This window comes from Dipteris shenzhenensis, chromosome 16 (assembly GCF_047967505.1).
Source record: "Dipteris shenzhenensis isolate YYH24624 ecotype China chromosome 16, Dip_SZ_1.0, whole genome shotgun sequence".
NCBI lineage: Eukaryota > Viridiplantae > Streptophyta > Polypodiopsida > Gleicheniales > Dipteridaceae > Dipteris > Dipteris shenzhenensis.
Window position 1 is genome coordinate 24,750,862 of NC_141611.1, and position 72,089 is coordinate 24,822,950.

Sequence of the window (72,089 nt, forward strand, 5' to 3'; positions counted from 1 at the left end):
AAACTTTAAAATGCATTTCAAATTTAGAACTATTTTATAATTATTCCTATAAACTAAAATTTAAACATTTTTTTATTTAAATAAAAATAGCACTAATTTAAAAGATAACTTTAATCTCTTTTGTTAAAAAGATGATTTCTTTAATCTCTTTTTAAAAGATAACTTTAGTCTCTTTTTTTTTTTTAATAGCACTAATTTAAAAGATAACTTTAATCTCTTTTTTAAAAACTTCACTAACTTAAATAACTTACATAACATAAAAGCTACCTTAAACTCTTATTTTCTTTTTTTTTTAAAGATCATTTTTAAAAATAAAATTTAAGTGTTTTTTTATTTAAAAAAAATAACACTAATTTAAAAAATATCTTCAATCTCTTTTTTTTAAAAGATGATTTCAAAAAACAAAATATATACATTTTCACATTTTAAATAAAAAATCACGTAATTCCAAAAATAATTAAAAAAAACTTTAACATGCATTTCAAATTTAGAAATATTTTATAATTATTCCTATAAACTAAAATTTAAACGTTTTTTTATTTAAATAAAAATAGCACTAATTTAAAAGATAACTTTAATCTCTTTTTTTTTAAAGATGATTTCAAAAAACAAAAAATATACATTTTTACAATTTAAATAAAAAATTACGTAATTCTAAAAATAATTTTAAAAAACTTTAAAATGCATTTCAAATTTAGAAATATTTTATAATTATTCCTATAAACTAAAATTTAAACGTTTTTTTATTTAAATAAAAATAGCACTAATTTAAAAGATAACTTTAATCTCTTTTTTTTAAAAGATGATTTTAAAAACAAAATATTTACATTTTCACATTTTAAATAAAAAATTACGTAATTCCAAAAATAATTTAGAAAAACTTTAAAATGCATTTCAAATTTAGAAATATTTTATAATTATTCCTATAACTAAAATTTAAATGTTTTTTAATTTAAATAAAAATAGCTCTAATTTAAAAAATAACTTTAATCTCTTTTCTTTAAAAGATGATTTTAAAAAACAAAATTTTTACATTTTCACATATTAAATAAAAAATGTCGTAATTCAAAAAAAAACTTTAAAATGCACTTGAAATTTAGAAATATTTTATAATTATTCCTATAAACTAATATTTAAATAAATTTCAGCAAAAAAAAAAAGCTACATAAAAAAAAGCTTACCTGGACTCTCTCGCTCCATCCATCTCTGTCGTCGTCCGTCGGTCGCTCTCCGTCGCTGCTGCAATTCCGTCGACCTTCCGCAAATCTGAAATCGATCGATGAGGAGGAGCTCGATCGAGGTATGAAGAATGAGGGGGGTCACTCTCCTTTTATAAGAAAATTTAGGGTTTTCCTACCTCGATCGAGGTATTTCACATGCAACATACATATCGCTCTATCATACCTCAATGGCCACGATACCTCGATCGAGGTATTTTGACATGCCCATACTCATCGGTACATGTACCTCGATCAAGGTATTGACCTGCCACGATACCTCGATCGAGCTATGTCAGCAACAATCGAATGCCACATGTCTCGATTGACGTATTCGACATGTGGCCAAGTCATCGGTCCAGCATACCTCGATCGAGGTATGTCATCTGCCCTGTCGGATGGCATATACCTCCATCGAGGTATAGCTAGACATGCCACACTACCTCGATCGAGGTATAGCTGGATTGCCACGATACCTCGAACGAGGTATAGGTGGCATGTATAGGTGGCATGCCAGCAGACCTCGATCAAGGTATAGGCTCGGTTCGGTGAAAAAAGCCCAGCACCTCAATCGAGGTATCAGCTTGGCTCGGTTGTCCTCGTGTGTGATTTTCATTGGAGATAGTACCTCGATCGAGGTATTGCAGACCAAAGTAAAACCTTTGTATTTTCACTTGAGCGAGTGTCATACTCACCTGAAAGTGGTCCGGAAGTGGACACCCTTAGCTTGCTACCACCCTGTAATATGTAAAAGGTGCAAAGGATCTTATACCAGTTTATGCAAATCAACTATGTCCCAGCACATATCGAGCACCAATCAAGTGCTACGGTTGTGGAGAAATTCACCAAATCGCAGAGTGCCCTCATTGTGGTAGCCCTGCTACTTTCCAACCACTCTGTAGAGATTGTGGCATAGGACATGCTTGTATGGATTGTCCCATGAAAAATAAAGTCCCACAATAAACAAAGGTTAAGCCTAACGTCCCAATCGACATCATTGGGGTGGACCATCAAAGTGTGGGTCTGCTGGCAAGTTAATATCACAACTTGTCAATGTAATTACACGCCAACAAAAGGAGGCCACCAAGGACCCTAACATTCCAATCCAACCAAAGCAACTTCTTAAAAAGAAAGCACAAGTGCCTCCACCTCCACCAAGCAATGAGCAGCCAAGCTCATCCACATCAACTCCCGAGCCTCAAATAAAAGAAACTCCATACCCAAATGCAGAGGTGGAGAAGGCTCATTTTCAGGCACTTCAACAATGGGTACAAAAGGTACAAGCTCAATTTGACGTTGAGAAACAAGCTCAATTTGAGGCTCAGAAACAAGCTCAAGACCCAATCCATGACTTGGCCTCACAAAGTATTGATACTGTACTTGACCCTCTGTTCCAACAACAAACTCTACAACATAATGTATTGCCACATCAACTTGAAGGAGCCGCACTCTCTAGCATCCTGAGTTGCCCTGTGTCAATTCCCATCGGAATCCTCTTATGGAATTGTCCCAATCTCTAGGAGAGTTTCAAAGGATGGATTGAACTCACAAATCCCCCTCCACTGATGAACAACATCAAAGATATCCTTGTGTGGATGGGTGAGAGAGATGACATATGCAACATTAAACCCTTGGGACTAGTGAATGGTGTGTCCACAAAGGTCGCAGGAGTCCGCTTTTCCCTTCAATTCATAATCTTGGATGTCCCTAAAAAATCCTATCAAATCTTACTAGGACATCCTTGGTTATGGGAAGCATCAGTCCTCCATGACTAAGGAACTGATAGAGAGGCAATCCAGAATCGCGACACCGTAATCAAGGCGAATGTGGGGACAGGAGCTATAAAACCAATTGTGCCTAGAGCATTGGATGACACATCTTCAACGACAATCTCAAGCAAATTAGCTCCCTTGCAATAGCATGCCATAGTGGGCGATTCACAAAGCAATGAAAAGAACTCGATATAAACATTGGCAACCATCAACAACTGCCATTCATTAAACGCCATCTTCTCTCAAATTGATGCTAAGGTGCTACAGGTAGATCCTCCACTCACACATGAAGAACCAATTGATCTAGAGGTACCATTCTTTATGGCTAACCTCGCCTAGAATAATGAACCTGAAGAAGGTACTCATACCAATGATGACTCAGATTTTCCTTAGGACCTTGAAACAGAGGCTCAGAATGCCGAAATTGAAGATCAAATCTTTGATTAATGACTTAGACATTCTACATGCCCTAATGGTAGTCAAGCTCCCAAAAGTTGAACCTCCAAAATTGAATAATAGTAGAAGATCCCGCAAGAAAGCTAGAGGAAATCGCAGAAAAGCCAAGGCCGAACACTTCACTGAATTTAAACGATTCCAAACAAGGATCGTCGAATTGTATCTTGCAAAGCTAGCTCCCTCAAAATCAGAACCACCGCCTCTTGAGAATGGTCCCCTGAGGGACTGGAAGGAGTATGCATAGCAAATGAACCCTTACTTGGAAACACCTTACCAGTGGAAAAGTTCCCCACAATTCCCAATGTAAGAAGTTTCGAAAATATAAGCCACATGTGTAGATGCAGCTCGATCAAGAGACTTCAGAAAAAGAAAGTCAAGAAGAGCCTAACAAATTGGTAAATGCAACTATGCCATCCAGCACACATGGCACATGTCAAGCTCGTTCAACACCACTTCGAGAAGTGCCATAATACTTACACAAGTGGCAGTGCACCAATCGCAATGCCAAGACCACTAAGAGAATCTAAAGTTCAAGAAATTGATAGCATTGGAGAAACTCCAATCTATGAGGGACTGGCAAAAACATGCATAATAAACCTCGCTCTTGAAGGGGTGGAAGAAAAACTGGTTTTCATTGGGAAATAGCTTCGACAAGAAGATGAAACCAAACTCAAAGCACTTCTAATGGAATACCATGACTACCTAGCATGGTCATACAAAGAGATGAAAGTAATTTCACCAGAAGTGGTAGTACACATGATACCTATAAGGGAAGGTGCTCACCCTAAGGTATGTGGACCTTATCACACAAATCCTAAATATGGCACCATGGTTTATGATGAGCTAGAAAAACTCCTAGATGCCGGATTCATCTACAAGATAGAGCACACTGATTGGGTTTCACCCATCATCATTGTGCCTAAATGCAAGAAGAATCTCAGAAGATGCGTAAACTTAAAGAATGTGAATGCCGCCACAATTAGGGATCACTATCCCCTACTCTTAACTGAAACAGTGTTGGAAAAAGTGGCAATAGGCTCCAAAATATATAGCTTCTTGGATGGCTTCAATGGCTATAACCAAGTGCAAATTGCTCCTAAAGACCAATCAAAAACAACATTTGCTGTAGAGTGGGGTATTTTTGCCTATAGAGTCATGCCATTTGGCCTTTGTAAGGCCCCGGCCACATTCCAATGAGTCCTATTCACAGCTTTCAAGTCATTTTTGAATAAGTTTTTACAGGTGTTCTTGGATGATTTGTGCATCCATTCAAAAAAAAAAGACCACTTCAAATGTCTTGAAGCAGTACTAATCAAATGCAGGGAGTATGGCATCTCCATAAATCCAACAAAATGCCAGTTCATGGTCACCCATGGAGTTGTTTTGGGACACATCGTCTCTCAACATGGGATTGCAATGACATGGACAAAATCAAAATCATCATGGAATTGCCTCCTCCTACAAATTCCAAAGGTGTACAGGTTTTTATGGGACATGCCGGCTATTATAGAAGATTTATATTGCAGTATGCCATGATAGCTAGACCACTTTACAAATTATTAGTGGAATTCTTATGGACCGAAGAGTGCGACTAAGCCTTTGAGCTTTTAAAGTGGCACCTAATCACAGCATCCATCCTTATATCTCCCAATTGGGATATTGATTTTCATGTTCATACTAATGGATCCAAGTATGCAATTGAGAGTGTGCTTTGTCAACCTGGTGAACATAAGAAAGACTACCCATTCTACTTCGCCAGTCGACAACTCAATGATGCAACGATCAACTATACCACCACAGAAAGAGAAGCCCTAGCAATGGTGTATAGTGTAAAGAAATTTCGGCACTATCTACTGACAAATGATTTTGTCTTCTACACCGACCATCAAGCATTGCTTTATCTTGTGAACCGTCCATGTACAATAGGAAGAATAACCAGATGGCTCCTCTTGCTTCAAGAATTCAACTTCAAAATAGTGGTCCGCAAAGGTGTTCAACACTACATTGCTGATCACATGTCTTGTGTCAAGTCAAGAGAAGAAGCCACTGGAGTAGAAGGCGACTTACCAGATGCCACAATATTTCAAATAGATGTTGTCCCAGAGTGGTGTGGAGATATCATTGGGTACTTAATGGTAGGAAGACCACCCCTTGAAATGAAACCGGTAGATGCCAGAAAATTGATTCTAAAGGCTGTACCCTATTAACTCATTGCAGGACAATTGTATAAGATGGGCAAGGACTAGATATTAAGAAGATGTGTAATGCCTCATGAGATCATGCCAATCCTGAGTTAAGTCCATGAAGGCATTGCAGGATGACACTTCCAAGGGGAAGCCACAATAAGAAAAGTTCTCCTTGCAGGCTATTGGTGGCCAACACTGTGGGCAGATGCCTATGAATATGTAAAAGGCTATGATGTATGCCAACGGATTACTAAACCACAACACAAAGGCTTCAATTCCCTAACAATAGTTGTTGCACAAAAACCATTTGAAAAATGGGGGATTGACTATGTGGATCCCATACATCTAGCAGCAGCAAAAGGAACACATGCATGCTACATAATTGTGGCCACTGATTACTTTACAAAATGGGTTGAAGCTATACAGTCAGAAAGGTAGATGCCAAAAGCATAGCAAGATTCTTATACGAAAATACGATTACCCAATTCAGATGCCCCATTGAAATTTTGTTGGATAGAGAGGCACATATTTTGTCAATGAGGTAATCCAAGAACTCTGGTCTAGTTTGGGAAACCAAGTCTTCCTTAGTTAGGATTAGATTGTAGCACAAGCACTCACTTGCATATGTACGTCTTCACACATATAGGTAGCATCAATCGATTTTAACCTAGGGCTCAGAAGTGATGCCTTAGCTGCCCTATGAAAATCCCAGCAACAAAAAAAGCATATAGTTAGTCTCTACCTAGCTACTAGGTCATGTGCACTCACACGCTTTCGCTTAGACACATAGATGATTGCATAAATAATTGTGCCACATACTTTTATTCCACACTCTAAAAGCATGTAAAAAAATAAGATCTCTTAGACCCACACAAAAAGGTCATACCTACATGCCAACCAATCTAATGATCAATGGTACACCACATGCACATGGATGCAAGTTCAGAAAAGATACCGCCACTAAAGAGGATGCGCAGAAAGAGCCCACCACCTCAACCACGAGACTCCCTCTAGAGTTCACACCCATCTACATCCTTTGAACCACGGCGACCACATGCATTTGTGGTCCAGAGCGATAGCTCCGAAGAGGATTCAGTGCATGACTAAGAAGAACAAATGCCACCCCAATCACCATTGGCCTACACAACCATTAATGGGGCCTGATCACTGGAACTTGTTTGGCCACCCACATCGACTTATGCTCTTTCCTAGGAAGCAACATCTTACTTAGAGCAAAGGGGTCTAGGCAGTTTGCATGAGCCTAAAATCATTGGAGGACAGTCCTACAGTGACCACCTACATCAGGGACTCTCTCCATTCTTACCACTAGCATTGGCAAGTACAGTACAATTACATGGCCTGCTGATCCAAAGTTTCTTGAAGTACAGTCTCTCCTCGCCAAGGGCACACTGTGCTATAGGGACAGCATATTACTTTGCACAATCCTTAATCATTGCCTCAAGGAAGTAGCACAATTCCTATACACAATCCTAGGGGTTAAATGTGGCAAGAATCAATCCCTTTCACTTTGCACATTTGTTTTGCTGAGTAGGAAGCTAAAGCAAGACTAGATACAGCACTTAGTCATCTTCTTTACAAAGAAACTAGATGGTTCATCAGGCCAAAAATGTAAAATTCCACACTTATTGGCTATAATCATAAAAAAAGAGCTATAAGAAAGCTGAGTAGGAAGCTAAAGCAAGACTGGATACAGCACTTAGTCATCTTCTTTACAAAGAAACTAGATGGTTCATCAGGACAAAAATGTAAAATTCCACACTTATTGGCTATAATCATAAAAAAAGAGCTATAAGAAAGAGAAATGACTCTGCCTCAGTGACCAAAACCAATTGAGGAGTTGAAAAAACCCTTCTCACTAGTATGGGAGCCGTCACCAACTTCTCCTACTATCACATTGATAAGTGCATATGCCTTAGAAGAAATACCTATTCTAGAGGTTGGGATTGAGGAATTGCCCCACGATATGCTTCAGCTCGGTGCACAACTGCAACCAATATATCTCCAACAACAGCAACAACCACAACACTAGGCAAGATCAACACCAGAACCTGAGGAAAGATCAGCACGAGAGTTTGAGGCTACATCATCTCTAGGACTGCCGCCCATTGATGCCATACCAGTCGATGAGCCATAAGGGGAGCTAATGCCAGACAACAGTATGACTATTGTACACAAGGGAGTGAAATACCATTGGAACAACCTCCCCCAAGTACTATAGAATCATCAGGATGGCTACATGGGCACCACTTATATCAACAGTATCGCCAGACATCATCACCATCTATCATTCTCCAACATCAAACTAGCCAAATGATCCAAATGTCAGAACTATTCACTAGCTTGGCCAAGGAAGAATATGCAAGAGAATTGGACAGATAGACTGTAATAGAAATCGAAGACCGATTTCATGCAATTGCCATAGAGATCAAGGCCCTTCGAGCGCAAATAGATGAGGAGGTAGAAGAAATGCGCATGAACCAAGCTCTCCAAGCTCAAGAGAAGGCAGTGCGGGATGTGACCTCCAACCTCCACCAAAGTCAAACACAGCTGACAGCAGCAGTACAAGCAATGGCAATCCTACAGACCTATTATAACTCCTTGACATCCGCACATGCTCAGTAGAAGAAGGTAGTGGCACAAGCTCAACTCACTCTAATTTACAAAGAAGAGCTTCAGGATTGCAAAGACAAGCTTGAAGACATGAAACAATCTTTGGCCGTACATGCCTTTAGCATTGAGATGAGCTTACAAGGGAATGCAGAATCTTAAAGGACCAACTTGCTACCACTCAAGAGGCCAGCACTTCACAAGCACAAGTCTTGGACCAATGGTCCAATACCACTGAAGACATTCCTCAATAGGCAAAGGTCACCTTGCAAATGAGAAAGCTTAAGGAGGCATATACAACCATCTACCATCAATACGAAGAAAAAAAAAAGAGATGCGCTCCCAAAAGGTAATCATCTCCAAGCTTGAACTCCAGTTGCTAGTGCACAACAATGAGGCATTGGAAGACAACACCAATGAAGTCCCACTACAATGCACAACGGTGGTGTACCAAGAGCTTGTGGCTGCTCTACAAGTGAAAGATCACCTCAACGCATGCATGCTTATCTAATGGAAGCAACTCCAAATTAGGATCATATCTGCTCATCCAACAATCAAATGGGAACGTTTCATAGGGACCAAAACTCTATGCATAATTTGCCAAGACTTGTCCGAAGATGAGAAAAATATGTTCTGCCTGTCTACACATGCCGAGTTTATAGCACTCAGGACGGATGCTTTCATTGCATATGTATGCCTCATGGGTAGTCCTCCCCTTAGGGTTATTGCTGGTTTGTTACCATTGCTACAAAGGCCATCACTATTATTTGCAAGGCACAACATAACCGACATCCCACCCATGCAACTGATGATCGCATCGCACAATCAAAAAGAAGTGTCGGAAGATGACAGGGCCTATCTCACATCCAACTTCCCATATCTAACCACTCTCTCTGCCAACCTCACTTACCCTTACTACTATCACCCTCTTAACCTTCCCCGAGCTCCATCCTAACATCTATTCCCTCCATCATCTCTTTGCTCATGCCTCTCACTATTTTCAACTAACCCAACAGTCACAAACTTACGAGCCCCTCACACCTAGCTTCTTCCCCTCCCTTGCTAATCCTACCCTTGAGGATTACTAAGCTGCTCAAATCGTTTGCCCAGTTCTTCCCCCCTCCCCTCTGCTCTCCCTTCTGCAACTAGTACTCTTCCATATTTCTCCCCCATGTTCCCAAATTCTCTCCCTACCCCCCGTCATCACCTCCGATACTAATTGTGCTTCCATCAGCAGAAAATGACAGTATTTGATTTTGAATATTAGGATTCAGATAATCCAATTCGTACTCCCATGCCAAGTTCCAATGATGGCTATTATTTTGATGAGATACCACGTCCCAGTAACCCCATCAAGGAATTTTGGAGCAAATATCTTGATATAAAAACTCGAAAGCTCTGCTTGTACTTGCATAAGGCTAGAAATAATCCCTCTTAGAAATCCAACTTACATGTTCTATATGCAAGTCGTCATCACCTCCGAGACTACTTGTGCTTCCATCAGCAGAAAATGACAGTATTTGATTTTGAATATCAGGATCTGGATAATCCAATTTGTACTCCCATGCCAAGTTCCAATGATGGGTATTATTTTGATGAGATACCACGTCCCAGTAACCCCATCAAGGAATTGTGGAGCAAATATCCTGATATGAAAACTCGAAAGCTCTGCTTGTACTTGCATAGGCTAGAAATAGTCCCTCTTAGAAATCCAACTTGCATGTTCTACATGCAAGTTCTACATATGACTCCTACATGCGAGTTTTACCGGCAACTCTTACATGCAACTCCTACATGCGAGTTCTACATGCAACTCCTACATGTGAGTTCTACATGCAAGTTTTACATGTAGAGAGAGAATGCCTTACAATTCCTACATGCAGAGAGACAAGCTCTCCAACTTGTATAAATACCCCATAATGGAATGAAGCCCACACTCTTTGGGGCATTGTGTTGAGTTCTACTTTGGTATTCCAAGCAATTGTCTCAAGTGTCCATGCTTCCTTGCACTCCACGTCTAAAAGCATGTCCTAACCTTGCAACTCCTCCTTCCCTCTCCTCCAACCTTGCAACCCATCCTCTCCCTCTCCTCCTTCCTCCTCCTTCTCCTCCTCCTCCCTCCTCCTCCTTCTCCCTCTCCTCCTCCCTCCTCCTCCCTCTCCTTCTCCCTACTCCTTCTCCATTCTCCTCCTCCTCCTCCCTCCTCATCCTCTCTCTTCTTTCCCCCCATGCTCTCCTACTTCTCTCCTCCTCCTCCTCCTCCTCCCTCCTCCTCCTCTCTGTTCTTTCTCCTTACTCTTACACCTTCTTCCTCTCTCACTCCTATGCTCCCCCTAAACCCTTAGTCCCTCAACCCTTAACCTCCATGATCTACGAGGGAGACGAGTTCTCCACCATGTACTCTACTCTAAACCTTGGAACCTCCTTCTAACCCTTGAACCTCTTCTAAACTATGAAACCTCTTTCTAAACCTTGGAACCTCCTTCTAACCCTTTAGCTCCTCCTAAAACCTGCAACCCCCAATGAAGGTGAAAGCCTTCATTACCTCAACCATGATGACACATGTTCCTTTTACACATGCATGCACTATGTTTGCTTACCACACTTAAGCCTACGTCTCTCACTGGAATATGACTTGAGGTCCTCTGGAATATGACTTGAGGTCCTAAGCTACACGTATACTACAAACGACAACCCCAATATATCTGTAGGTGACAAAAAGCCTTGGAGCCCTGCATACTGAGAAAACCCTGCTCTTCCTACAGAAGCCGTGGGAAAGAACCAATAGTGTGTGTGTGTGTGTGTGTGTTACCTACTAAAACAGTATACTCTATTTCTTCCTTACTACACATTCTTGGTTTTCATTTAGAAAATGCCCTTTATATTGCATGCATTTCCATTCCCATGTTCCTATCACATTCTATCCTATATCTTATTCATTAAAGTAGTGTATCCCACACCTACGGACACTGCTTATGTATAATTCCATTGGACAGACATTACCAATCATTTCATAAATTCAAAATTATGAAAATAGATGCATATCAGCCATAGATATAGATCAGAATTTAGATAAATTATATTCCATAGATCCATTAGACTATCCAAGATATGGACTGCACAAAATCCTCTATTAACACAATTTTTCTTGTGTAGGAACTAGGTCCCCGTGGGCAACCTGGTGGCTAGATAGGTGATGCTTTCATGGAACCTCCCAATGGGTATCAAAATGTGTCGAGTTGCCATTGGGGGGTACCCCAAAGGGTTCGTCATTTTGGTAGGTGCTCCTGGACTGAGGACCTTTGTAAAATGGTCAAATGTGCCTGTATATATCATCCCACTGTCTTTCTCTTTCTACTAAAAAGTCAAGGTAAGTGGCTAGACTCACCTACATCCATCCACAAGCACAGCATGTTAGGACATGAACCCAATGCGTTGTGGGACTATAGGCTTCACAGCCAAGCCACAGTTGTTATCCTTATCAACCTTCACTATTTGGAACAAAAGATACTAACAGTGATGATTTTCAGAAAAGCACAGAGGATCCTTCTTCTGGGATCTTAAAACTTGAGGGTCAATCATAAAATATTCATTTTTCTTGTACATACGACCTAGTGGTCGGAGGGGATGTGGTTGCCTAATGTCACTCACATCTTCAGTCTATCATTAAATGACTTATAAAAGTTTCCCACAAATACCTATAGTTGTTCGTCCGTGTGATCATAGCAAACATAACTTTGTCAATATATATACACAGAGCTATAGAGTAGATTTTTTCTGAACTCTCGGTAGTATTATTTTCTTTATAGGATCCAATATCTTTTACTATATATAACAGATCAGTATCCGGCCTAACTGGCATTTCGTTTAAAAAATAGAGGAAAAGGTGCGTTTGTATCAGGTATTCCTGTCATGACTTAGAGTCTCTTGACTTACATATCTACACGTGTGCTTAAGAAGTTCCCGAGCATCTCCTATCTCTTATAGAGTGCTTTAGATAGCATAGATCAGAGGCTGAGCTTTCCGTGCGCGCAGTATCTATTTCAAATGCTATACCGAGCTTCGTGCTTGTTCAAAAATGAATCCACCTATCTGTCCACGCATCCAAGATTAAGCTTGCCTTAGATCTACCACAAGCCGTTTCACAACAACCTTCCTTAATATTGTGAAAGGCAGTGTCGTGCAATGCTTTCGTGCAGTGGAGTCTTATAGACTCTAGAGCCAAGTCAACCTCTACCTTGTAAGCGGGTCATGGAGGCGCTCTGGGTTCTCATTCTCCTTCCCCTTATGCAGGTTAACGAGCTCAGTAGCTCTCTATGCACAAACACTGGGGTTGGGAGGCTCGAGGGCCGGATTGAAGGTAGTATATACGAGCTTCTGGTCGTGTCCCATACTTCGATCACAGACGATTGTGGAACAACTCAACCCCGTGATCCTTTCCAGGTCCAGCTGGTAAGGATGGACTAGCTATCTCGCAGCAACCGCGATGTCCATAAGGGGCTGGGGCTAGTGCATGTCACGTGGAGAAAGCGGGTGCATGGACCGCAGCGTTTGTTTTTTCGGGACCGACTATTCGTAACGTCAACCTAGGATTGTCGTAGTTGCAAGGGCCATTCCTCGTTGCTCCACCGGGCCGTTCCTCATTGCTTCACCGGGCTTGTGTGAGCCCTCAGCATTGGCCTTGGTCAGGCATGTATTCTACTCGAGGGAGAAAATTTTCGAGGAAAGAGTTTCAGATCAGAGACATATTCGTAAGAGCACGAGACAGAGCAGGGAAAAAAGAAAGAAGAAAGGCACGAGAAGCAGCACATGGTCGTGAGCTCGGTCTTTGGATCCCTCTCAACCCAACTGTTGCCTCCGTCGCGGTGGTCTTCGCGCCAACATCCGTGTCTCTGAAGGCTCTAGAATTCGGAAACCTCCCCAACGATCGAGGGGGAGAGAAAGGGTGTCCTGAGGCGGCAAAATGAATGCGCCTTTCGACGTGGAGGGGCTCGAGGTCATGGACCTCTCAAGTCCCAGTACTTTGGTAGTGGGCTTGTCCCATCTATACTGTCGTCCTGGGTGTACTCAGATCTGCAAGATCTCTAACCGGTCCGCCGAGCCCCAGGCTCCATGGTTAGTCGTTTACTCTAGGGTTACCTTCCTAGAGTATAGGGGGCATGCATATCCTTACCTTTGTGTGGATGTCCGTATTAATCCCCCTCCCTTCCTTTTCTTTTTGACTCTCAATCCTCCATGGTTATTGCCTTCCTTTTCTTAGTCTAATCCAATTGATTAGGCATAATGAATGGCCTCTTTTTCCCGACCTATTTCATGAACTTGTTATATTCCCACGTCGCTCCCGTTCTTTTATTCTCGGTTCTTGTAGGCATGAGATCCCATCCATTATCCTCAATAGAATGGGGGTATATACCCTTAGGGGGGCATAGATTTACGCGTTGCCTTATTGCGGTACAAGTGCTTGTTCTTTGTTGGGGTCATCTCTAGTTCTCCCATGATGACATCCTACGATCCATTGTTGTTGTAATGAGGGGGGTATATTATTCCTCACTTAGAGGGGTCTCCATTCCTTCCATTAGGCTGGATCCCTTTGGGAGGCAAAAGTCTATGTGTGTGTGTGTGTGTGTGTGTGTACAAGCATGGCCTCAAAGGCATTTTGCTAAATTTTCATTAGAAACTAAAATATACAACAAGTAGGGCATGACAGTAATATGTCAAGATTTCATTACAAATTGAAATATATCACAAGCATGGCCTCAAATGTACATTGTCAAAATTTTATTACAAGATATTACGAGTAAAGAGAATCTCCTATTTCATTCTATTCTAAGGACGACCCGGCCTAGCTTACCCAAGGTTTTTTTTAATGCTTTTTATTCAAAAAATACATTTTAAATCCATGAGATCAATTTAAACAATTCAAGTCATTAAAATTGCCAATTTTCATTTGCAAAATGTGGTGATTTAGTTTTGACCAAGGATATACCATTTAATACCTCAATATTGTATATGATGTAGAAGTAATATTTATCACATGGTATTAAGAAAACCATGTTTTGATAAGCATTGACCAATGTACAATCCCAAGGGAAACATTTCTTTGATTCAGTGCTTTTTGAAAATATTTTTTTTAGTAACCGATTAAATGGATTTAGATCACTGCTTTAACCAAATAATTTAAATCTTATGAAAATCAAAAGGCTACCAGAATCACCACATGCTACCCACCAACCCCAAAAGGCTCCACCAAGGAGCATGTCATCCTTGCTACTCATTGTTGGAGCCACCTTCCTTGGATTTCTATTCGAAGGCATCTCCCCCTTCCTTGGAGGTTCCACCAAAGTCAATTGGTAGGTCTCCTCTTTAGGCTATGTGTAGGTCTCTTCCTCGTCCTCTAGCGCATCATCCTCTTTGATTTTATCATCGCTACCCATTGCTTCAATCCTCTCCATGTCTACCAACCATGGAACATTGGCTTCTTAATGCTACATATTGAAGAGACAAAAGATACATATTAGACTTTGCATGTTTGCATTAATTAGAGTTTCAAACAAAGGTTTCAGGATTTCTTGCATCAAATAAGATACCCCCAAAATCTCACCTTGTGGATCAACTTTGCTATATGAGAGCTTTAACACTGTGCTCATATGCATAGTTATATTCTTCAGAGGTGAAGTTTTGGCTAGCTATATGCCTCTAGACACATGAAACATACATTAGATGGTAAGATTCATAAGATAGGCATGTAACAAAATAAAGTGTGGGAAAGATGTATGAAAAAGAAAGGAAATATACTTTTACAAATTAAGCGATAAATCATGCTTTGCCCCCCAATCCAAAGTGGGATTGCCAAGATGGTAAAAACAACTCCCATCTTTGTGTTTGTACTTTTCTTACTTTCATTTAATGTGTTTATCATTCATGCAAATAGCGATATAATTTTTGTTATCAAAATGAACTAAGGTAAATTCCCTTTTTTTAAGCTACTCCTTTACCTACTCAATTGGGTCCATGTTCTTCTACAAAATCTTCTCCCTCTATGAGGACTTTGGAGAACCAACATCTAACTCTAGGGTTGAGAACATCACATGCTTTTCCTTTTGTCCCTATTAGCCCTTTGAAAGCAATCTACTCTCCTTGAATAGTTCCCATGTAGCTAGACTTAGTAGGAATTTTTTGTTGGGGAATTCCTAAAGTATTTGATTCCTAATATGATATTTATGAGAAATAAGGTTATTACTTGACAATCACCACTCTGAACAATGAGAAGTAGAATATCATTTGGGGAGTATGAGAATTTGTAGGAAATCCTTTAAAAACATTGATAGCTTGGGGAATACAAAGTTGGCGCATTTGCAAAGAGGACAAGGTGTTTTAGGAATCCACAGTGTATAGGGCTTTTTATATGGCCATATCATGGATGGAAAGCTACTTTTCTATGAATGCAAACATGATTCCCAAAATAGGAAAAGTACACTTGGTGGATAATTAACATAATTTTTTAGGTTTACACACTCAAGAAAGTAAGAATGGGAGCATGTAGCATGTTTGCAAACCTTAAGAGTTTACAACAAAGGGTAGCAACCTCAATCACATGGGGTACCAATATTTTTACATGTATAGGTTGATTATCTAAAAAACTTATAGTATATTAAGAGACAATCTCATAGCCCAAGGCTTACGATTTATCACTCAGAAAAGACTTATGATCTCACAAGCTTTATTCAAGGTGGAGAAGGTGAGGAATGTTGTACCAAGAAATTGAATGACTAAATTTTCTCAATAAAAGGAACCAAATCAAATAAAATACCTAGATGTTAAGGAATATACCTTTTTTGTAGGTTGGGTTCCCATGGATGGCTTTCAAATTTTGTCCTTCATTCTAGTGCATGAAAGTCATTTAGTGCAAGGCTGATTGATAGGGGGAAGCAAGCACAAGCTCAAAGAAGGGATGTTTAGTGGGAAAGGTGCATGCCTGAGAAGAGAATTTTGATTGAGAAGGCAAAAATATACTCTAGAAGTGGAGACATTGGAGTGTGGTGGAATGATTTCTTTGAGAACAAGCCCTCATCCTTGATTGGTTCAAAAGTAACACTACTACATTGTGCAATGTTTTTGTATGGCCAACACCTTATCCTCCTTCAAGGATCCTGCACAATCTCAAATTTTGTTGCTTGAGGTAGAATCTTTAATCGATGTATGCTTTCTTTGAAAACAAGCCCTCATCCTTGATTGGTTCAAAAGTAATACTACTACTTTGTACAATGTTTTTTTATGGCCAACACCTTATCCTCCTTCAGGGCTCCTATGTAATCTCAAATTCTATTGTTTGAGGTAGAAGCTTTAATCAATGTACTTGCATGAGAGATATACCTTAGTGCACAACGATCTTGCCAAAGATGAGATGATATCACTGAAATGTGGGTAGTTTTGATACAATATTTGAAGGTTGGAACCATGATTGCAACTCTTGATTAAGAGAAACGTCTCAAACATCCATTTTGGATTGTAAAAGTGGTAGAAAATCAAAAGTCTATGCAAGAAAAAGTGGCTTACATTGTTGCAAAATGGTTTAGGATGACGTATGTTGATCCATGGAAAGGGAAATATGTTCCTGGATTAATTTCGTGTTCAAAAAAGAAAAGAGCAAGAAGGAGCACCAAAAAACATTCACAATTCATTATTATTAATCATAAGAAGTCGACATAATTTTCAACTTACAAATGATGGATGCCTCAAGATTGAAGACAATAATCCTCTTTGAAAGGTTCCATCCTATGCCACAAATCTTGTTGGTTGAGTCTAGACTCCTGTAGTTTGAATGGAAGGAGCATTAGACTTACATAGGGATGAAGAGAATATTCTTATTGATAGTGCCAAGGAGGATGGATCATCCATCTCTAAACCATCATTGAATCATGACAATGACCTTTATTATCATGAGACTATGGGTGTAGGAACAAAAGAGTATGGATTCATAGAGTAGATTGTATACTCTCTTAGATTGTAGATTTTTTGTGTGTCTTTATTTGGGTTAAGCCTAATGGATATAAAACCTTTCATGGGAGATGGTCCCTCCATTTGTTTTTAAATTTTATTTTGAGTTTTCATCAATGTAAATATTGGTTCATGTTGCAACTTCAAGTCAGGAATTTGACATTTTATGCTCAAGATGAAGGTATCTCACTTTGTCATAGAAGGAAAAGTTGATCGAGGTTGATCGAGGTCGGATTTTATGCAAGAAAATATCATTTCTTAATATGATCTAAATTCGGGTCTCTAGACACTTGATGTTTTGTTAATAAAATCCCACCTCAATCAGCTTTTCTTTTATCTACTAAAGGGATTTTCCTTCTAGGTTTTTTAAAATTGAGGTTGGATTCTTAATAATTGATCAAGATGTATATTAGAATTCTTTAACATTATGCAATGATCTTGTTTAATTAGAGACATTACATGCAACTTCTCAATGTTGGTCTCTCCATTTACTTTTTAAATTTGGTTACAAATTTTTATCTATGTTGATCCTTGAACATTTTGCAATTTAAAGTCAAAATTTTAATTTTTCATGCTCTACGTGAAGCCAAAGTTGATTAGGCTAGGACCTATATAACAAAAGGTCATTTTTTCATTATGGCACGAATTTGGGCCTCTGGACACCATTCAAAAGCCTGAATTCATGCCTCAGTAGAAAATGTTGCTTTCTTGCATAAAATACCAGCTATCAACTTTTGCTCCTGTGGTTAAGTGATATTCCTATGGATCTTCCAAAGATCGATGATCAAGTAGTGGTAATTAAACGAGAGCTACATTAGGTATACTGTATTGCATAATGATTTTATTTAGACTAAGAATCATAAAGTCAATTAGAAACACTAAAAGCCAATAAGATATTGCTTTAGAAGATTCATTATATGATAGAAAAATTGAAATCTCACTAATGTACCTAAATCAATGATAGATAGTAACTAAAAGTTGGCATTTAGCAATGACAAGAGAATGATCAAATAGTAACTAAAAGTTGGCATTTAGCAATGATAAGAGAATGATCAAAAGGGGATCCATGGATTAATTATAGTAAAACTCATTACAAGGAGGCTTCATAGCCTCCTACTCTTCTTTGCTAGTTGTATAACATCTACAATAGGGGTTTTGGGATCCCCAAATAAGTTCTTGAGTCTAAATCTACTAGCAACAATAGCAAGAGTAGCTATTTGGTAGCAAAAGACATGGCTATTTCCATGAGTACCATGCCATGTATGTTTGAGGCAAATGCATTGAGGACAGCTAGGCAGTGGGTTAGAATCACTTTGTTAACATTTCAATGAATGTTGGAATGCTCGACAACGTGACAAGGCCTTGCACTTTCATACATCCATTTCCTCATGTGGTAAAAAGTTTTGTGGAATACCACCATGATGCCTATGAGTATATGACCAATGTAGTATGCTAGTGGGTGATCTGGACCGAAAGACCTATGAATGTGCCTTCTTTGAGAGGAAATTCATCGATCTCAAAGGCATACTACAAAATTCAAACATTACGTTGCAACATACTTGAAACACAAATTCAAAACTTAAACATGAGTTGGTAATTTCTTACCACCACATCAACATTCTATTCTAAGCTTTATCGTCTCTGATGTAGATAGTCCTCTTGATAAAATCTTGTCTTACTTGCAAGAGGTTAAAGCTTATCTCGTACATGGTACTGCTAGTATCAAGCCTTAGGTTGCATCCTTCAAAGTTTCTAATTTTTTAATAATAAATTATTCCATATCTTGCTCCTACGTTCCCAAAAATTTGGCATCTTGGACATTGGTTTCAACATCAAAACCTAGTAAAACATGCAATAAGGGCTAATGTCCAAATTTCCATTTTTTAATCAAAGGACGTCTTAGGAGGTGGATGGGGACTCTATGCTAGTCGAGGGTCTTGTGCTCATTATGATCTCATTGGGACTAGTCTAGATCATAGCAACAAGGCATCCATTTCCTATGTTTCCTCATTTTCCTCTCTTCATGTAGAGGAAGAGTCATCTTGAAGATTAGGATCTTAAAAGAACGGTTAAAGAGTAATCTTGAGGTATTAGAATCTCAAAAGAAGGGTCAAGGGGAGTGGGTCGGGATGAGGGTGACTCTTCTTGTTGGCCTTTTTGGAGAAGTGAAGGTCATTTCCTAAGACAAAAACCTAGTGCTTATGTTCCCTATGATCCCCAAGCCTATAACCACATCAATATCAACTTCAATATAACAATCATTCAAATGATCACTAGAAAAATGATCACTTAGTGCTTTACAAAAGGAGTCTCCTCATTGTAAATAAGATAAGGTAATATATAGCAAGCTATCACTTTGTAGATTCATCAAGATAATATGCAAAATCCTTAATGAAATCTTGCATGTACTTGATGAGGTCATGGGAGTCCTCTTTCTCTTTTGTATGATCCTAAGAGGTATAGCTTGCAGTTTACTCTTAGAAAAAAAGAAGAAATTCTTATAAAAAGGTTTTGAGGCCTCTTTTTGTAGTTATGGCATTGGAAAATTACCAATAGGTTTTTGAAATTTTACATGTAACAAAGCACCACTTCGGGTGGAAACACTAAACCTCTTCGATAAAATAAAAGGAATATCACACAAGACTTGCTTTGCGAGAAAATTCATACAACTTTTGCTCTTAGAAAAATTATCACAATCGTCCCTCACCTCTGCAACAGAGCATAGGTGATGCGGTCTCACTCCTCACCCAGAATGTGAGATCTCAAAAGCTTCTAATTGTTAAATCATTTCAATTGTACAATTTTCTATGTAGTCAAATGTAAACTGTAAATATTACAAGTGGTTAATTAAGAGTCTCCTCTATATGATGGCAATCGATAAGGAGCAAGAAATTTTACAAAGCACACATAGGGTTTCAGTAATGCTTGCAGTTAATTAATGCTACCATGTAGTCATTTTGATGTGTCATTTATCAGATGTGTTTGAGGTTGAAATTCATGTGCCACATCAGAATGCCTAAAATAAGTTTGGTACTAAGTTACAATAGGCTTAATTTTCGTTTTGCAAGCCTCAACTCTCTCTCCTATGCACTCTCATTCCTAAACCTTTAACATAGTATCAGATCAAGACGAGACCCACGATGTGGACCACTTGCATGAAAAGCTTGATGTAACAGTAGTGGGAAGCACCTAGGAGTTTACATGCTACTTTTTCAAAATTGTGTGCACAAACTAGCCATGTAACCAATTGACCTAGGGAGGGTTGGCCAATGGAAAGCAATGAGAAATTACATGTATCTAGATGAATTTGGGATGCCAAACTCATCCTCTTTTAACAAAAACAAATGGCGATGTTCATTAGGAAAAAGGGAGCTCATTTTGGGACCCTAAGAGAAATTTACAATTTCTTTATTTTTCTTTCCTCTAAAACACTAAAATAGGACATAATTCCATTGACGCACGGTGCAAAATTCGGTACTTTTGACATCACCAATGCGTCTGAAGCGGGCCATAACCCCGAGAACGCCATTTGAAACACTAAAAATGGGCACCTAAGGGCCCAAAAAAGGCCAAAAAGGCCTCGCAAAAAAAGTATACTAAAGAAAGCGATTTAACAGGTTGACTGGGAGCCAACCTGTCATAAAGAAAGCGATTTGACAAGTTGGTTAGGGGCCCCGCAAAAAAAGTGTACTAAAGAAAGCAATTTGACAAGTTGGCTAGGGGCCCCGCAAAAAAGTGTACTAAAGAAAGCGATTTGACAGGTTGGCTCCCAGCCAACCTGTCAAATCGCTTTCTTTAGTACACTTTTAACGAGGCCTTTTTGACCTTTTACGGACCTCCCGATGCCCATTTTTAGTGTTTCAAATGTCATTCTCTGGGGATTTTGGCCCGCTCCGGATGCGTCGGTGATGTCAGAAGTACCAAATTCTGCACCGTACATCAAATATAATAAAGTAGCTCAAGTATCCTCATTGAATGCAAACTTGACAATATTTATTTTTTCTTCCTTTTTTATATTTTTTCAACGTTACGTCTGCCATCCTTTGATTGGTAGACGGCTATTTTCCTTCGAGACTAAAAGGCTCCAAAATGAGTTTTCTTTTTAGCTATTGTCAACCTTGTGATAATCATCCAAAAAGGTGAAATGTGTAAACTCCTCCCACAACAAGGTCTGGCTACGATGACATGCTCACTAACATCACCAGTGCCCAACAAAGGTTGTAGACCGTAGTATGAACATGTTCTCTCATAGATTTGAACACTCATATATACAAGAATTCATGCCCATCAGTAGGCTCAATGATGAAGGCATAGTGATGAAGGCTCCTCTAAAGGAGAATGCTAATCTCCAACTACCTCAGATTCATTATCCTAAGATTCCATTTTACTCTCTTCCACACAAGCATTTTGAAGCAAAAGCCTTGGAAATGATAGCTAATAGGACAAACACTCTAATAAAAGTACAAATAATCAATGCAATATCAATAGGCAACAACATGGACAAACCAAGGTGAAACTGTCCCCATTAATACAACAAAAGCACACATCAAGGTGAATTTGGAGACGTGCCATGACTCACCCTCTAAAGAGAAAACAAATAGTGCAGTTTACGTGAGAGTAGTGCTATGCGAAAGCATATAGCATAGAGAGAGAGAAATTGACATCGAAATAAGGCAATGGCAATTCTTAGCCTAAGGTAGACGAGAGAAGAGATGCTCCAAGTGACACAAAGTGATAGGGGAGGAGGGCCCTATTTCCCAACCCAAAGTCAGTCAACCAAACCTGGTCAGGTCGGATGACCCAACCCAGGTTATCCGACCTCGGTGACCCAATCAGGGTTGCCCAACCAGGTTACCCGTAACCCGAACAAGGTTTGCGAACCCAAGCGGCCTATTTGGCCATGTTTGGCCGCTCCAATCTGGCCCTATGTCATGGGAAAGGCACCTCAGATCCAGCCGGAATCCACCTCGAACAAATCAAGAATCCTACTCTTATCTAAGCAGGCACGCCCCTCTCTCACTTACATGAGATGCCATAAACTCTAACACCCTCTCTGCAGCCATGGTGTACAAATGATCTGAGGAAGCAAGCTGATGAAGAAGCAAGCCGGTGAAGATGCAACCATGGACCCTCCAGCACCACGAACACTGGATTCAACTCAGAGAGAGCACCTGATAGCCTGGATCCTCCAAGCAAAATGCCACCTCGAACAACAAATGAGATTTCTTCGGCTTTGATTTCCCCTCCCAGTCTGCCCTGAGTTCCTAATGGAGAATGTTGAGCTGTGGAAAAGACCACGCACAATATCCCCTAGTGAACACATCATGTCCAGGAACCTCTGACAACAACTCTGGAACACACCATGTCTAGACTGCAACATCAAGCAATGAACTTCAAACATATCTGGTCCATAGCTCTACAACTTTACCTTGCCTGCCAGACTTTCAAATGATGGGAGCTGAAATCAGCCCGCTCTCCTACCCACACCCCCTCTGTAACACATGGGGGAAGACATTTCTTACTCTTAGAAGGCTGGTGCAATTTCATGTTCCTAGGCAATAGTTGTTGCCTTGGAAGCACCTGACTGATCAGAAGATGAATCTGACTACACGTCATGTCCTTAGCTTTTTTTTGGAGAGACAATCCTTGGCCAGATGCCTTCTCTTCCCACATGAATAGCACCTACTCTGTCCTTTCTTGTGTACTGCCGAAAGTGCTTCAACACCACCCAGGGTGACCCGCAACTTTCCTTGAGACACGAGAAATGAATCCTTCTCTAAGAGAAGGAATCACAGGTCATGGAAGTCAGCTGACTTGTCCTGACCTGGCACGTCAAAGCTCGGGAAACCAGTGATACCCTTGGTTAGGATAAGGGCCGCGAACTGAAGCAAGGATGAGGCAGCACCCATTGCCAAAAGCTGGTCATGAATGACCTTAGCCTTCACTAAGAACGGCTGCATGGTACTCCCTGTGGGGAACTCGAGACTGTATAGCTGTCCCCTGCAAAGTGACAGCTCGCATGGCAGAGTCCCTCTTCCATACCTTGAAAGCACTAGTCAACATTTATACTATCGGACAGACCTCCTTGGTAATGGTGCGTGCCAAAACTGAATGTGCCTTGGATTCTCGGTCCTCCCAATCCTGTAGCTCCTCTTGAAAAGCGTCCTCCCGTGCAGCATCCCGATGGATCAAGCTCTTTGTACACTCCGACTCTCTCGTATCCTTGAACGATCTCCCATAGGCCTTTGCGAATAAACCAGACCTTGAGATTCAACTTCCAATGGGCACAATTTGTGCCGTCGAGCTTGTCCTCCTTACTCGTACACGGGGGTCCCATGGAGCTACTCGAATCCTACACACCTCAGATGAACCTTGGAAACAAACAGCCCACTGGACGGAGAAGAAGAAGAGGCAGAGAAATGGGGAAAGAAAAGAGGTGGCGGCTCGAAAAGAAGATAAGGCAGGGAAAGGAGGGAAGGCTTTTCCTCTTGCTGTCCACGCCTTACTTCCGCCTCTCTCAGGCACGCCTTCAGCCCCGCGCTTGCTTGATCTCCTCTGATAGCTCCTGCGGGCCTGCACACTCAACCTCCTCCAGCTAACTGTGTCAGCCCCAACTGGATCTTTACATGATCTTGTTCAAGACACAGGCAATGGTTTCATCCATGCGCGATGCAGTAAGGGTGGGTGGGACGTAGACCGAAACAATACCCTGCATCAACCTGGAATGCCCACTGTCTGTACACCGCTCTCTCCAATGCACTCAAACAGTCCCCTCTCTGACCTCCCAACAGCTTGCTTTTCCCTCTGCCTCAAATCGCCTTTCCCAGGCTCTTCAATCACTGATCAATCCTCCGAATTGCCTTCAGATCTACGTGACACAGCCATCCTGTGTCAGCTCCGCGGAAGTAATGCATGTGCGGAAGCATACAGAAGAGAGAAATTGACACCAAAATAAGGCAATAGTAACTGCGTATTCTGGTAAACCATCTTCAACCTGAGGTAGAGAGAGAAGAGATGCTCCAAGTGTGTAACTGTGTATTCTGGTAAACAATCCTCAGCCAGAGGTATACAAAAGAGAAGAGATGCTCTAAGTGACACAAAGGGCTAGGGGAGGAGGGCCCTATTTATAGGGGGGTGACCCAGGTTCAGTCAACTGACCCTGGTCAGGTCGGTTGAAACTTGACCCAGCCCAGGTCAGCTGACCTGGGTGACCCAACCAGGGGTTACCTGGCCAGGTATACCCGTAAACCGACCAGGGTTTACCAGCCCAGGCGGCCTTTTTGGCCCCGTTTGCCCGCTCCAGTCTGGCCCTATCTCATGGGAAAAACACCTCAAATCCAGCTGGAACCTGTCCCCAAACGAATCAGGAACCCTACTCCTGTCTGGGCGGGCACACCTTAGATGCCATACAGTTTTTAACAGTGACAGTTTCAACCTTAACATGGCCTTACCGCAAGTTGCACACAGAATTGAAAACTATAAATCCATCACGAATAGCAACGACTACCTACTACGTCATCCCCGTTGACATCATCAGCGACCAACAATAGGTATATACCCTCTCACACATACCTATCTATGCACACCCACGCAGTTGAGCGCACATTTATAAAAATGCCTTTGAACTGAGTTTCTGTCAGCTCTCCGAAGACTCAGTGGTCTGGCTCTGAAAAAACAGCACCCTAGCCTCAAAATTGCCAAAGCCAAAGGAGTCATAACATCAGGTGTCACAATCTGTAGCTACCTGGAAATGCAAGCATGTTAGCAGCATGCAAATGTAGGCACATATTCATTCATTCGTGCAGCCTGCAGCCATAGAGATTTGTGCAAGCATGTTAACGTTAGAGCACATCCCTGCACAGTCGGCAGCAAATCTATGCTGGCAAGGAGAGGGTCTTCCCTGGCAGAGCTGCCAAAAACGCTGAGCTTTCCCATGCTGCCTTGCTAGTATTGCCACTCCATGCCCAGCTAGCATTGCATGTTGGTGATCTAGCAGCCACGGGGGTGTTATTGGTGGTATACACTAAGGTATTTGTATCGACTAACCACCTTATACGCTACACCATTATGCTGCCCACAAATGCTTCATTTGAAGTGGCAGTGTCAAACTGCATGAATAAAAGAAATTCTTTTAGCACACACTAAGCACACACACGTGCAAAGCTAAAAATTGCAACAAAATGAAAGCAAGTCGAACATATTACTATTGAAGAGAATGTCTGTATGTTATCATCGTGAGTGAAAAGGGGGTTTTTGATGGTGCAGTAATGCAATCATTCACCGTTAAAAAGCATGTTACAGTCTTTGTATGTACAATGAAGTGCTAACGTGTTGGTTGTTCTCTCTCCTCTCTTGCAAAAAAGATATGATAAGAAAAGGTAAAAATGGGTCGAGAGAATGGCAAATGATAGTGTCACAGCAAGGTATGATGAAAGCATGATGGATAGCCGAGGAAAGAGGACAGAGTATCATCCTCAATTAATCAAACATAAGCCAAACGCAAAAAGGAATGTAAATTGTCTTTATTGCAATATAAAATGGAGACGTTGGAAGAAGCATTGATGATTCCAAGAAGCCAAAGAACAACGTGTATTAGATCTTGAGAAGGGGTGTTAGATAAAAAAGTATTTCCCTGTAATGCAAAATGATTTACTATGATTAATGCATCATGTAATGCAAGATGAATGTGTCTCAATTCTCCTCGTGTTGAATTATCTTCTTGTTACCTGCCTTTGAATAAAGAAGCCCCTCCCCGTTTTCAACAATGATGCATGGACATCAAGACAGTATTGGATGTCATTGACACATCAAATATACTGGATACATCAAACATAATCGCTGAGAAACTTACATATAACTAAATGAATCTGGGGAGCATGCCCACATGCACCAAAATGAACAGTGCACGCTGACCTCATGCTACTTGCCCACGAGGTTGAAAATTCTAAACTTCATCATTCGTGGGACCAGCTACTATGACATCCCCACCAGTATCATCAGCAACCAATGGTGGGGGATACAGCCTTGAATACAGAGAATATGCTCTTACATACCCACACACGCATACAAATGCTCACACACGAGCATTTATACTTATTTTTATCAGACACCAGAGGCGAAAGACAGACCCTGTCAACACGAAGGCTACCACTGTTTGTGAAGACAAACATTTTTATTTGTCTTTCCCAAACAAGCAGTTCTAAGGAGGAAAGCTTACAAAAAGTTGCTGAAAGGGCAACACACCAAGCAGCAAGTTGCAAAGTGCATGTTTGCTCATACGGAAAAACAGAGTAGAAACATTAACATTCAGATTTGATAGCAACAGGAACCCAATTTTCTGATCATATATATCCAATGCAAGCTCTCAAATATTTGACTAGGCCTATTTCCTGTCCTCACTATTTGGCGTCCCAATTTACTTGCTATTACTGATCCTCATCCCAATGCTGCAACTCGAACTGTAATAGGAGGAAAGACTTTGATCGCAAAAATCGATCTAGAAGAAAGGGCCCATTCAAAAAGCTAGAGTAACTGGTGGATCCAAAGGGATCACAAGACAAACACAAATCTCAGATGGTAAAAAAAGTTCGTGACCCAAATTGATGTACCACGAACCAGAGAACCAATCTAGACATGACACTGTTGCATCCAAAAGTTAGGAATGAGACTTCTGCTCAACAAATTATTCAATCTATAGTCAAGCAAATGATTTATTTCAAGTAACCAACTTGTTTACAAGTGATTGGTCTTTGCACATAACACTGATATAATTCCAATAGGGGAAACTATACGAACATGTATATAAGTACACTTTTTGGATACTCATACACAAAATCCTCTGCACAGAAAAGATGCGTAAATTACAATATGATGGATTATCATCCATGACTGAAATAGCAAACGTAGAAAGGCAGCATCAAAGGAAGCTTCTGGCATTTCAATTATTGTATTTAAATGCAGATCTGACCCGCATCCCGAGGAACGCATCCTCATTCGCATTATAACTGTCAATCAAATCTTGTGCAGCCTCTTCATTCCTAACTTCCACAAATGCGCAAAGCTTCTTGGGGTCAAACTTGTCTCTAAAAAATGTTACTTGAGAGACAATTTGGCAGCTGTAGCCAAGCCTTTTGCACCGAAAAACCCTCTCAAACATCTCTCTCATCGCAACTTCAGAAAGATTTTCAGGAATCCTATCCACATAAACGGACCTTCGCCTGTCCACCTCTTTGAATGCAGTTGCAGCAATGGCTCGATGAGCTGATGATCTACTCCGTGCATCGTACAGTTCTGATTGCTGGAACTTCTGATAATCATCAATGTCCAGATCCAAGAACCCATCCCTAACAGAACCAGGACGTACATCATCATCTTGCTCTTGTAAATCTTCTCGATAGAAATCCTCCATCCGTGAATGAAAATGAGGTTTCAGACGCATCTTCTCAAAAATATCTTCATCTTGATTGTACAGGTGTAGCACCAACCTGGTGAGCTCTTCAGCAGCAAACACAATAAAAGCACAGTACTTTGTTGGAACATAGCGCACTTCATTTATCACATGAGCACCTAATACATCTAGTTGTTCTTGAGTCATATTCTGAAACAGAACACGCTCAAATATCCTCCTTATCATTCCCTCCGAAGCATTTGCAGGAAGCCTATCAGCATAGACTGTCTTCTCTGGATCTGATCGTCGCCTCCTTAAACCATCTGCCTTGTCAGAGTAATCGATGTAATCGTTCTCGTGATAAGTGACATCTAATCGCCTTTTCGAATTCTTTCGAGAAGCTGATGATGACAGACGAAATCCATATGGTTGAGCTCCGGGAATGGGTGCGTGACTCCGAGATTTAGCTTGCACTATATCACGATTGTGCATGCTTGAGCTCCTGTCCATGTTGTCCTCCACAGCATGAGGAACAGGCCTCCTACCAAGCTCCATTTTCATATTGAGGAACACTTCTGGTCTCCGAGAGTGCAGATCGAGCATAAACTCCACAAGCTCAGGAGTAGCAAGATCGACGAAGGCACATCCTCGCGAAGGAACATATCTGACATCAAGAACCAGATGCCTCCCACTTGAACTCACCAATGATGGGCTTATGTACTTCATAATTACCTCCTCAAAAAGCTGCTTGATACTTACAGCTGAGGCATTTCTCATCAGTTCAGTCAAGAATAGAGGTTTAGGTCTCTCAACAATATGGCTAGCTCTTGAATCATCATTCTCACCGAGCTGCAGATCATGTGAATATTCAGATTCACTTTCAGCGCTACTGCCTCTACACCATCTTCCCCTATCGTCTTCTTCCCTATTCCTTTCAGAAACTGTCAATAGAATTTTAGCCTTTTCCGGGTTGCTGTCTGTACTATAATCCCTGCTTCTCAATTCACCCCTAGGAATAGTACCTTGCCTCTCTAATTTTGAGGTTGCTGCAAGGCCTAATTTAACCTTCAAACCACAAAACACAGACCTGTCTTCTGCATATAACTTCAAGGAGCTATTGAGAATATCATCACTGGCCAACTCAACAAAAGCGCAAAATTTGTCGGGTATATATCTCACATCTACTACCAAATCCGGGGTCCTTTCAAGATCAGCAGGGAGCCCAAGCTTCTCTTTCAAAACGCTTTCAAAAATATTTCGAATCTTTATGGGTGTGATATTGTCTGGCAAATTGCTCACATACAGTGGCCTAGAAGATTTGCTTAACTCAGGCTGCAATTGAAGCTCGGGCTCTTCCTCTGCAGCAAGAGCTTTGTGAAATGGTTTGACATCAGAATCTTCCATGAAAGCCCCTGCTCTGCTGTTATCAAAATAATTGGGAGAATTCATAGATCCATGATCTATGTGACCTTCAACCTTGACTGGTGAGCTTGGAAGATCTTTTGTAGATACTGCATGTGATGAAGGTGAGTTCAAATCTGAAGCCAGCTCAGTAGTATGCAAAGCTGCCTCCTGCATCTCTGCAAGGTTGGCAGCCACTTCCTTGGAGAAGTGGTCAGCAACACACACAAGAAGAGCTTCTGCCTGCTTTGATGCCTCCAGCAAGCCCTTTCTTCTTATACACTTCAGACGCAACCCTATAAACCGAGGAATACTATTTGGCTCACGAGGAGCTGCAACTGCACCCTTTCGTAGGACCACACCAATCATAATACCAGTAACCTCCTGCATCCTCTCTATATTCTTGCCATCCTCACCCTTGATTTTCTTAACAACAGCAGGAACAGAAGGTGCCCCATCTCCTGGTTGCAGATGAACAGGGCCCTCATACCACAGGCATTTAACAAACACTCCATGTGCAGCTATAGCTTTTACCACAGAGGACGCTTGATCCACAAACCACTTGGCCTCTGCTGCTTCACAAGTCTCTGAATCTGGCATAGAAATCCTCACTTGTAGAGTACCTACATGCAAAATACAACAAAGATGAGTTATTAACCTCCACCATAAGCTAAGCTAAATCACCACTTCTAGACAGAACATGAGAGACCAACCTTCCTGAAGTTCACCCTTTGATCTAGAATGCGAATCAGATATTTCTTCCTTTATTGTAGCATTCACACCTGTTGTCAAAAAACACTCCTTAAAACCAGCTCAACTTTTGCAAAGATTCTACAAAATAAACCAAGTAAAATTTGCTGGTGAACAGAGTATAAAATTTGCACCATAAATTCACCAAAATGCAAAGTTCTCAACAAGAAGCTAACTGAATGAATGTGACAATTCCTAAGGCAGAATACAATAAAGAGAAGGGTGTTGCTTTTGTGACCTACCATATTCCTCTTGCAAATAAAGAGAATTTTGCTTCGAGGTGAGCCATGTCCGAGTTTCCCTGTCAAATCCATTCAGAATGAATTCAGAGCTTGTTTCCTCTTTTTCATCTGTAGCCAGGGGAAAATCAGTAGACCCATTTGATTTTGAAGCAGTCCCATCTGCCAAACCAGCAGTTCTCTCAGCTGGTGCACTGAGTGCCTCAGATTCTAGTTTCATATCACCCACACCCTGTGTTTCAGACGTCGAAGTGCCAGTTCTCTTTAATCCATCTTCAACGCTCTCAAATTTTCCATCATGAACACTGTCAGCATTCTGATCACCTAATGTACCTTCCAAATTACATTGACTCAATCCTCCTGATTCTTTTCTAAATGGGGACTTAGGACAGCGGTTGGAGCTCTGATATTTCACCAGTTCCTCAGGTGGTCCAGGCTTCCTGGGAAAAATCCCCTCCTGGTGATTGAGTGCTTCAACTTTTGTCTTGATTGTGAGAGCGTAACTTCCATCTTTAGCAGCTTGAACAGAGTCCTTTAGGGCAGCTAAGTTTGCTTCTTGAAAGCTCTGGTTTTCCTTTTCATGTTCTCTGGGCCTTTTTTTGTTTCGCTTTTCCATGCCATTTTCATCATCAGAGCCTGCTCCATGATGAAAGGCAAGATTACTTTTAGTTCCAGCTATTCTCCTTTCCATTCCAAACATGACCTTTGGCTCAACTAAAGCATTTTCAATTGAAGACCTCTCCATGGACTTGTGCCTGCGATCCCAGATCTTTTCTCGGTCTAAATCTTTCCCCCTCTCTCTGCTCTCCCTAGTTTTCTCACTCTCGCGAGGGGAACCCCGTTGATGCTCTTTATTCTTTCCTAAGTTCCTATCATCTACGCTTGACCAGAATGTGTCATGGTCCTTTAATCTCTCTCTAGACCATTCTTGTCTTTGAACATGCCCAAAAGCATTTTTAGTTTTGCTGTGACTCCAGCTAGCAACTCTTTCAATTCGTTTTGACTGTACTTGATAATTAGAATTAGGGTTTTCAATGTCCTCTTCAGAGAGATCACCACCAAAATTACTCCGTTTGGAGTGCTCATTCCAGGTGCCTGTTTCATGTTTCCTTTTAGTGGAGTATCTATGGCTACGATGTTGTGTCTCTGATCGTTCTGGTAACACGGTACTTTCTCTCGCCTCTCCTCCAAGATCAGTTGTAGATTTATTAGCATCTACACCTGGCAGAACTTGTTTCAGCTCCAGGGGTGCACTTTTAGCCACTGATTCCGGGATGACCATCAATTGATCTTTTTTACTCAGGCTCACCTTCAGTGACACAGTACCATTTGTCGCATCAACATCTTTCCCCCTATTTCCAGAAGCATTCAAACTAGGAGTGGTAATGAACCCTCTACTAGTAGACAATTTTAAGTTCCTCATCCCAATATCCTCTTTTCCGATTTGGAACAAGTCCAGACTACCGTTGAAAGTATTGGCAGAACTGTGATGAAAGAATCCATATAGTGACTCCTGATCAAGTTGGTCAATCTTCTTCAAAGCACAAATGGACAATTTTGATCTGGAGTTGTCCAGCACGGATTGCAAGCTTAGCAGAGAGACAACATAAAGCTTTAAGCCTGAGCTAGAGTCCAGCTTTCTTTCGCAGGATAGGATAGCTGAAGAAGACCCAAACATACTATTAACCAGCAAACTTTGGTACCCCACTTCAACTTCCAACAGATACGGAGCTTGCACCAATCCTGCTCCACCAGACAATGTTTCAACCTGCCATGGCAATTCAGTGCTAAACTTCAGGTTCTCTTCTATAGAGAACACAAATGCAGCCACTAAACCACAATTGAGGAAAGAATCCAGACAAAATGCATCATTAAACAATTCAAAGAAACCAAAACAAGATGCAGTTATCCACACAGGTAACCAAAAGTTAGAATTCCTCCAGAGACCTGCCTTGTAACAAACCAAACAAAGCCTTGAGAGTCAGCAACCTGCATGTTCAAGCATGCAGCTGTTACATGGTGGATCAGAGTTTCTGAGGGGAGTTTTGCACGCTTGAAGCACTCACTCCTAGCTAATGTAATGGTCAAACGCTTGAAGCACTCACTCCTAGCTAATGTAATGGTCAAACTGCAGACCCACTCCTTGATTACAGTTTTCCAGGTCAGTTTTTCTTAATGTAGCTCTATACGAGTTCAGTCTCAATCAACATCCTGTTTCAAAACACTACACAATCATCCTCACTGAACCAGTGAGATTGTCACTATTCTCTTTACAGTTCCAGAATCCTTATGTGAAGGATCCAAATCATGAGGGATGCCTGCAATAAATGCCATATATTCTTAATTCACGAGAGGACCACCTTACCTGCTTTTTTATTTCATTCCCGATACATACATACATACACGCATGCATACACACATACTTCTTTTTTTTTTGGGTTGGGGGGGTGGCGTTGAAAAAATCCATTTGTCCTTATATTACAAAGAACAGTCCAACCATAGTTTTTTCCATACGTTACCATACGCATATCATCCTTCGCAATTGCCCGAGCAAATGTGCGTGACATGGACTTGTAAACATCAAACTCATCAAATAAGATGCCATGCCTCTCAACATCATACTTTGTGTACCGCTCAATGACATCCATCCACCCATCATGCACCTTCTTATCACCATCTGGATTTTTCTCTGTCCAAATAGGATGGAGAACAAAATCTGCTGCATGTAAAGGAGAGAGCATCATATCCCACCTATTAACACACAAGGCTCTAACAATAGCCAACTTGGAGGAGTCTATGCCATCTATAGTTTGTATCGTCTCCACCATTCGATCAGTGAGCTCATATACAAGTCCCGTGGTAGCCCCTTCCCTATCAGCCAAACGAAGGATCTTCAGAATAGATGCACATATCTTCACTATGACTCTTGCTTCCAATCAGAATGAGGCACCCAATACAATGGAAGACACCTCTTGTGCTTTCACGGTGTGTGATACTTTCTTCTTGTAGTACTCATCACTCACAACCATACGACGCAATCCATTGTAGACTCTGTCATCCATCAAGTTTACTAACACGATAAACATGTAAGCAAACCGAGTAGCCAGGGAAATTAATATTCTCCAAGTCATACACCCAATTGTGAAGCATATCCTCCTTGTAGCTATTTTCCTCCCTCTTCTCCAGGTTTGTTTTCGCGAGGAGGTCATCCAACATTGTTCTCAGATAGAACAAAAGCATTCCAAAGTCTTTTGGGTATGCCATAGATCTGTGCAGGTTTCACTAATTCCTTCTTGCTAAAAGTTCTATATAATGCTAAACCAATGTGCTTCCAAGTAACAAATGTGACTTGGCCAATTGCACAGACCATTTCCAAAGAATATGGACTCCTCACCTTCCAATGAGGAATGTACTCTGTAAAAAAAAAGCGCCAAAGAGCAATGTGGGCATCCTTCCGCGCCTAAGACTCCCATGCCTTGGCCAAGGCTCCCTTTGAAACCTTTTATTTCTTCTACTTTGGTTCATGTGCAGATGCACTTGCACTTGCAGCACCACTCTCCCACGCATCTCCTAAATCAGCCACATCTGCATCAAGCTCTTTTGCTAATTATTTTTACTTGCCTTTGCTTGCAACCTTCTGCAAGTGTCTTTCACATTTTCAGGGGGGGGAGGTGCAAGGGTCAACCCCAAGACCTGTCAACCCAAGAAAGTGTGCTCTTATGCGAGTAGGTCCTCCATCCCATTTGTGAGGGCAGTACCAGCATTTACATGTGAATTGCCCCTTTCCCAAAGACTTCAGTGTCTCCACAAATTTCCATTCTTCACTTTTCTTTCTTCCCATCATAGAGAGAGAGAGAGAGAGAGACAGAGAGACAGAGAGAGAGAGAGAGAGATGAGAATCTGAATTTCAGAATGAGAAGAAACTTCAAGACCCAAGATTCAACAGGACATGGGAGAGATAAGAGGGAGTGACCTCGGTCCTCCTTCAATCGAATCCTGAAGGCTGAGGTCACAAGAGAATCTCCAATCTCGACTCTCCACTTCGGGAAGACCGGGTAGCTCAAGGTGGACTCGTTAGGCTTTATCTGCGTCAACAGTTGGCACCTGGAGGGCTGGCTGAACGGCAGGAACTTGGTATGGCTGGTTGTACAGCTGGCTAGCTTGCTGCCTGGCTGTATGGAAATGTGCACGGCTGGTTGTACAGAAATGTGTACGGATGGCTAGGTGGGGCTTGGAGAAATGCACCTGCAGCCTCGAAATGCAGACGAATACCCATACGGATGGCGTCAAAGGCTCCTAATCGATTTTTTTGCCCCCAAAAAAAAAACACGTACAGAATCCGTACAATACGATCAACCGTACGCGTACAATTCCAACTATGAAAGAGACGACCAGTTACAAGCATCAGAAGATATCATTATCTAACAAGAAAGTAGGATAATCTATATCCTGTGCATGTAGACAATCATAAAGAGATTGCCTTAAAGATGCTCAAAAGAACTGATATTTAGCCAAGGAGGGATCACCGAAGACTCAATGGCTACGATTCTTCCATAGAGTCCATCGTGCCCAATAATGAACCCAATAAAAAAGTAGCCTAAATCCCTGCCTTACAGGATGAAAACCAAAGAGCCAAAATCACTTTAGGAAAATGAGCCTGCAGCCGTTGAGCAAGAAATTGTAAGATTCTGGCATTGTCAGAAGATATGTGGCATAGATTCCTGTGAAGTTTGACATCGCCGTCACGTTGTGCACGCGAGCACACACACACATATGTGTTATTTATGTATGTAATATGGGTAGTTCTTATGCAAAAGAAATGGCATTTACACCTTGCCTATTGGATGTCAAGGGGAATGAAAAAATTAGATCTTCTGCAATAAACGTGATGTTACACCCTTGTGTATTTGTATGGGCATTTGCATTTCCACTTTATTCTCATAGAGTGACTTGCACATGCTGCTAGTCTATGTTCCACAATATCTGAGGGTTGCCAAACTGAGGGAATCAACGTGACAAGTCCCTCTCTATTTTTCTTGCCTAGCCTGCAGCCCCCTCATTATTCCCTCTTGCTATTGTTCCTATTGCAGGGCGAATAAATATCAACTTTATGGCTAAAATGAATACTGCAGTCAACTTGTTCCCATGTTCTTACCAGAGGATGTAGAAATACATCGCTGATAGGCTAGCTCCTGCCTTGATTTTGGAGAAGAAGGGTCACTGCAACCCCCTTAAAGAGGACAAAGGGACATGACACCTGTCTTGGATAAGGGCATGAGAAGGATATCATGAGGGCTGGGGAAGAACATGCGTCAGGCTGACATGTGGACAGCAACATGGCTGCATGTTTAAGGCAACGAGGGCTTCCATGTGGGCAGCAGATCTGGAAGGATCTTGTTGCCACATGGGCAGGTATAAAGGCCAGCCATGGGAGGCTGGTGGTATGTGGAAGCACCTGGAAAAGACCCAACTGGACTGCTGGATGCAAGCAGCCCCTGGCTGCAGGTGTGAGGTACAGTGAAGGGACACATTTAGCTTGTGGAGAATGGTGTAGCCAAGTAGACTGCCAAAAGTGATGTATGTATCGTGCTCCAAATAGGACTGATAAAAAATGTTCCAGTTAACTTATGTGCATATGGATTGTAATCTAGAGGTAGTATGATCTGTGGGACAGTAGGACTTATTATCCTGCTGGGGGTGTTTGGCTATAGCAAGCAAGCCCTAGTAGGTCTGACATGGTATCAGAGTCTACAGGATCTGCCTAGAGATCTACTCCGACATCTGTAAGGATGAGGACTTTTGTGAGAAGGAAGGTGACTTCGATGTAGATGGGTGTGACATTTTTCAAGTAAGGTTGCATGTGTTTTATTTTCTCTTAGTTTCTTCAGATCTGATGGCTTTACACACACCTAGGTCCAATCTGGGGAGGAGGGCAGCTTAAATAGGAGCAATTACCTATTGTGGAAGGTGAAGATGAAGAGACAAAGATGAATAGCCACATGGTGGCAAGGAAGATATGGAAGGTAGCCACTGGTGTGGAGCTGAAGCCTAGCCACTTTGGATGCTACAGGGAAGGTAATAACACGTGCAGACCTAGTTAAGTTGGAAAGAGTGGGAGAACAAAAAGTACACGAACGAGTTAGCCATGGTAGTGTTAACATGCTTTGCAAGAGCTTCAGAGGGTTGACCGCTTCTCCACAGTTGCTATTACTGACTCTTTCATTGAGTTTGTGAACACGAAACAGTACCAGAATCAGCAGTGTGCATCACTCTTTGTCCACAAGGTGACCAAACACACACAAACTCTTGAGACAGGCAACTATACAAGAGTCTCCACAGCTGCAGATCACAATCTTCTTCCAGGAAAGCTGAAAAGAGAGGATGCCATGGAGACTGTGAGGCTAAAGACAAACCCTAGTCCATTAGGCCAGCTTAGGCACAGGCGCTTGAGGTTCTCTTGCCTTATATAGGATATGCCTAGAAACATAGAGATATCAAGCAACTTCTTGACGCCTGCAAATCTAGACCACCAAAGCAAAGCATTTCAAGCCAAGAGCAGACCACCAACATGCTTCACAGTCAGCAAGATACTCAACGGAAACCCAGCACAGCTATTGAATTTTTTGGGAAAGAGTGGTCCACTAGTAAATGTCAACAAAATAGAAGTTAGATATTTGGAAAACAATAAACCCAAAAGAGCAGCCAGGGGGAAGCATACTAGGATGGTAGACAGCCAGGAATGAAATAGGGCTGATGTCTACAAACATTGTTTTTTTTCGTTTTTTTTTTGGGAGGGTGGAGACAATCCTAGTGGAATGACCTTGGTAAAATTAGGGTTGGCCCTACAGCCCTTTAGTTCAGTTCATTTGTTATTTTCACTTCAGTTAAGCCAAGAGGGAAGGAAGAAAGAAAGAAAGAAAGAAAGAAAGTCTATGCACATCCATGGGAAACCAAAAGGTCTATGGGACAATAGAGAAAACATCTAATACAACAGCTTAGGTAGAGTGCCATTCCTCCGCGGTAGACTGCCCACGTTCCATCCTTCCTGGCAGCCTTAACCTTGGCTAATTCCATTGCTTTATCCTTCAGTTGAGCTCTTGTAAGTTCCTCAGCTATCCATAGCTTAGTTCCTTTCAGTTTGTAGGACTGTCGTAGGATCCTAGGTCTTAAATCTCGTGAGTTAAGTGTACTAACAGCATGACTTTTACAATGACTAATATGGACTGCTATATCTTCACCATCATCCTCAGAATTATCGGGCTTGTTATCTTCATCTGCTGTCCAGTCATGGCTGCTTTAACATGGTCCATATACCAAGGCGCCAAAATCTTCTGACTTCTGTCTGCTCCTCCAGATTTTCAAAATGTTTCCTATTTGAAGGATAGGTTAGCTAAAAATGTGAGCCCATTGAAGACAAGCAGATGGTCTCCCTCACTACTAACATAGGGGTGTATGTTTGTTATAGCCATAATCATTTCTCTCAAAGGTGCTTCTACCCCCTTCAAGAGTTGGTGGGGGGTTATTGTAGGAGGTGCAGAGAGTCTCCCAGTCTGTCTTTAAAATAGCAAATTTCCATTATTGCCATATTTTGTGGCTGCTTCATTGCAAAGTGCAAGGAGAGGCAGAGAAGCAGGACACTTACAGTAGTAGACCTACTTTGTACAGAGAAGTCACATCAGCATGCAAAATGCACACAAGTTGATGACAATAATTATGTGTTTGACATTTTAGAAGGCACTCCGTCCACATCAAGTGATTTGGACCACACAAAGATAACTCATATGCATGTTTTTTATGCATCACTCAATGCCAATTTGCAGGGCACAGCTAAATACTTTGGTGTTTGATGCCTCATTGGCTGTGCGTGAAAGGGAGCTAATTGGACAGACGTTCCTCCATCCAGATGACTACCAGGAAGGACTGGTTTGTCAGCCTTCAAAAATCAAATAATCTAGGAGTTCATGTGCAAACAACGCCACTCATAAGATCACAAGAACGAGCGATTACTCCTTTAGATCCACATGAGTATTTCCCATTTTTAAAAAGTCAGAAGCATTCTTTATTTTCTGGACTTAAAGCATGTGCAGAAAATCAAAGTGGATACAAAGCATGGATAATAGCAAAGGGGTATGCCTAGTAAGACGGCATCAACCATGAGGAGCTTTTTGCTCTTGTAGTGAAAGTAGTCAGAATCTAATTTCTTTGAGTCAATGCTATGATGAACCGAAGGTATAACAAGCAGATGTAAAGGAAGCCTTATTAAGGAAGGCCTGAGGTAGAGGTGTACCCAAGGTTTTGATCTACACAATCCAAAAGTGGCACTACATGACTAGAAGCACCCCATATCAAAAAGTTGATGCATATTTCCTGTCAAATCGGAAAGCAGTTTTTCTGTCTTAAATGAAGGATCATTATATATTCGGCATTGTTTGTGGAAATAGCATTGTTTTTCTCCAAAGTGCACTATCGTGCAATATCTCTAGTAACTGATGCAGACTGCATGATAGCGCACATTGCACAAGCTTGTTGTGACCATCCAGACATTAAAATTATGAATTTAACATGATTATACAAACTCTATGAAAATTGCACTTTGTATGAAACATTTCTTAAACTGTTGGTCCCCCGATGCACAAAAACATTCTAACCTCAAAACATGTTTTCTAGGTTGCTACCTAATAACGTTTCTGGTGATCAAGCTGTTGGGGACTTTTGTGATGATTGGTCTATGCTTTGCTACTGCGTGAGAATTGAATGCTCGCAAGACAATTTTTTTAATAGTTCCAAAATAAATATGCCATACATGAGACCGTAAAGTCATTATCCCGGACTGAAAGCCTCCTCCAAGTACGGGTACACAGATTGTCAGACTATCGATGCTTGATCATTTCTTTCTAGTAATAGGACTGGATGGTCTACCCGAGCCAGCTTTGCTGAAAGGGAACAATATTGTAGTCTAGACACCAACTTATGGGTGATACATGCAAAGATTCCTTCAGTTTCAGCTTCCAATAGATCCTTAGGGGTTCTCTCTCTCTCTCTCTCTCTCTCTCTCTCTCTCTCTCTCTATCCCACCTGCAACCACATACGATGAAGATGGCCTTCTATAGATAAAATTTCCTCCATCTCAGCAAGAACAGCATTATCCAAGCATAGGGTACATTCAGATCACAATGGGCCAGAGGCCTTCATCCCAGAGAATCCAGAGTGAAGCAGGATGTGAGACTGCAGTCATAAGACATTGTAGAGATCTAAGGATCTATACTCTTTGTAACACAAAGGAGCTGGAAATAGAGGATTATGTTGTGATGCAATGCGCTAGACACTCCAAGATTGGGAGGAGGCCTCTATCACTGTTCCTTCAGACATGAATACACAATCAGATAGAGCCCAATCCAGACTTCGTCATGGAAGTGGATCAACTATGAGAGTAGACCAAAGCCGTGTCCCATCTTGAAAGAGGCAGTGGTATCATCCCTGGATCTCATCGTATGCTAGGCAGATACATAGAAAATGCTCCTCTATCTCAATCTCCCCCAGCATGCATAACTAGCAAATCCGCTGCTCTCTGGGTATGCCTGCAACTCTACTTGCCTCAATCCTCAGCTGATGGGACGAGAGCCGCATCCGTCCAATAGCAATCCTTAATGCATGTGAGACTCCTCTATCCTCAAGGTATTGGGGCCTGATGATGAGTCCATCCTCTGATCTCTCAAGAAGTGGTCATAATAGAACTGGATCTTGGTGGGAAACTCCTGGTCACCCCCCAAAATTCTGAGATGTATCGAGCTGGAGGAGGTCTAGCCATAAGATACGATTAATCTCATCTCGTGGAATCGACTCGGGCGGTGCGTCCATGTTGTGTACTGAAAGAGGGGAAGCCGGTCCATCTGAATACCGTGACTGGAAGACCCATGTACATATGAATCGACCCCACTCTCTACTAAATGTCTGGATAACTCTGGTGCTAGCTCTAGTGGGGTAGGGCCCAAACTCTGTGGAGGAATGTCACTCTGAAAAATGGCATCAACCTGGAGAGGTGTCATAGCATACTCTACCTCCACTATCTGATGAGGGACTGAGGGCTTACTTCAGATCATCCTAACCTCCATAGTCACATGTAGCCGCTCAAATCTCCTCCACTCTACGGCTGAAAGATCACTCCCCCAGAAAGGTGCTGCATACATGGCAGTCAGCCTCACTAGGGTCTCAAAAAGCCAACCCTTTGTCCGTGGATCCTGGAAGCACTGTCTCTCTGGTCGGGCCAAAGCACCCCGCTCACGTGTGACTAAAGTTACTTTACACATGCATGCTAAAGAATAGGCTCACAGCTAAAGATAATTGGGGCCTCGCCTTTAAGTATAGGCCGAAATCTTACTATCAAGGATCCAAAGAGTGCACTCCTCTCAACATTGCCCTGCTAGCCTAGGAGTAGCAGCTATAGGAAAGGGGCTGTGGTATGGGATGCATGTCTGCAACTTCGAGGCTGGTTGGCTCTTTTTGTGGTCGAGGCTAGTTGGCTCTTTGTGGTGGTCTGGATCTCTAGCTCTTAGGGTGGCTCGATGTACTAAGCCTATGGTTTGAAGTTTAGCTGCTAGCTTCAATCCTTATGGGTTGTAAGAGTGTGCTAGCTCCAATCCTTATGGGTTGTATGTTAGTGTATCCCGTGGTTTCATAGGACTCTGGCTTGAAGTTGTACCTTACCAGGGTCTAGGGCTTATCAGACTTAGACAAGGGTTGTTTAATTTAGTATCAGAGCCAGCTTCGAGCTCCGTAGAGTTATGATGCTGAGGGAAAGCATAAATTCCCTGCCTACGAGGAGGTCTGGACCAACCAGGGTCGTCATGCCGTCCTTTGAGGCTATCCCACATTACTGTATCTTCTTTATATAAAGTTCTTTTGCCCCCGCCCTGGGTTTCACACAAGGCAAATCAGCTTTGGCAAATGAATCGTCTTGCAAAGTGGTAGCGAAAGAGATTCAAATTCCCCTTCGACAACAGGTTTCTTTTGAGGCGAGTTTTGCTATGGGATTTTTTCATCTGAGCAGCTTTTGGCACGCATCTGACACATTGCTCCGACTATTTGCCGCAATTGTTTGGCTCCGTGGGTATCCGTGCCTCATCTTCTTTGGCATTGCTCCCACACCCGAAATTTCTTGGGTCTCCTTGGGCAGCGTTTGAGAACTAGATTTCCTAATGCTACCTTTGGAAATTTTTCCTGGCTTTTTGGGATTCACCCACCCTGACAGGAGTTTGACCTATTTTTCACTTGGGTTCGCTACTAGGAGCTCTGGACTCTATGGAAGGATAGAAATCATAGAGTCATTGGTGATCCTACTTTCTCCTTTTTCAAGCGCTCCTTGCAGCAATCTCTCTTTGATTGTCTACAAACTCATTACATAGACTCTAATGTATACTTGTCATATAGTGAGATCTTATGTTGATGTACTTTGGCACATCGCATTTTGGGATAGCTAGTCTGTAATATAAAGTATATACCTAGATGAATCCAGGAACATTCCCAAACTCATCCTCTAAAAACACAACATAGTGCAGTTTCAATCTCATGATAGTCACTCACAAGGTTGAAAACCATAAACTCCATCATGCATAGCAGGGACTAGCTACTATGACATCCCCACTGACGTCATCAGCGCCCAACAGTGGGTGTAGACCATAGTATAAAAATATGCTCTCACACATACAAATCCACACACCCACACATACTTGAGCATCCATTTATACAAAGTCTTCGTACTGAGTCTCTGTCGGCACTCCGGAGGTGAAGGGCAAACTCAGCCATGATGAAGGCTAGGACTAAAGGAGAAGGCTAATCAAAAGGTAGTCCAAAAGGTCTGTAATATAAAGTATCAACAATTTTCACCCAAAAAAATCAAATGTATGTGTGTCTGTGTGTCTGTCTGTGTCTATCTGTGTGTGTCTGTGTGTGTGAGAGAGAGAGTGAGAGAGAGAGAAATAAAGAAAGATATATTAACGTCCACTAGAGGCCTCGCGAGCCTATGGGACAAACTGACACCAAAGAGAAAAACTCATACAAGCCACAAGGGGTTGAGGCAAAGGGCGTGCTAAGACCCTTTGCTGAATACTGTGCTGAAATAAAGAGAGCTCAATGGCTCAAGCAAAATCAAGTACAAAAATATCATATCATATCATGTGCTATTTGATATTTGGAGCAAGCCGAGAACTGGAACTAGAAACTCAGAAACCGAAACCCGGCACTGTGGTGCCTTGTCTATGAGTGAGCGAAAAATGTCTCGAATCTGAGTCTGTCTGGCTGTCTCATACTGTGGTGTCGGAGGGGGACGTGGCCTCTTCGATCTCTAAACCCGTTCAGCTATGTTCAAAGTGACCCCTTGTCTCGGGCGGTCCCCTCTAAGGAAAGCTGTGATAGAGCGAACCTCAATCCAGTGTGCTCTGGGCGCTCTCTGTGTCATGGGTGGTCTCTGTAGTCCTCTCTCGATAATCCAGACTGCCCGCATAGCAACTACCTCCCCCTCCTCCACCCCACTGTTACTGTGTCCTGAAGCTAGCTCAAATGCATAAAAATCTGTGACTTGCCACTGTGTGTGGCCAGCCTTTGCATCCTATGGTGTGATCACCTCATGCTGCTCTCTGATTTGTTGTAGAAGGGTCTCCCTGTGTCGGCACATCTCAAGCAAATAGAGCCCAATGCAGACCTGGTCATGGAAATGGATCAATCATGATAGTGGGCCAAAGCCACTCCCATCCTAATAGAGGCAGTGGGATCATCCCCGAATCTTGTAGTAGGCTAGGAAAGTGCAAAGAAAGTATTCTTCTGTCTCGACCACCCCCCAAAAGAGAGAGAGAGAGAGAGAGAGAGTCTATTAATATCCACGGGAGACCAACAGGTCTATGGGACAGCTGCTGTGAGTGGTCAGCCTTTGCATCATGTGGTGTGATTGCCTCATGCTGCTCTTTGATTTGTTGTAGCAAGGTTTCCCTGTGTCGGTGCATCTCAAGCAGATAGAGCCCAATGCAGACCTGGTCATGGAAATGGATCAATCGTGATAGTGGGCCGAACCACTCCCATCCTAATAGAGACAGTGGTATCATCCCCAAGTCTCGCAGTAGGCTAGGTACGTGCAAAGAAAGTATTCCTCTGTCTCGACCACCCCCCAAAAGAGAGAAAGAGATAGATAGATAGATAGAGAGTCTATTAATGTCCACGGGAGACCAAGAGGTCTATTGGGCAGCAAAAAAAAATCTAGTACATCTGCTTTAGGGAGGGCACATGGCAGCTCCCAAGGAGTGCAAAAGCAATCCCAATTATTTAGAATACCTACATCATAGTCTGAAAAAGTAATCAGCCATACATCAGTTTAAGACTGACAGTCTTTTGGTTTGGATTTAAACTCTTTGATTAGTGCTATGCCTTCACGATAAACTGCTCATTTTCCATCCTTCCTAGCAGCCCTAACTTTAGCTAATTCTGTTGCCTTGTTCTTCAATTGAGAAGAAGTAGAAGTAGAAGTAGAGTCTATTAACGTCCTCGGGGGGCCAAAAATGACCCATATAACCCGTGTCAATACAATGTAAAATAGAGTCTCCTCAAGGAGAGGGGTCAGGAGTCTATGAGTTCCTGACGCCAGGTAAAAAGACGAGTGATAAAAGATCCCAATGCTGCCGGAGAGGCAGTAGAGAGAACTAATGTCAGCTGAGCGGAGTCCTCCAATATCTGCTGGTAGTCCTCCCTAAGATGTGCATATCGGGGGCACTGTAGAGCCACATGTGCCTCCATCTCAACTGTCTGCATGTCACAAAGGGTACAGACTCTAACATGTCTGGGCTGATGCATCTAAGCTTCCTTCTCAATTGCAAATGTATGAGATCTGGTACGAAACCTGGCTATGTTTCTGCGATATAGAAGGGAGATAGGTGTGCTACTATAAGGCTGAGCATGAGTCTCTATGGACATGTATGTAGACCAACATGTGGGATTTATGTTGTCTTGGTAATATTCCAGCTTTACCCTCTTTTAACTTGTCAGCCAGTGAGTTTGCAAAGTGCTCAGTAAAGACAGTTGAAACTCTTGCATGGTGACCTTTTCAAACGGCATCATCAAATATGCTTCCACTTTCCGTCTGCTGAACCATTTTCTTATGTCGGTTGCCCATCCTGTACAGATGATCTTACTTTTGTGGTTCTTTTGAAGCTTTGTGCTGGCATTCCATGCTTTATGAGGCAACCTATCAGGTTGCATTTGCTGCACCTCTATTAGGTATTGCATAACTCTGATCAATGCATGAAATTCAATTGGCCTCCTTCCCATTTCCAATAGAAGTATTGAGTATGGAGTAGTGGGTTTGACACCCAGGTGTCGCCGTAAGAAAGCCTTTTGCATTTTGTCAATATCATTCCATGTAGAGGCTGAAATACTTCCTCCCCATACTTCCACTCCATATAATACTGTCTGTACCACATATGCATCAAACAATACATTTCGAATTTTCCAGTTCCTGGTGTCAGTGTGCCTGCAGTCATTCTCAAACTGGTAGTACTTCCCCCAGCCAATGTCCATCCTTCTGTGTATACATTGCCACCATCTGTGATCTCCCGGGATATCAACCCCTAAGTATTTGAAGGTGCTGACATACTCAATAATCTGTCCATCAAAGGTGATCTCAGGGGATGTTCTGGCTGATTGGTACAGACTGCCATCATCATTGTTTTTCCGACGTTCACTTGCAGCCCACTTTCCCTACAGAAAGTCTTGAGCACTTGTAAAAGTTTGTGCATAGAATCCAGATCGTATGCAAAAAGAACTACATCATCTGCGTATAGCAACAATAGCACTGTCCATAGACCCAATTGCGGTCCTTGCAACCCTTCCTCTGTTGCAAATTCATTGATGAGTTCCTCCAGTTGATCAATGCATATTCCAAACAAGGTAGGTGATAGAGGGCAGCCTTGCTTCACTCCCATATTACTCTCAAACACATCTGACATACCCTGAGAGAGAAGAAGAAGAAGAAGAATATATTATCGTCCTCTGAAGACCAAAACCGGCCTATGGGACCTGAGCAATACAATATCACAAGTACATGAAAGCTCCTCCTGAAGATGGGAGGGTGGAAAGAGAAACCACCTTCTAGGATTCAGGTGGATTCCTATGCTTGAAGAGCTTATACACAAATGTTCCTAAAGCTGAAGGTGACCCTTTATGCAGCAAATCAGCCAGTTTGTTATGTCCCTCAAGGAGGTGATTGAACTCTTCCCTAATGTGTGCATAGTGAGGGCATATCATTACCATGTGTTCTTCTGTTTCAACCATACCTTGATCACATAGTTGGCATATTCTACTCTCCCTTGGCATCTTTTTCCATCCCCCTGTTTCTATTTGCAGCTGGTGTGATCGGGTGCGAAGTGAGGCTAAAGCCCTCCGTTTATGCACTGCTATAGGTGTACATATGTACTTCTGCGTTGTTGTCTCCCTTCCTGTATAAATTGACCAATATTCGGGGTTGATATATGTGCGATAGTACTCAAATTTATCTTTGTTTTCTGCTGTTTGCCATTTCCTGTGTAGTGCATTCAGCAGGTCATAATGAAAAGCCTCTTCATCAATCTCCTCTGAAGAGAGAGAGAGAGAGAGAGAGAGAGAGAGAGAGAGAGAGAGAGAGAGATTTCAACCTCAAAAGACGTGTGTGTGTGTGTGTGTGAAATCTCGTGTCTTTGATCATGATGTATATTTGTCCTACAGTGAGATTTTCTCTTGATGTATTATAGCTCTTCCTTTCTGGGATAGCTTTTTTTGTAAAATAATAATGACGACTCAAAGATTCCACACACAAAAAAAAGTGTGTGTGTGTGTGTGTGTGTGTGTGTGTGCGTGAGAGAGAGAGAGAGAGAGTGAAAAGAGAGAGAAGAATGAAAAGAGTGAAAAGAGTGAAAAGAGGCATTTAACAAAGCTAGAAGTATAAGAGTAAGCAAGCCTGCATTTACCTAGATGAATCCAAGAGCATTCCCAAACTCATCCTCTAAAAACAAAACATAGTGCAGTTTCAATCTCATGATAGTCACTTAAGATTGAAAACCATAAAAACTCCATCACGCATAGCAGGGACTAGATACTATGACATCCCCACTGACGTCATCAGCACCCAACAGTGGGTGTAGACTATAGTATAAAAATATGCTCTCACACATACAAGTCCACACACCCACACATACTTGAGCATCCATTTATACAAAGTCATCGTACTGAATTTCTGTCGGCACTCTGGAGGTGAAGGGCAGACTCAGCCATGACGAAGGCTGGCACTATAGTACAAGGTAAGCAAGCCTGCATGTTTGATATTAGAGTACTAATTGAGATTCTCACTGATACGATTGTACCATGTTGAATTAGTCGACAACCATTTAAGTTGAATTTCAAAGTGATTCTACATACTTGGCCTATGAATCAAAAGCTGCCTGACATGGAAGCTCGAGTAATGCAATAAGCTGGGAATTTCTTCGTTTGATTGCATCAATCACTGAGTCATTATTGCTGATGATAACAAAATTATTCCCGTAAAGCACTGACAAAATTGTTACCCTCCTAAAAAACATACAAATGTAAACTGATTTTCGAATCAGTGTGGTGACAGGTTAGTAGCTTTTACATGAAAGATCTACCGCCAACAGTATTCAGTATACCCCAGCCTTAGTCCAGTACATAGTAGACCAAGAGAGAGCTCCTTAGTCACTGGTGTAAATTGTATATCTCCCTCGCATGCATTTCAACCAATCAATCTAAGCACAAGGCAAGGCTTGTGGCCAAAGTGTACTTGGCGAAAGAATGGGTCCACTTCAAAAAAAAGAAAAGGCCCTTGCTTTACAAGCACAACGTACCCAATGAGGATGGCCATTGCCATCATGGATGGAAATTTCATGGGATGGATCTGACATCTGTATTACCAATACGAAGGTCCTTCAATTTACACGTTGAATAAAGCACTATATAGGTCAAAGGAGGTACTTAGACAGTACGCTCAGATACATGGCATACTTAACTATATGCGACATCCTGCCCGTAATAAAGCAGGCAGCTTGGAAAGTATATCCCTACATTAAATTAAATTCCTCCGATTACATGAAGGTCCAAGGTCCATATCAATGCTTGAAAAAGAATCCTAGCCAATCTCCTAGACATCAGATCGATGCTCCTTTGGCTTCTCTTCACAGCTTGCTTATGCTTTCACCACTCCCAATGAGCACTACAGCCAGTTACTTAGTGTGTCTCAAAGCATATTATTTGGCTGAGTTGGCACGCACAATGTGAACCAACATATTATTTTTTACTGAAAGAGTATTTGCAGCTCCACCTTTTGTCTCATATTCTTCATGCTTTTGCACCTTCGTCTCTGTCGGCTTTTTCATCTTGCCTGCCAGAATCTGCCACATTATTCATACGCTTTACCTTCGACCTCCAGAACTGACAATTTGTTCCATCCAAATTTGATGCTGATGTGCTTGCGAAGACATTCTCTTCAAGCATAGAAATGCAGACTTTTTCAACATGTCAACAGTCAAACTATCCCCCATTTTACATCACTTGCAAACCTAGGAACTTCAAAAACAACAATTATCACGACCATGACCCTCCCATTCATCAATGTCAGCCTGCATAACCTATGTCAATTCCATGCCTTCTGCCTTTTTGCCTATGGAGAAAATAATATGGACTTGCATTGAACCAAGCTTAATTAAGGTTACCACTTTTAGGGCCTCTCTTCGATCAGGATTGGGACCCTTTTAATAAATTTCACATTTCGAAATCATTTCTGCCAAGCATTCTAGACAGACCAGAAGAAGATTAGAGAATACACTTCCTGAGTATCTCATATTGTCTTCACCCATGCAAATCATCAAAGGGTGAATGCAAGCGTGCACAACTTCAGCTCAGGAAGACAATTTTCTTGGCCTTGACGAAATGTGGAACCTATCCATATGCAATTCAATATAGCACCATTGACCTGTTAGATCGAATTGAGCTGCCAAAGAAAAAAACGTCTGAGCAACCAACTAAAAGTATGCTCATAAAAAATTGTCTTGTTGTGCAAAGACTTGATATTAGTCAGTATGCAGTTTCCAATAATAGCGACCCATCCTGCATCCCAATTCACCATCATTATTCAACTGAGTTTGGAGGAGGTTGGAATGTAGGTTTGACATAAAGATAAAGCAGCAAAGCCAACATTCAAAATGTTGCAAAAAACTCTGCATTTCACAAGAGAGAGACCTTTTGCCTTGGAATTTGTGCATCTGAGTTGGTTACATGAGAAAGCCCCTAATCCAGCCAAACAGGAATCAATCCCTGAAGCAACGTCGTGCTACTAGCCTAACATTGTGTTTACATAGGCTGTTGGCATCGTAATTGATTTAACTTTGGAGCAACTCACAAATGAGGTAAGACCTCCACAAATCGGCAGAATATGCAGGAGATGAGAACCAAATGAAAACAGAAAGAGCTAGCTAAAGGATCAACAGCAAGTAGATGAAAGCTTTTATGGTGTTGTATATAAAATATGAAACAGGAACCATTCCTCAACCCCTTCGTCTGGTGATGCGCGATCTCTCTCTCTCTCTCTCTCTCTCTCTCTCTCTCAGGAGATGCCGTGTGCGCTCCCTCAACTCTCTCTGGTACTCAGATGTAGTAGTCACTCTTTTTTTGTTGAACTTTGTCTCATAGGACTGTGAGTTGTCATGACGACGTTAATCTTAATCTCTCTCTCTCTCTCTCTCTCTCTCTCTCTCAGGAGATGCAGCGTGCGCTCCCTCAACTCTCTCTGGTACTCAGATGTAGTAGTCACTCTTTTTTTGTTGTACTTTGTGTCTCTCTCTCTCTCTCTCTTTTTGTATATTCAAGCTTAACCCATTAGTTCAAAGTCTTCCTCCGCAACAAGCAATAGTTTGCCATCGAACATTGATACTGAAAAGATCGTTCTGTTTACCATTGAGTTAAAGCCTTGGATCTCCTCAAGACAAGCATCGGAGGATGGCTTAAAATGTATAAAAGGTTCAGTCACTCCATGACGCAAACTCTCCTGAAACCTGCGACATATGAGATTGTCAATTTGGAGCGTAACCATGTCTCTCAGACAATTCCCACTTCAACTTTAACCATAGGCGAAAACGCCAAAACATTGTCTTTGAACTCTACTTCGAAACGCCAAAACATGTCTTTGACTCTACTTCGAGCAAGGAATTCGGAAGCAACATACTCCTCCATCGTCACAAGCTTTCGTGAGCTCAAGATCTCGGGCAGTTCCTCAAGTCTCAAATCGGGCTTCGTATCCCCAAGCCAGTACGCGACTACTCGAATTAACAGACGGCTTTCTGTTCGCAATTTTCCTCGCCAGAAGGGAGTTGCATCCGTAATTTGTTTCGACGTTACCACACCTTCGACAGTCCTCCCGAGAGCAAGCCCGTATGGATCAGGCTTCCTTGCCCGAGAAAGAGGGTTGGACCTCTGCCCATTCGGGTCGTAGGAAGGGGAATTGAAGATGCTTCCTAAATCCAGACACATAGGGGAGCCCTCGGAGGACGTCCCCGTATCCTTCAGCAAATCGATGCCGTTCTCGGACTTTGTCATCAACGACAACATCGGCGTTGGACTGTCGAATTGAATTTTTTCGTCATCATCCAGCTTATCTGATTGTAACCTGTCGTCTTTCCGTGATGAGCTCGCGTCCGCCCAGATAAATTGAGAAGAATTTCCGCCTGCGTTCCGCAAATCTGAGTCATCGCCCTCGTCGCGAGAAGAGGCACGAGCCTCTTGCCAGGGTCCACGGAGCTCGGATCGCAGCGAAACCGGTAGTAATTGTGTGATAAAACCAGTCTCATTCTCGGTCAAGGTGGCTTTTAAAGCATTGTGGAGGTTCCTAGGCAAACGTTTCGTCGTAGGAGATTCGAGGCCTGCAGATTTGTCCGCGGAAACCTCAGGAGCGACGCTGGATTCGACCAAACTGTCCGAGGCAGCTTGTGGATCCGAACGTACCTCAACAATGCCGGGCGTGGGAATGACATCAACATCGGAGGCTGGTAATGCAGAGGTTGCTTCATGATGGACAGCTAACCGCGACAGAAAGGGCTGTTGCCGTTGCTGCTGCTGCTGCTCGCAAGCAACGTCAGGGAGTTCATTGAGATCCAACATGGGAGAAGACGCTGCAGGATCCGGTTTCTTCTTTCCCTTTCGTCGACCTCTTCACTCTGCGTCGAGAAAACTAGCAGGAATCAAGCTAAGCTGTTGTCTGTGTGTTGTCTCTCTGTTCCAATGTCCCTCTTTGCCTCGAATCTCCGCCATTCCAATTGAATTCCCCTCTGGTAATCTTGCCTTGACAGCCTTGCGTCTGTTGCACTTCCGATTGATTCTTCTCTCTCTCTCACTCTATCTCCCCTTGCCCCCTAATCTGCGTTTTCTGTTTTCAGATCCGGCTTATATTCCGCTCTACTCCTTATTTTTCCTTTCCTACTCTCTCTCCCTCTCTCTCTCTCTCTCTCTCTCGCTGGCTCTGTGTGCTTTCCGTTTCAGATCCGTTATATAGTCTCTGCGTCTGCCCGGGTTGGTTTCTCGTCCGGTTCCGCGCGCTAGTTTTCCGCGATGTCACGCTGAGGGGGTGCGACTAGAGTACGAGATACGGAGCGTGAGGCGGGAGGAAGCGATGGAGGGGGAGGGGAAGGAGGGAGGGAGAAGGGAAAAAGGCTTGGGGCGCCATGGCCATTTTTGAGGACCAAGAAAACCAAGATAGCACAAAATAAAGAAGAAGATAAAGAAGAAGAAGAATCAAAGAAGAAGAAGAGGCCCAAAGACCTACCATGACGATCATGATGATCTCATGACCATCCTCATCATCATACTATCATATCATCAAGCTCGTGCTTCGCATCTGGTGGTGGTGGTGGTGGTGGTGGTGGTGGTGGTGGTGGTGGTGGTGTTGTTGTTGTTGTCGTTGTCGTCGTCGTCATCATTGCGACGCTTCTCACCTGTATGCTTCAAGGTCCACAGGTGCCTGCAAACCATCCCTCACCGTACGATCAAATCTGCACGTTGGACAAGTCACAATCAATTTGGAAGATGCCCCCGCATGTCGCCATCAACTCAGAACGCCGAGCTGTCGTGTGGAAGATCTGCCAGCCATTGCTTTCATCTCGTGTCGTTTTCAACCCCCCTAACCTCGACTTTCGAGAAATGCCTCCCATGGGCATGTCCCTCATGTCATCTTGGCCTTCACATTCCTTACCAGACATTTCTTACCCAACAAGATGGTCGCCCCATTTCAAGTGTTTTTATTTTCTTGCTTGGTACCACCAATGTCTTCCTCTTGCCACAGTCTCGTACTCCCAGTGTCTTCTTGTCCTCTCATCCTATTCCCCTAAAAGATCTCTTCTCCCTCTCATAACTGCAATCATGCATGCACACACACACACTTGGACTCGTTATTATGTTATTTGCATGTGCAAGCTTGCACACGTATACACCTCCATCCGCACCCATGTGCATGCACAACACACACATACTTGTGCATGACATGCGTGCACATGCATACATAATGAAAGAGATGATGTGTGTGTGCGTGCGTGTGCATGTGTGTATCTACATGCATGCATGTGTGTGTGTGCACGCACGCATATGCACAAGAGAGAGAGAGTGTCTCTGTGTGTGTGCATGTGCGCGCACATGCATGTGTATGCATCTCTTTCCTAATATCATAAGTGTGTTAGTGCGCGTGCACACACACATATGATATTAGGAAATGAGAATACAATACAAAAATTTGTGTAAATGACGTGTTTCATTAGCAGGTAGAGAGTATGGGTGAATCATATTCTACACGAACCAGGAGTAATCTTGACAAGTAGTTGAATGACGTATGACCGAGTGACCAACTCACGACGCCCAGGCCTATATAAGAAAAGTTAATGTCTATTCGTGTGTGTGTGTGCGTCCATGCACATGCGCATGATGTAATCATCATGGTCTGCAATTAGCTTGGAGCCTACATCATGTTCCAACACTACCATACTACCTTTACACACCATCATGTTTACCACTACCATATTACCTTTACACACCAACTCTTATGTCTTAATTTTGACAAAGATGGGTGCCCTTGCAAGTTCACGTGTCAATTACTAGGGCAATAATAGAGCAATATGCACATCAATTGAGAATTGCCTTCCACTAGCCAATCACACACCACCGATTCTTAGGGACTTAGCACATGTATGGGACTACCATGGCTTTTCGATAGGAATCTATTTGGCTTCACTACTCCCATCCTAGACCAAGTGGTCTAACATGGGTTGAATAGCCATTTTTTCTTTTACCTTGGACCATGGCCTAAAGACCCTATGAACCATCATGGGATTAGGAAGTGGAAAGCATGGGATGACATGTGTCCTTATTACTACCTCCTAAATATGTGCCAAGTGTCCTCTCCCACCTAACCCATCCCTAGTTCTGTTGAAGGTTATCACATGGTGGGATGGGAATAGGATAGAAATAAGTTTGAATATGGATGGGAACACTTTTACCCATCCCCATCCTATTTCCTCTCATTTGCTAAGAATATTAGGGTCTTATGCGATGGAGGGGGAGAAAAGGCGAAAGACATATTTTTCTTATGCTTTGCAAAATGCGCCATGGGAAATAGACAGGAAATACAATGAAATAAAGGGGAAATAAGACAAAATAAGAGGGGAAATAGTGGGAACCTTAGGAAATAGCACTCCATGCTCTAGACGTCACTCCATGCTCTAGACGTCACGGTGCTATTTCCCCTACCATAAGAACCATTGATGTGACACTTCTCTACTATTTCCTCTACCGTAAGAAACATTGATTTGACCCTTGAGGTGACATCTCTTATAGTCGTCCCTCATTTTCCCTTGGATCATTATGCTTCCAAGGGGGGAAAATCCAAAAAAGTCATCCTGATTTCCCCTCTTTTCTCCTGAATGAAATGCGCCCCTCAGTGCTCCACTTTCCACTCATATTGTGGAAAAGGCCAATAGAACAATAATAATAACAAATAGGTATTGCCTTGTTATGCTAAGCCATAATTACATGTTATGTTAAGTAAATAACATGTTAGAAAAACCTCTTTTTAAAAGCTTTTCTTAGACCAAGGGCTCGGTGTTCGTGCATATATCAATGGGAAGCACAAGTGGAGAGGCCAAATTGATTAGTCATCATGCCTGTGATGGCATTCGATATTTCTACTAGCCTTGGTGGCAACTTGCTCACCTCATTCTCCATCTTACTAGGGCCTCAACAGCTTGTAGGCATATCTGACCAGGCCTTCAAGAACAAGAACTTCATATGATCCTTATGCAAGCTACATGCTTCATTTTTTACCCTTGCCATATGTGCTTGAGGTGAGAACCTTTCCTTGTAGTCATAACCAGCCAATTTGTAATATTCAAGTTGGTCATCACATTTGTCGCTATCTACCCGCTATGGTCATCCTGTAGCTAGCTTGTAGCAACTTAGTTCAAACAATTTCAAAGGGATTTTTGGTTTCAAATGATGAAGTTGCATTTGGTTCTCCCTTGAGAAAATAGTTGATTAGAGACTTCCTCTAAGAGGCAAAATTAGAGGATAAAATTAATTCAACTAGAGGCCTTTTTGCAATGCTCATTTTGCCACAAGATTAACTACTCAATTTTGAATTATTATTTCATTTGAATATTCAATGGCCTTTTATATTTCAATCATGACTTATTGCACTTGTTTTGACATTTGGATGATAAGGCAAAATGGTAGGGGCCAAACATGCGTGTGTGGTTTGCATGCAAAGCTTTCAAAGTCTCTTTCGTGTCCTAGAAGCAATGAATAAAGTGAGTACAACACCAAAAATCGTGATGCCAAATCGTAGATTGGAGTAAGGGATATGCTCTTCCACCTTGGTCCCATCTTAGACCTTTACTTCATTTCAACTATACCTTATGTGCAATATATTTGAACTTATGAGTTTTACAAATTATTATTTTGGCAATAGATTCCGCATAAAGTCAATTAACAAAGCACGAAAAAACACCGTGTAGGACACTCACTTTTTTCTTCTCTTGAAACAATATGTTTAAACTTATTAGTTTTATAAATTGTTATTTTGGTAAGAGATTCCACACAATGTCAATTATCAAAGCACAAAAAGACATCATGTAGGACACTCACTTTTTTCTCCTCTCTAAAAGTAATATAATTTAATGCCACTCTCTCTATCAACACAAAAAAGTGGCCGTTGTTTTCATCAAGGAGGTTTGATTATTTGGCCATGAGAATAGCACTTTAGATACACATGTTAACTGTGACTATGTAATTGTGTCCTTGTGGCATTTTTACATGTAGGTGTCCATGCATGTATGCATGTGCACACAAGTATGTGTGTGCCTAAGCATACATGCACGTGCATGAGTGTGTGTGCGTGTGCGTGTGCGTGCATGTGTATGTGTGTGCATGCATGTGTTCATGTGTGTGTGTGTGTGTGTGTGTGTGTGTGTGTGTGTGCATGCACGTGGAAGACTTGACAACACCCCTTTGCATAGTCAAATGACAAAAGACTGAAGCTAGACAATGGAATAGAAAGAGAAACTTATTGCATTAAAGAAAAAGTCTCTACAAGTAGGTGAACACCTACTAATGTTTAAAAAAAAGTGAGCTTGGATAAGTCCTAGCGAGTGTCACTTTTATTAAAGAGGAGACTCTGCATACCTGCCACCATCCAACAAGAAAAACATGGTGAGAACCCACTTAAACCTTAGTTGGGAAGATAAATGTCATAAACACCCCTCCCTTGTTATTGGGGTCAACTTATACAGCTCAATATATACTTATAAGTGCAAAAAAAGACGAGCTTTTTAGGGAATCGAGTTAATTTGTAATAAATGTGAATGGGATATTTAAGGTGGGTGCAATTAAAAAAGGGGGTTATGAATTAGATGTATGTGTGTAAGGAGAGTTTTGATAAGGGGGTTTTGAAGAGGACCTTAAACATAGGCATTTAATAAGATAAAGGAGAGTAAGATTAAAGGAGGTAAAAACCAATTTTAGTCATAAGAACAAAGAAAGAAAGGTGGACTAAGGAGAATCAATTTTAGTCATAACAAAACATCAATATTAGTCATAAGAGAAAATCAATAAGGAGAAAAGAAAGAGATAAGAGACTAAGGGTTAGAGAAATTAGGACGTGTGGTTGTAGTTTAGAAGAAAAGAAGTTAAGAAAAGTGGTAAAGAAATAAATAAAGTAAAGTAGGAAATAGCGCAAGAGAAAAAAGAGCGTGAATGCAAAGGCAACGAGAATTAAACGTGAATAAAAGGAGGAAATTAGCTAAATATAGGTTTTGAAAGGGAAATAATATATATAGAAGGGGGAGGGATCTTTCAAGGGAGGGGAAATAATAAAAGGAGGAGGGTAGGTTATAAAGTACTTAATTTAGAAAGGAAAGGGGGGGGGGGGGGGATAATAGGTAAGAGGGGAAATTATAAGCAACAGGAGGTGACTAAAGGGGGTGAGCAAAGAGGGTAAATTATGAGTGAGGGGCGAGAAGAGACTAGGATGGGGGTGAGTAAACAGGGGAAATAATTAAGAGAAGAGAGGGGTTGGAGACAACCAAATTACCCTAGGGGGGTTGTTTAACAAAAGATTACATTAAAGTGAAACTAGTGTGGAGCCCGTGGCAAGCCACGAAGAGAAGCTTTCAACAAGTTTGTGAACATAACTATATCAAAATGCACATCTTTGCAACAACGAGATCAAGGGTGGCATGTGACGACACCCAATAAGACTTGGTTCTCAATGTGGATCTTTCGGCAACGACATTCTACAATAGTGCATGAGTGTCAAGAAAGCCCTGGGCTGATTGAGGGTGGACGTGACGCATCACGATACTCATAGAAAGTACAAGTTACTAATTTGTCCATCAAAGACCTCGTGTTCAAAGTAGGCAAGGGGAAAGACGCCATGGAGAACACAGTAGTTGGAAACTTACAACTACATTATCTGCTATGTAAAGCTGCCGTGCATCCAAATCCTTGCCAGCATAACTATCTACTTGCCAATCGAGGTATGCAAAATCCGAGAGGGGCAAAAGTATGTAGGGAGGTTGTCAGAGGGTGACTAACATTGCATTCGAAGGCTAACTAACTAACATTGAACCAAAAATCAGATGTCTTGGATCATGAACACAAGTTCAAGAGCTTGTCATTGTTTGCAAGGTGGCTCAATTTGATCCGTCCACATAATATTGCCGATTCCTAAGACTTGTGTTTCTGCTCAAGAGAACCAGCATAAGTGAAAGAGAGAAACATCATTGATAATATCAAGTTCATGGAACAATTTGGGATCTCCAAGGAGTTGTTTGGATCTCAAAGTAGCCGAATTTGGCGATAGATGGAAGGTTTTTCATTTTTGGGGAGTAAGACAATCAAGATTCATATGAATAGATGAATAGATGGGAGGTTTTTCATCTGTGGGGAGCTAATGACGATCAAGATTCATATGAATTCTTGACGTGAAAGCATCCAGCGATTTAATCACATGAAATGAATTGGGGAGCACGATGGCATCTAGCGATGTGATCACAAACGAATTGGGAAGCACGATCGCCGAATTGGTCACAAACGAATTGGGGAGCACAATGGCATCCAATGATTTGATCACAAACAAATTGGGGAGCATGATCACTGAATTGGTTGAGGAGATATGGAAGACGAATGGACATAAGCCACTAGAAATGAAACGGTCAATTCTCCGCGCGCAACTAATCTAATGGTGTATATTCATTGTCAAGAATCCAATGTTCCGTAGGAGAGTCATGAGGAGCAATGGAATCGGCCGTGGGCTGGTAGAGTAGAAAGTGAGTTGGTGGGTGTGACTGAGGCAAAGAGGGGGTTTATGTAGCCGATTTGGTTGGTTAATGAAGGAAGCATAAGAATCGGGAGACTAGTCAGTGAAGGGAGCGTAAGACTCATGATAGTTAGGGAAGGGAAAAAGTAGGAGATGATTAGTCGGGTCATCGGGGGGTAGAGAGAGAGAGAGAGAGAGAGAGAGAGTAAAAAAGGCAGTTTTTAGAAAGAAGAATTAAATTTTTGGAAAATTTAGGAAAAAATAGAGAACAAAATAAGGGTGGATAGAGAAAAAGTAAGGGAAAATAGGAGAAAAATAGTGAAAAAATATGGGAAAATTAGGAGAAAAATAGGGGAAATTTAGGAGAAAATTAGAGCAAGATAAGGGGCGAAAGGGGAATATTAGGGGAGAAGTAGAGGAAAATAGGGGGGGAATTAGGAGAAAATAGGGAAAAATAGAGAAAAATAAGGAAAACTAGAGTTAAATAGAGGGGCGAAAGGAAAATTGGGGGTAGAGAAAAAAATATAGAAATTTTAGAGAAAAATAGGGGGAAAATATGGAAAAATAAGCGAAAGCATAGAAAAAGTAGGGGAATTTAGGAGAAATTTAGGGAAATTTAGAGAAAAAATAGGGGAAATTTTTGGAAGAATAGGAGAAAAATAGGGGAAATTAGGAGGAAAAATAGGGGAAATAGGGGAAAGATAGGGAAAATAGGGGGGAAAGGGGAATAGGAAAAAAGTAGAGGAAAATAGGGGAAAGGGGAAGATACAGGGGGAGGGGGAGGGGAGGGTGTTTTGAGAAGGAAAGGTGGAGAAAAAGGGTCACAAGAGAGAAAAGGGAGGAAAGGATAGAAAATTGTGTGTATGTGTGTGTGTGTGTACCCAACTTTGTCCCAGTAGGGTACATCACACTAGGTGAGATAGAAGGTCATCACCTATTGTGACTATTGTCTAGCCAAAGGGAAAGAAGTACAACTAAATCTAGTTTAAGGTGGGGAAAGGTATTGGAGGAGATGTAGTCATGGATGATCTTTTTGATTTTGTGAGGGTGGAAGCCATTGTGTTTGCAAATGTCAACAAGAATTAAGTCAAAAAATGCTTCAAAAGTGTGAGAGCATGAACAGAGAATGGGAAGGATGAAGGTTAGGTGGACTTTGAAGGAATAGGAAATTGGTCGATTACTATGACAATTGATGAGGGAGACGGTGGGAAAGTTAAGAAGTTTTTTATTCCAAACAAAAGTGGAAAAGAATTCTCCAAGGAAGGGAGGAGAAAGAGAGATGAGTATGCTTAGGTGGTAGAGAGGCCTATAAGATTTTGATTTGTGTCGACAAAGGGAAAAGATAAAGTAGATTTAAGAGTAATGACATGTAGTGGATAAATGGTGAAGGGGTCATTTTCATGAAGTGGCCTAGAGGAGTCAAGAACCTTGTGATGATACGATTTTTAATGAAGAGAGGATATCGTCAACATATTTGAAGGTTAGGAGGAAGGGAGAAAGGAAATGAGATTGTCCAAGGCATGCTAGTTTTTTAATGAATTTGAATTCAAATGAGGTAAGATAGAGGTGACACCAAAGTGGTGAACAAGAGAAGCCCATAGGGATACCTGAATGATATAAGAGTCAAGAAGGAGGTGGTTGTAATTGATACCTTTGGTTTGGATCCAACAACGTGGGCCAACCTGAATGATACAAGAGTCAAGAAGAAGGTGGTTATAATTGAGAAAGGTGTCGAAGTGGTAAACTATTTTAACATTTTCTCTTCTAGTGAGGTAGAGGCGGCCATTTTTGAGGAAGAAGCCCTTGAAACCTGCTTTAGCAACAAGTTTGCAAAAGTAAGAGAGAGATTCCATGAGACTGAAGGTGTTGTGGTGGGGAATGGCCTCATAGTAGTTTCCTATGTCGACAGAATAAAGGGAGTGGATCTCTTGGGGTATGTTGACAAGGAACTATAAATTTGAATTGATGTCCCATAGAATGTTAGTGTTTATGTTGGGGAAATTTTTGTAGGTGGCATGGAGTTTATCTCCTTGAATAGATATAACGTATTTTAGTTCTTTGAGCTCGAAAGCAATGAGGTCATTGAGAGAGGAGAAGATACAATCTTGAGGTTAGTAAGCTAACAAAAATTGTGTTTGTGTGCCTTATAAGGACACTTGAGATAGGGGAGGTTACTGGAGCTGTGAGGAAGATTAAGGGAATCAAGTATGTTTGAAATGGAATTTAGTGTAACGGATGGGCGTCAGTTTGGGGTAGAATTTTAGGTGAGTGTATTCTACCCAAGGTGAGCTTTTGTATAGACGTTTGCAAAGGATAATGGGAGTTTGGGAAGCTTTGTCCAGGCTAGTGATAAGCAAATGGTTTGAAAGCTAGTTTACTTTGCCGAGAAGAGTTTGGCTTTCTAGAATGGATTTTTGGTTTTGAGGGTTAGCGAAATTAAAAAGAAACCTTTTCCAGAAAAGTTGGGAGAGTTGTGTTTCATATGAGGTGTGGTTCAAATTGAGGGTAAGACAAACATCTTGGAAAGTCTGAGTAAGTGACTAAAGTGCAGTATGAGGATTTAAGGGGGTGATGGGAATGTGAATCAAGCCGAAATGTACACGAATGGAGAAAAGGATGATGAAAGAAGTTAGCATTTGAGATGCAGAAGTGAAGTTGATCATCAAATGGTTTTAAAAAAGGTTTAAATCTCTTAAGTGACATACAATGACAAGTGGAAGTAAAGTATTTGGCTAAGAACATAAGTTTGGGGTTGTAGAGTAAGGATCTAAGTGGTGGAGTGTACTTCCAACGAAAGGAGAAGAAGTCAAAGGTGTGGATAGTGTCAGAATCAATGCTAAAGTGTAAAAGAAGTGTGTCTCTAAAAAGAGATTTAAGGGGAACTTTAGTTAAAAATTTTGTTTGAATAGAGAACATGAAAGTACTTCAAACTCTTTTCCTTTGGAGTAAACTAAAAATGAAATAACCCATTATTGAGTACTTTGGTGGTACATACCTTGGGCATGTTTGAAGGAATAATCTGCAAAACCAAGAAGTCCAGTCGATGGAGAAGTGTGAGGTATCATCATTCTCTGGTACTTTTCTCTTGGAAGCTGCAATGGCGGAAGAGTTAGGTTGGGAGTCTTTTATGTGAGAGGTAAGAGAGGGATTACTGAACGGGGTTGAAGGGAGAGTTTTCTAGAGTTTGGGAAAATATTTTGGAGGAGAGCTATGCCTTCTTTTGGGTGGAGGGGGGTTAAGTTTAGAAGTATAGGAAAGGGAGAGAATGTTGACGGCTAAAGAGGGTCTCGACAGGTTGAGAAAGGAGGAAGGAAGGAAGTAGTCAATAGAGGGCAGAGGGATTTCACTATTTCAAGGAGCAAGGTTCTAAAGTGGTAAAAGGTGACAAGGGATAGAATGACCTCTTTGGGCAATTGCAACATCCAATTTAGGAAAGTAAAAAATTAGCCTGTAAGGAATGAATGGGGAGTAAAATGTCAAGGCAGTTGAGCATGTACCAACAGATGATATGATCAAGCCAGAGGATGGAAGACTTGCAAGACCTATCTATCTTTTTGATGAGGCAAGTACACGTTATATAGGATCTGAAGACATTCCAACAATTCTTGACATAATAATTGTCATCTTTGTTTGAAGAGGTAGCATCATTTTGATTGGAAGCTTTTGAGAGAGAAAATATTTCTTTAGTGAGGCTGCATTTGGAGTGGTTAATGGAGTTTAGGAAAAAATGGATGTTGAAGTAGTTTGTTTAGATGTTGACGGCCCTGATAGGCATATTCTTTGCATAGATCAACCTCTTGTTCCACATGAAAGTGAGAGACTGGATGGAGAAAGGTGCTAAGAAACTGAGGTTGTAATTTTGTTATCGATGGAATGAACTTCCATTTCAATACGTCTAGGGGGAGAAAAGGCATACAAGAAGAAAAGTTATTGATTTATTTGCTGTCAAGAGGTTTAGGAGGCTGTGAGAGAGACTGGGAGAGGGTTTCAAAAGAGGCTTCATCTTCGAGGGATAGGAGGTCAAGGTTGATGAAGTTGTGAAAGTTGCTATTGGAAGGGGCTAGACCAGTGGGAATAGGGAGGGGACAAGCACCATTGAGAATGAGGATGTCATTTGCGAGGTCGAGGATGATAGAATGATACTCACTTAAAGTATTAGTATCATTGAGATCTATGACAACAAGGTTGGAGGCAACTCTTTGAAGTCTAGCAAGGGCACCATCACTTTTGCGACAAGAGAACTTTAGGAGTTCAATCCAATCATTGAGAGAGAGAGATTTGATAAGTAACAAAGTACTTTTAGCAAGAGCTTCGAGGTCATGAGTTCTAATAAAGGCAAAGAACACACGTTTTTTAAAATGAGAAAGTATCGCTTGGGCGGTGGGAGAGGGAGTTGGGAAAGGGTAGTTGAGAGACTTTGATTGGAGTGTGATATCCCATGAATATTTCTAAAAGGACAAGAAAGGATTTAAAAACATCTTTTAATGAAAAAAAGTAAAGACAAAGTTAGAGAATGCAGTGAAGAAGCTAGGAAGGCCTTAATGTCTTAATTGTACTATGTGCAACCATCCAAAGTTGCAGGGGAAAGGACATGTGTGTGGAAGACTTGAAAACACCCCTTTGCATAGTGAAATGACAAGAGAGTGAAGCTAGACAATGGAATAGAAAGAGAAACTTATTGCATTAAAGGAAAAATTTGAACAAGTAGGTGAATCCCTACTAATATTTATAAAAAGCTAACAAGTGGTGGGCAATTTTGTAAAAATGATCTTGCATAAATTGCAAAAAGTTGAGCTTGGATAATTCCTAGCAAGTGTCACTTTTATTTAAGAGAAGAGTCTACATACTTGCCACCATTCAACAAGAAAAACGTGGTGAGAACTGACTTAAACCTTTGTTGGGAAGAGAGGTGTCATAAACGCCCCTCCCTTGTTATCGGGGTCACAATAAAATAGAAGCTTAACCACAAACTTATACGACTCAATGTATACTCAAAAGTGCAAACAAAGACGAGCTTTTTAGGGAATCAAGTTAATCTGGAATAAATGTGAATGGGATATTTAAGGGTAGGTGTAATGAAAAAAGGGGGTTATCAAATAGATGTGTGTGTGTAAGGAGAGTTTTGACAAAGAGAAAAAAGAGAGTTTTGAAGAAGACCTTATACATATGCGTTTCATAAGATAAAGGAGAGTAAGATTAAAGGAGGGAAAAACCAAACTTAGTCATAAGAATAAAGAAAGAAAGGGGGGCTAAGGAGAATCAATTTTTCTCATAAGAAAAATCAATATTAGTCATAAGAGAAAATCAATGAGGAGAAAAGAAAGAGATAAGGGGGACTAAGGGTTAGAGAAATTAGGACGTGTGGTTATAGTTTAGAAGAAAAGAAGTTTAGAAAAGAGGTAAAGAAATAAATAAAGTAAAGTAGGAACTAGCGCAAGAGAAAAAAGAAAAGAAAAAAGAGCATGAATGGAAAGGCAACGAGAATAAAACGTAAATAAAAGGTAGCTAATAAAAGGAGGAAGTTAACTAAGTACAGGCTTTTAAAGGGAAATAATATATATAGAAGGGGGAGGGATTTTTCAAGGGATGGGAAATACTTAAAGAAAGGAGGGTCTAGGTTATAAAGGACTTAATTTATAAAGAAAAGGAGGGGGAAAATAATAGGTAAGAGGGGAAATTATAAGCAAAGGGAGGCGAGTAAAGGTGGTGAGCAAAAAGGGTAAATTATGAGTAAGAGGCCGAGAAAAGACTAGGACAGGGGTGAGTAAAGAGAGGAAATAATTAAGAGAACAGAGGGGTTGGAGATAATCGGACTACCCTAGGGGGGGTTGTTTAACAAAAGATCACATTAAACTGAAACCGATGAGGGCAACGTGGATTGAGCAGAGCAACGGAATAGGCGGTGGGCTTGGAGAGTAGAAAGTTAGCGAGTGGGTGTAACTAAGGCAAGGAGGGGGTTTATATAGGTGGTTTGGTTAGTCAAGAGGCTAGTAAGTGAAATAAGAGTAAGCGTCGAAGACTAGTCGGTAAATCATAAGAATCGTAATAGTTATGAAAGAGAAAAAGTAGGAGATGATTAGTCAAGGCACAAGCGGGAGGGGGTAGGGGGGGAGAGAGAGAGTACAGTAGGCTAGGGCCTAGATGAGGGGCTGCAAATAGGGCAGCACCCTACCCTTACATAGGGCCTACAGGAAAAGAGGTGAGTAAAAAAGGTGGTTTTTAGAGAGAGGAATTATAAAATTGGGAAAATTAGAGAATAAAGTAGGGGTGAATTTTAAAGAAAAAATAGGGGAAAATATAGAAAATTAGGAGAAACATAGAGAAAAAATAGGGAAAAAATAGGAGAAAATAGGGAAATAGGGGGAAATTTATAATAAAAATAGGGAAAGGTAAGGGGGGGGAAAGGGGAAGATAGGGAAGAAGTAGAGAAAAATAGGGGGAAAATTTAAGGAGAAAAATAGGGAAAGCAAGGAAAATAGGGCTGGGAATTTGGGAAAAGTAGAGGACAATAGGGGCGGGGGGGGTAGGAATATAGGGGGGCTAGAGAAAAAATAAAGAAAACAAAGGGGAAAATATGGAAAAATAGAGAAAATTTTGGGGGAATTAGGATAAAAATTGGGGAGCTATTTAGAGAAAAATAGGGGAAATTAGAGAAAGAATTAGGGGAAATTTTTGGAAGAATAGGAGAAAAAATAGGGGGAAATTAGGGGAAAATAGGGCAAAACATAGGGGAAATAGGGGGCAAAAAGGGGGAAATAGGGAAGAAATAGAGGAAAATATGGGGAAAGGGGGGGGGGGGAGGTGAGAATGAAAGGTGGAGAAAGAAGGGTCCCGAGGGAGAAAAGGATAGAAAGTGTGTGTGTGTGTGTGTGTGTGTGTTTAGTTTCAAAGACAGACACACTTGCATTCACTTCTTCAAACAAAGACATTACTCAAAAGTATATTATAAAATAATCATGACTCAGCATGTGGGGTCTATAGCATGTACACAAAAAAGCAAGGATAACTCAATTTGATAAGCTTGTAACATGTCACAAATGAAATTGAAGGAGCTCCACTCATCCACAAAAAAGATATGTTAGAACAAAAATCTTTTATTGTGGGACTGCGACTTTAATGCAAAACTCCACTTGTTATCGATGTCACAATATCAAATGTAAATACAAAGTAAATCAAATATGTATTCTTAGCAATAGGTACTTTATGAGGTAACTCAGTGCTTGAGTCATCACTCTTTGAATGTTCCATAAGAATGTTTCACACCCTGATGTTATTTTAAGAGTCATCATGGGGCCACTCAGTGTTTGAGCTACCACCCACATGTTCCTGTTAGTGTTTTGAGCGTTCAGTACAAGGTAGAAATCCCAAGCCAATCACTGACTATCTTCAATATATACACTCTTGTTCTTATTGGGTCAATCAATGTCACATCATGTAATCCATAAGTACTCAATGATATGTATCGAGCCATTCGAATCACACATTTCTCTACCCACATAATGTTTGATTCACCAATGTTTTAGGAAAACTCAATGTTTGAGTCACCATTATTGACATGTTCCAAAAGAGTAGTAAGAAGAAGGTGCATCACCCTGGCTTTGATCGAGATCACGTAAGAAGACATCGCACACTATCTCACTCTTCGTGTCATCTTCTTGGAACCCAAGACTAGCGCACCTTCATCTCGATCACGTACTAGCCAATTGCTAAGTAAAGTGATCAGCCAAGTGCTTCATCAACGATTGGGGATTGGCATACAAAAAAAGCCTAAGCATAGGGATTGGCCCAACAAAAAAAGCCTCAAACTTAGACATTTAGACATGGTAGGCACAAATTGTGCCAAATTCTCATGGATGGTCGACAAGACCATCATTTACACTCGTTGTGAACATAGTAATCGTGCACATGTAGTTTTATGGGCACTGCCACAAGGTGTGGATGATCAGCCTCCTTCATTAGAGACATGTAATTAGTATAGTGAACTTGGCGATGCTCCTTGAATGATCTAATCCAAATGGTAACGCTTTTGAAGACCTACAGGTAGGTAGATTTAGAGCTATTTGAATACTCATGGGAGATAATAGCCTGGCACATATATGCTTCAATGCTCCCTATCTTAAGCAACTACAAAAGGGTAAGGCGCTCTTTTGACTACTTGTCATTTTGGCTTCTGATGATAGAAGAAGGTTTTGAGCTCAAAAGTGGCCAAAATAAAGATTGAGAGGAGCTTCAACGTTGACACATGTGAAATAGAGAGGAGGGCCAATAGAAACTCCATGAACAAAATTACACCATCACACTGCTATTTAAGAGCCTGCGGGTGAGCCTATATTCTAAAAGCAAAATGACTTCACTAGTTTATAATTTCACCATTAAGGATTGATGGGATGCTCATACTATTGGTCATATAACCACATATACGTTAATGCTCATACAAAACTTTTGGTAGGTATGGATGACTTCATGGACTGCTAGCTATCTATGAAGGCTTAGAGAATGGAGAGTGCATAGTACTAGCAAGGGAGAAACAAGCTATCAAGATGGTTGGTGAGGCTTTCCGTTCGGCCATGATTGTTGCTTTTATAGAATCTGGGCTCTTAACGGCTAACTATGTTGGCTTGTATTTGATAGACCTTAAGTATTCCCATGCATAAAATTCCACGATCACAATTTTATTCGTGTCCCTTCACATATATGGAACTTTCCACATATATATCTCCCTCATTTTGGCCCTTAACCTTATTGACCTCAACCCTACCACTTATGCTGGTAATTCCCTTGTTTTAAAAGGGAATACTCATGTATACGGTTTTAATGTAGAGCTAGTTTTCCACCATGTGTGATAACCCAGTAGATAAAATCATTGTTAAGCTTGAATTATAGAAAAAATAAATAAACTTGGTCAGCTCTCTTGAGCAGTCGATGATATTCTTAGTCAGTGTCACTATGTCTGATCCTGACTTGGTAATTTTCTTCATGGCGGCTCCATGATATTACTTTCAACTTTGGATAGGTCTAAGTCTAATGTTAATTTGCCAATTTAGATGCAAGAATGGCATGCCCATGCATGATCGTATGAATAACATGGGGAGGCCATACTATAAAGATTTCCTTATCATCAAGCTTGTTTATGCTTTTAATGGAACATGTTATGCACTTGTCATTATGCATGTACCTCATCTTCACACTAAACTACATGTGTGTGTGTGCGCGCGTGCACCGTCTGTGTGTGTGTGTGCACACACACCGTGTGAGAGAGAGAGAGAGAGAGAGTAAGTACATGCATCCGTGTGTGCATGAGTGCATGCATGTGTGTGTGTGTGTGTGTGTGTGTGTGTGTGTGTGTGTGTGTGTGTGTGTGAGAGAGAGAGAGAGAGAGAGAGAGAGAGAGAGAGAGGAGAGTACACACGTGTGCATCTGCATGCCTGTGTGTCATGATTTCTATCATTCAAAATAAGACAGCTAACTTTTTCACATGGATGATAGCCATTAAGTAAGACACTTGTTGACTACAGATGCTCTCCACAATTTTATAACGTAAAATTATTTGCATAGTTTTTGGAAGGACAAGCAAGAGCAAGATGAGGGGCTACGAAGGCCCAAGGCAGTGGGATTCCAAAAACCAAGCAGAAGATCTGATCTGAGGTAGTGGTGACAATTTCAACAGGATGACAAGGGTACGAGCAACCATCTTTCCTTCAAGCCCATTACCTGTGACATAGTCTAAATCATGACGTTACAAAAGAGGATGAAAAGTTGAGAGAGAGAGAGGAGGGGGTGACCCTCTTTGTGAACAACTCAGCCGTCCATCCCACCTTAGCCCCCCCCCCCCCCTCGATCAAGGTGTTGCCTCTCAATTTTCCATTCACAATCTAGATGGGAGATCTATGACTAGTGTGATCTAGCCTGCAAGGCATTAATACATTTGGGGGGAGGGTGGGATGCTTTTGATTTGCGGTAGGAATAGCAACCAATGAGCGAGAGCAACATTTGTGGAGTGTAGAGGACAGTCGATGGTGTAGAGGACAGTTGATGGCAATAGGTGGTGGATGACAAAGGTGGCTATGGCGGAGGGCGATGCATCAAGTAGGGCGGAGCCAATGTCATGATCAGTTGTGGAGGCTTTTTAATGAGTTTTGGACATGCATCTAGAAAGATCTTTAATTTTCTATACCTTAGGTTATCAACGTTTCCTTTTCACCCCTCTTGCTTGCCACCACTAATTAATGGTTTTTATTAGCAATATTGGGGGCCTATTGCCCAAGTCTATTGTTACAAGAGTGTATGGGCATGCTTCGGATATATAACATCAAATTGAGCATCAAGGAGAGTGTTAGAAATTAATGTTCAACTAGCATACTCTTTGATGTCATATTCAGACCAATCATGGTTCTTTAAAAAATTTGACATTAGTTAAGCTTAGCTAGGGCAGCTTATCATTGCAAGGGGCTACTATGTCCCCCTATTATTGAAAAAAAGAAAATTCCCATTTAATTAGATCACTCTCTATCCTCTTAAAAATAGTTGTAAGGTTTAGGGATGGGTTTATGTCAAAATTTGACATAATCTAAGGTATCAAGGGCGAAATCATGATATTTGCTCATTTATAGATTTTGTTACTGGTTTGGCCACATTTGCCTTGGAGCTGAATGGGCCCAAGTGGTTGTAAAATGAGAATGAGAGAGGAAGATGAGAGTACAAGGGTTAGCTCTCCCTTAAAAAGGTGGAATGTATATAAGGCCAAAAGTTTGACTTCGGTCTTCATTGTGTACTTGCAAGTTTTGGAATAGAAACTCTCTCTTTCTCTTCATTCTCTTGCATTGAGTTGTCTTTCTTCCTCTTGCTAAGTTGTCTTGTGATTGCCACTCTCCCCCTTCCCCATTCTTCCCTCCCTCTTGCTCCCATTCCTTTATTCCTTCTCCTCTCCCACCCCCCTTTCTCTTTTCCCCCTCATGGAATCACTCGCACACAATCTGGTAGATGTTTGGGTGACACAAATATGAGGCTTGCGCATAAAAAAGTCCTGCAAGGACTTGCTCAAGAGTAGAGGATTTGACGACATTCTTCCAAGATCCCCATGACACATGAGTCACCGCCGAGACTACACATTTTTTATGCCATTGCTAGGGAGTTCGAAGTATGCTTTCATATCGTACAAGCCTACCCACCCATTGCACAATGCTCCTAGCTTATCGAGAAGTGTTGTTAGTGGTGTATAGGATGGAATTAAAGGAGGAAAGTGTGAGTTTGGAGTAGGAAAAGTAAGAAATGTTATTTTTTGCCCATGGAGTATTTTTCATACATTTGAGCTTGTTTTTTAGTGTTTTTTGTTGTCACATTGTAGGAATAACCAATTGGGATCATTGCTAAAGTGTATGTGGTCTCACATCTCACTTAAAAACACTAAAAAATGGGGTTTGGATCAGATTGAGTTGACACAGGAGTGAGTTCTCAGCCACACCCTTCAAAAATCTCTCGTTTGATGCTTTTAAGTTGTTGTTTTTTTGTATGAGTAGGTAGAATGGGTAGTATAGTATCCATTTGTGCTCATAAACCTTGCACAAAAACTCAAAAAAATCTTAGAGAGCACCAAAAACCAATTGGCAACATAGCCAGATTGTGAGTCACTACTTTATAGATAATGCAGCGACTCAGTTAGTCATCTAATCTACATTTGTAAAGCCATGCAAGCCAAGGTATGATGACTTGCCATATTTGAGTCCAAAATCCCATGTGCCATTGAGATACTTGAGAACTTGTCTTGATGCATCAAGATGAGTCTTTTGGGGACTCTCCATAAGTTTTTTGAGAACACCGAATAATAGAGGCTTGAGTGGTGATTGCCAAATAGATCAAAGCTAACAATGAGCTACCTATACTAGAGAGGATATATGTTAAGAGAATTATTTTAAGCTAATGCTTTGATTCTTGTTTCCATGGGAGTTGGTAAGGGGCAAGTGCATTTGCTTAACTACTTTTTGCATGCACTTTCCATATGTCAACATGATGCCATTCTCATATCTCCATATCTTTCATGCTAAAACTGAATGTTCATTGACTATTGACTTCTAAAAATGACATAGAGCACAAGAAGAACAACTATAAGCATGTCCTAGCATGTTGCCCATTGTAATTATACTCTTGCACTCCAAACTCTTCTCTTCCCTCCTCCTTCTACCTCTGACCCTCTCCTTCACCCTCCTTCATCCCTTTCCCCCTATTACTTTATGAGGAGTGTGGTGTGAACCTACATGTGGGGGCACTAATGGTCTATAGCTAGGAGGTCTTCTTCTCTAGGGTTAAGCTTTGTAGAGGATATATATCATTATTTTGGTTTGTCTCATAGTGTCTAGAATAAAATTTGTTTATATGTGTGCTCACCATTATTTCCAATATTTGGTATCAAAGCATAAAGTCTTTACCTTTTTGCTTTGAAGTCTACACTCCCAAGTTGCCATCACTTGGTTGGGAGAGAAGAATTTAGTTTAGAGGATTGGACTTACTTCCAATTCGACTTTCATTGGCTTAGGTATGCTGGTGTTAGCACTACTCACTGTGTGTTTTCCTCCAATTTGGGAGCTAGGCTAAATAGAGTGAAGGCCCTATTAAGATCTGTGAAAGCTGCCCAAAAATCCATGCCAGAGGCTAAGTATTCATCATATGCTAATACCCTTGGAGCTAAAAACAATAAGACTTCTCCTGCAAAGAAGCAATCTACCCAAAAGAACTTGGATGATGATGAGGAAGAGAATACCGATTTACACTGAGTCCTAAAACACTTTAAGTTCTACATGGTCCAAGATCGTAAGATACTTCTAGAGCAAGTCAAAAGAATGGAAGAGGAAGGAAACCATCAAGGCTATGATAGTCTAGCCAAGGTTGAAGAGGTACCCCCTAGCAAAAGACCCTATACTGCAATCTAAATCGCCGATGATCTCATGCCAAGACAAGAAGAAGACCTGATTTCCCTTCTTTAAGAATATGAGAACTTCTTTTCTTGAAAGTGCATAGACACAAAAGGTGTGCCTCTTGAAGTCGTGTTCCTATGATGGATGATGTTAGATTAGTTAGGTAGGGACCTTCCCTCATGAATCCCAAATATGCAACGATTGTGAGAGAAGAAATTCAAAAGCTAATTGACACGAGGTTCATATATGAGATCAAGCATGCAGACTGGGTATCCCCTATAGTTATCATGCTAAAAAAGAATGGAAAATTAGAGTATGCATTGATTTAAAGAAAGTGAATTCTGCCACTTAAAAAGACCATTTCCGACTACTGTTTACAAAGCATTTACAAAGCATGCACTAGAGAGAGTGGCAGGAAAAAGAGCCTATAGCTTTCTTGATGGATTCTTTGGTTACAACCAGGTATCCATAGCCCCAACAGATCAACACAAAATATCATTTGCCATGGAATGGGGAGTCTATGCTTCACGGGTGATGCTCTTCGAGATTACTAATTCTCTTGCAGCATTCCAAATACCAATGATCACATCTCTAAAGAATATTTGACGGTCTTCTTAGAAGTATTCCTTAATTATTTGTGCATTCATTTGACATGGGGTGACCCCCTTGGAAACTTAAGGCTAGTATTTAAGAGGTATCACTTTGTACAGAATTTCTCTTAATCCCCTCAAATGCCAAATTTGGATTAAACATGGGGTGATAGTAGGACACGTGTCCAAAAATGGAATCTCCATAGACTATAACAAAATTGAGCTCATCTTGGAGCTATAACCCCCCATAAATGCCAAGGGTATACAATGCTTCACTTGGAATATGGGCTATTATAGAAGATCTATCTATAGCTATGCTGAGATCGCCCACCCTTTATATAAACTTCTTATTGTATTTAACTACATAGAGGCATGCCAAGCCTCATTTGAGACTCTTAAACTTGCACTAGCTTCAGCTCCTATATTGCAAGCACTTGATTGGGATTTATTGCATATAGATGTCTCAAAGTTTACAATAGAAGTGTGTGGTGCATCCAGGCAAGTATATTCTAGATTACCATGTATGTTTCACAAGTCGCCAACTTAACAATGTTGAAATGTATTACACAACCACGGAGAGAGAAGGCCTTACAATGGTTTATGTTGTGAAGAAGGTTTTCCACTATTTGTTGGCAAACAAAGTTGTATTTTTTGTAGACCATCTGAAACTTCTTTATTTAATAAATAACCTTGTATGAGTGGATGCATATATTATTAGAATTTGCCATTGGCGGTTTGCAAAGGAAGAACCCATATTCTGGTGGACCATATGTCTAGGATTCCCAATGGAAAGCCATCAATAACTGGCATTAATAATGATCTCCCCAATGCCCCAATATTCCTTGTTGATTTAATACCAAAACAGGCATAGGAGGTTGGCCACTTTTTGGCCAATAGGTTTCCACAAGATAGGGCCCAAAAAATCATTAAGGATGCAACACCCTATTAGCTGATAGTCGATCAATTATACCAAATGGGTAAGGACTGTGTAATGCGCCACTGTGTTTGTGAAAATGAGTTTATTGAGGTGTTGGAAGAAGCCCACTCCGACATAGCAGGAGGGCATTTTGTGGGAGAAATCATGGCCAACAAGGTTATGGTAGCCCACACTTTTGGAGATACGGCCAATTTGCCAAGCATTGCAACCTCTACCAATGAGCATCCATCCCCAAAAAGAGGGATTATATGCCCCTTACAAGAATTCTTACATATCAACCCTTTGAAAAGTGGGGTATCGATTTTATCAAATCCATAAGACTAGCAACCAAAGGGACACAAGCCCAATACATTATTGTGGTCAACTGACTACCGTACAAAGTGGGCAGGAGCTAAGGCAACTACGAAAGCTGATGCTAGGGCAACGGCTAAGTTCCTATATGAGAACATTATATCATACTTTGACCTTCCCTTGGAAATAGTTATGATTGAGGGACTCCCTTCATCAATAAAACTATACAAATCCTTGAGTTAGTTCTGGAATGTTAATAGGAAATCAACTCCTTATTATCCTAGGGCAAATGGCCAAGCAAAGAGCTCCAATAAGACCCTATGCAACACCATGACAAGGCAACAAGTAGTGAAAAGTGAGCAAAGCAAAAGGAGCGAGCAGTGAAAAGTGAGCAAGACCCTTTTACTTATTCCAATACAAGCATACAACAAGTAATCCAATACACACATCCAAGAGGC

The 72,089-nt window shown here is 41.4% G+C and overlaps 1 protein-coding gene across 1 annotated transcript; it reads right to left on the minus strand.

Moving 5' to 3' along the window:
* Positions 1-26,958: 26,958 nt before the first annotated feature.
* Positions 26,959-50,796, minus strand: LOC147892734 (uncharacterized). Its single transcript, XM_087386723.1, has 5 exons — positions 49,280-50,796; positions 49,010-49,109; positions 30,037-31,801; positions 29,758-29,826; positions 26,959-29,667 (listed from the first exon to the last, which is right to left on the minus strand). The coding sequence occupies exons 1-5, from the start codon at positions 50,209-50,211 to the stop codon at positions 27,194-27,196; spliced, it is 5,340 nt and encodes a 1,779-aa protein (XP_087242849.1). The 5' UTR covers positions 50,212-50,796; the 3' UTR covers positions 26,959-27,193.
* Positions 50,797-72,089: the final 21,293 nt, after the last annotated feature.

Excerpts from the sequence above, each read along its gene's own strand:
- LOC147892734 (XM_087386723.1), bottom strand. The coding sequence starts at position 50,211 with ATGTTGGATCTCAATGAACTCCCTGACGTTGCTTGCGAGCAGCAGCAG. Across the intron at positions 31,802-49,009 it reads TCCAAGGCTTTAACTCAATG|GTTGAAACATTGTCTGGTGG; the intron begins GTAAACAGAACG and ends TTGCCATGGCAG. Across the intron at positions 29,827-30,036 it reads TTATTTGCAAGAGGAATATG|GTGTGAATGCTACAATAAAG; the intron begins GTAGGTCACAAA and ends TTTTGACAACAG.